This window comes from Heteronotia binoei, chromosome 19 (genome assembly GCF_032191835.1).
Source record: "Heteronotia binoei isolate CCM8104 ecotype False Entrance Well chromosome 19, APGP_CSIRO_Hbin_v1, whole genome shotgun sequence".
Taxonomy (NCBI): Eukaryota; Metazoa; Chordata; class Lepidosauria; order Squamata; family Gekkonidae; genus Heteronotia; species Heteronotia binoei.
Window position 1 is genome coordinate 25,311,699 of NC_083241.1, and position 70,757 is coordinate 25,382,455.

General features: G+C 45.4%; 2 protein-coding genes across 2 annotated transcripts; one reads left to right on the top strand and one right to left on the bottom strand.

Moving 5' to 3' along the window:
- Positions 1 to 586: 586 nt before the first annotated feature.
- MYEF2 (myelin expression factor 2) lies at positions 587 to 26,370 on the top strand. The gene is made up of 18 exons (XM_060259800.1): positions 587 to 869; positions 7,320 to 7,549; positions 8,764 to 8,816; positions 10,077 to 10,084; positions 11,223 to 11,316; positions 12,223 to 12,414; positions 13,942 to 14,095; positions 16,838 to 16,887; positions 17,073 to 17,136; positions 17,304 to 17,405; positions 18,582 to 18,632; positions 18,713 to 18,784; positions 18,876 to 18,971; positions 20,650 to 20,748; positions 21,329 to 21,400; positions 23,526 to 23,740; positions 23,832 to 23,883; positions 25,823 to 26,370. Exons 1-18 carry the CDS (start codon positions 664 to 666, stop codon positions 25,984 to 25,986), a joined length of 1,974 nt encoding a protein of 657 aa, XP_060115783.1. The 5' UTR covers positions 587 to 663; the 3' UTR covers positions 25,987 to 26,370.
- A 332-nt stretch (positions 26,371 to 26,702) lies between these two features.
- SLC24A5 (solute carrier family 24 member 5) lies at positions 26,703 to 41,043 on the bottom strand. Its single transcript, XM_060259799.1, has 8 exons — positions 40,867 to 41,043; positions 38,766 to 38,849; positions 38,572 to 38,675; positions 37,519 to 37,619; positions 33,757 to 34,034; positions 30,595 to 30,801; positions 27,998 to 28,099; positions 26,703 to 27,031 (listed from the first exon to the last, which is right to left on the bottom strand). The coding sequence occupies exons 1-8, from the start codon at positions 40,931 to 40,933 to the stop codon at positions 26,709 to 26,711; spliced, it is 1,266 nt and encodes a 421-aa protein (XP_060115782.1). The 5' UTR covers positions 40,934 to 41,043; the 3' UTR covers positions 26,703 to 26,708.
- Between the last annotated feature and the right edge of the window lie 29,714 nt (positions 41,044 to 70,757).

Consider the following 70,757-nt stretch of genomic DNA (forward strand, 5'->3'; position numbering starts at 1 on the left):
GCTATATGTAGCTCTGCTCACCGTCACTGTATCTGCTTACTCATCTGAAGAAGTGTGCATGCACACACAAAAGCTTACATTCTGAATAAAACTTTGTTGGCATGAAAGTTGTGAGCTGCTGCATATATTAGCTTGTTGTGGGGCCATTTTTCCTGAGTTAAGACAAAAACGTGTGGGGCTGGAGGCTAAAAAACCTGTGAGCTAGCTCACACTAACTCAGCTTAAAAGGGAACACTGGTCACTGCCAATGTTCCCTCTAAACTGCAGAGTCTTGAGAGCAAAAATTCTACTTTGTGAGCTACTGGCATTAAAGCTGTGAGGTACTACATAAATTATTGTGCTCTGGGGTCGTCCTTCCTGAGCTAAAACAAAAATGGAGGTTAAAAATCTGTGAGCTACCTCACACTAACAGCTTAGAGGGAACACTGGTCGCTTCCCTCCTCCGTCTCCCAGAGATGGGCCAAGCAACTAACCGGCCAGCCCAGGCCTCGAGACAACTCGTCGCTATGGAAACGGGAGCCGTTTCCTGAACGGCGGTGGGGAGAAAAAAACAAAAAGCGTTCCCCGTCGCCACTTCTCGCGAGAGCCTGACGGGAGCCCGGCGCGGAGCACAGAGGCCGAGGCGCTCGCAGAGGGCCCTTTTCAAAACCCGGCGAGAGGAAAATGGCGGAGAACGACAAGTTCGAGGCCGCGGTGGCGCCGCCGCCGTTGGGGGAAGGCGAGGAGGCGGCGATGGCGGCGACCGCTACCACCACCGACAACAACCACGAGCGAGAGCAGCAGCTGGAGGAGGAGGCGGGCGGCGGCGGAGGAGGAGCGGCGGCCGCCATGCCCGAGAGCGGCAACGGCAGCGCCAATGGCGTCAAAATGTGTGTGTGCGCGAAGGGGGCGTGGGTGGGCAGGCAGGGCCCGGTAGCCGAGCGCCGGGATGCGGGGGGCCTCGCAGGCCGCGGGCTGGGCGGAGAAGAGAAGGAGCCTTCCTGAGCTGGGCCCGGCCGGGAATGCCTTTGGTCGCCCCCGCCCCTTGCCCAGCGCTGGTTCGCTGAGGGCCCAAAGACACAATGACCAATTTCGCACTAAACCTTTACTCCTGGTTTAGCCCCAAGCTGACATTCTACCACACTAAAATCGTGGAGTCACAGAGTTGGTTTCTATGATTCTGGTGTAGAATGTCAATTTGGAGACAGAGCTAAACCAGGATTAAACGTCCAGCGCGAAAATGGTCAAGAAATGTCTTTCTTCGAAAGGTTGGTGGCTGCCAAAAAAAATATGGGGAGGGAGGCTGAGGCAGGGGCTCTTGGGGCCTGCTTGCTTTCTTAGGAAGGGGGTGTGTTGTGGTAGTTGTGGGGAACTAGGGTATTTTGGGGGGGGGGGGGTTCCTCTCCCTGTCAAGCTTAAAAAAGGTGGACGGTGAAGATCTTTTGAAGATCAGCTGAATTGCCGGTGGCCGTCATGGTGGAAAAGATTAACAATGGTAATGATTATCAGAGACAATAAAGAGTGGCACTTCTGAAATCAGCTTATTATCTGTTACTGTCACTGATAAGGATGCTGATGGCATTGATACTGTTGATGGCCAGTGCTTACCATCACGAGCTGTCAATGTTAGTTCTAGGGTAATCTTGGATGGGCTTCGAGCCCCACTTTGTTGCTAGCCTGGAGCTAGAATAAAAACGTGTTAGTCCTACAGGTGCTGCAAGACTTTCGAGGAAGGATTAGAGATCTGACAACCACAAAGATGCTGTATTGGCTCCTAAACGCGAAGAATTACATGAGAGGCAGCATTTTGGGAGTGGTTAGAGTGTCAGACTGGGGTCTAGATGGAGATGGGTAGCTGTGCTAGTCTGTCTGTATCAGCAGAAAAGAGCAAAAGTCCAATAGCAACCTGGAAGAGTAACAAAAGTTGTGACAGGGGATGAATTTTTGTGAGTCACTGCTCATCTCTTCAGGTATTCGGGTCTGGGAGACACATGTTTGAAATCCCCCTGCTACGGAAACTGGCTTGAGTGACCTTGGGCCAGTCATCCACAATTGGCCTAATCTACCTGACAGGGTTGTTGCTGTGGAACTAAAATGGAGGAGGGAAGAACAATGATATAAATCTGTGTATGTTTATACTGAGGAGAAAACCAGGGAACAGATATTTTTAGAACAAATGTTAGGGGATTTGCTACCACAGGATATTGTGAAGGCCCCTAGATTTATATAGTAGTCCAGTGGGATTGCTGTAGTAGTCTGTTAACAGCAGATGCTCCAGTCCAAATACCCTATTTGTTTATCATTATTGTAATTTCTGCTATTATTAATATATTTCTAGTGTAAGTTTTTGTGGACTAGAGCCCACCTAATTCCTAGTCTGTGAAAGGTATTCCAAAATAAAAAATGTGTTGGTCTTTCAGGTGCTGTGGGTAATAAAGTCATGTACCATGTGCAGCAGTGCTTTTGTATGTGGATATGGTTCCTGTGGCTCCAAGCCATTATTATGCCTGTTAATTCCTCTCTTTCTGGAGTGGAACAGGTTTGTTTTACTGTAAACTGCAACCACCTGTAGGTGTGCTTCGGTCTTATTTTGGTGCCTTCCAATGATAAACAGAACCAGCGTGGTATGTTGGTTACAGTGTTGGACTAGGATCCGGGAGAAGCAGCTTCAAATCCCCATGCTGCCATGAAGGCTTGCAGGGTGAGCTTGGGTCAGTCACATATTTAGCCTAACCTGCATCGCAGGGTTGTTCTGAGGTTCAAACTGAGAAGGGGTAAATTTTGTAAGCTGCTTTGGGCTTCCAATGGAGAGAAGACTGGGGTATAAGTGAAGTAGATACAATAAAGTACGTTGCATGTTCCTGTAGAAAGGCCCTAATATTCTTAGGGGTATTTTTGGCATTTATTTCTTTACATTTTCATCCTGCTGTTCCTCCAGTGAGTTCAGGGTGATGCATGTGGTTCTCCCAGTTTCATCCTGTTAACATTCCTGTGGATTTTGCTAAGCTGAGAGACAGTGTGAGTCTCCCTCAGTTCTTGTTGGCTTTGATAGTAGGTGGAATTTGAACCTTTAAGCAGTCTACTACCGTGGCTCTCCAGCCTTTATTGCTGGATTGTTAAAACTAAATAAAATGGTGATGGTTTGTGTAGCGCCAATAATGTTTTGATGATTATGAATGGAGTGAGGGATGGGTGGGTGAGGAATTTTTGCTTTCTCCTCTTCGTAGCACATAAATCATCCAAGGAATATAGCTCAGATAGAAATCCCATTTCATAGAGTATATAATACTGGAAGCTGCAGGGATGGTGACTGACTTGCAAGAAATATGTCAGCCTTGAGAGTGCATTGGAACCTCATGTACAGAGAGGATATGTGCTGACGAATACTAGAGAGTGGGCACAAATAGCAGGGCTAGATTGCTCCCTTCATTCCCTGCTTGTAAGCTTCCTAAAAATATCTGACTGGCCACTAGTGGAGATAGATTGTTGGGCCAGATGGACTTCTAGTCTGTATATTTATGAGCTTTTAACAGTTTGGGTATAATTAATCTCTCATTGATTCTGAGTCTGTACTCTTACTTCAGTAAATACATTATAGCAGGAGTACCCAGCCTTTTTGAACCTGCAGCCACCTTTACAGTTCTAACACTGGATGGTGGGCACAACTATAAAATGGTTGCCAAAAGAGGCTGAACCAACCGCAGAATCTCAGAGAGTGAGGTCATGCATAATTCTAATAGCTCTTGAGCATTTCAAAAGCTCTGTTTAACAGAATGCCTTTAAAATGGGAGAGGGGCAACAGTGGCTTGTAGTGTCCTGGCCCCACTGATGGACCTTCTGATGGCAACCTAGTTTTTTGGCCACTGTGTGACACAGAGTGTTAGACTGGATGAGCCGTTGGCCTGATCCAACATGGCTTCTCTTATGTTCTTATAATACAATAAATTATTAAAAATAATTTTAATAATTATAGGAGAGAGAGATGCAAGAAAGCACCTTTAAAACCAATGAGTTTTAAGTATGTTTTAAGTTTTTGTGAAAAAATCTTTAATTGTATTTGTCTGTGTCTTTTATAAAGTTTGTATCTCTGCTATCTTAAATAGGTACACACATGGCCCAGCCTGACAAGGTCTCATTTATGTCAGATTCAGCCCTTTTAGCAAATGAGTTCAGCACCCTTGCAGTAGGTGGTCTTGCAGTGGACTTTCTGCTGTACAGAATTCTAGAAGCACTCTGGTGGTTCATGTAAGGTTATTAGGCTTTTTCTCTTCATTTTTATGCTGCTCATTATTTGGATGTTAAAAAACAGCCACAAGCATTGTTCACTGTAACCCCCCCTCCCCTTTATGTAATAATTTCCTAAATTAGTTTACCTTTTCAGGCTTCTAAGTAGCTGTTTACCTGATTGCCTCTGCCAAGCAACAAGACTTGGAAACTTCAGGCAGCCAGCAAATGTATTTGTGTGTGTCATTGTGTAAAAGGTGGTGGTGGTGGGGACACACAGGAAGACACACGGTATTTCCCTAAAAGAAAAAAGGATTTCTTTACTCCAAAGTAGCCTACTAAATGCTTTGGTACCTTAGCAACGTTGTTACCTTGTTTGGAGTGCATTCCTGTAATAGCTAAGGACTGTTCTCCCAGGTCTAAATGTCATCCTTGTGTGTCTTTGGGAGTAAGATTTTCCTTACTAGACTACAGTCCTATGAACACTTGAAGCCCTAAGGAATAAAGAGGCTTACTTTGAGTAAAGGTATAAGATTGGGCTGCAAGATTTAGGTAGATTTGCAGTGCTGTATTACCTTAAATCATCTCAAAATTGATTTAGGTTTTTATAGAGGTAATTTAGAATATTGGAACCCAGTGGGGAATTTTTTTTTCTCTTCTGATTATTCTCTGGTTCACATTTTATTTATTGAGATCTGTCAATCATTTTTTAACTTGTAAAAGTTTATATTCATTGTTGGATCCTATGTGGATATCTGACTTGTGAAAGTTTTACTTTGTTAAGCAATGCCACAGTTTCATTTAAGTATTAGATATTATGATGAACACTTTTGTGTTCAGTGAATACCATAGCCACGGTCTGCTTTCTTGTATATGACCCCAGCTATGTAGACAACAACATCTGTTGCCTAGTCTGAAATACTTGCTAAGGAGATGAGCTTCTGCAGAAATCTCTGTACACTATAAGACTCCTGTGCTTTTGTTCAGTCACTCCAATAACTGATCAACAGGAATGTAAAGATAATGGATTTCATGTAATCTGTTAATCCATTTTATCCCCAGATATATAGTCCTTTTTTACTGTAGACAAGTCTGAGATTTAGGCCATAACATTTTGCCTAAGTCTTAGTAAGAAACGTGTTGCTATGCTGCACTTAAACATTATTGCTACAGTGCTTTCTTCCTGCTCACATTTGTCTAGTGTTTCACACTAGTTACACTATAGTACAACTCACCTTTGTAGGGTCAGGGTCACTTAAAACATTCAAACTTGGTTCTGATCTCTTAAATTCTAACCTGGATTAGCATCTACGCAATCTTTTAAAATTCCTTTATTTAAAGGATGCTTCTTTTTCTCCTTTATGTGGGGGCCCAAAGTACGTTACAACAGCAACCCTGTGAGGTAGGTTAGGCTGAGAGAGATTTGGCCCAAGGTCACCCAGTATGCTTTCATGGCAGAGCTGAAATTCCAATCTGGGTCTCTGAGACCCTTGTCTTGCATTTGATCCATGACACCACACTTACCTGTCAGAGTGGGGTTGCATACTACAATGATTTCTTTCAGATTGGGGCAGGAACAATGGTTAGCATGTTGCTGTTCTGCTGAATATTCCCATTATGTTGACTGACTGGTGTATATAGTAACTAATTTTACACTTTTTAAGATTTAAAATGTTCATATCCTGCCTTATTTCTTTGGACTCAAGGTGGCAAACAGGACATGTCAGTTTGTGCGCATTCTCCATGTCTTTTGGGGAATATGCAGAGCTTGGGGAGTGGTGTTTTATTAACCTTGATGTTGTATTATATATTACAATTTTTGAGTGTTGTCTATTCTGTTGAGCATTCTAATCCCCTAAAGTGCAGTAAATCTCAAGTTGTTCACTGATGAAATCTCCAACTGTTACTCCAACTTTGGTAGTGTCAGAACATGTTGCCCATATATTGGCATGCTTTTTTGGGTGGGTAGCATAGTTGGACACTCTGCAGAGTCTCTGGTTTGCACATGAAACTAGCATCCACAAGTTGCTGTTACTGTAGGGCTCAGGCTGATTGGCATTCAGTAATTTATAACAAGTTTCTCTTGAGAGAATAAAAGTGAACAGTGGTAGCTGTCAGAATACTCATAACGTGTTTTAAAAACTGGAGTTCCATTTACTCGGTCAAGATACTTATATTAAGAGGCAGAAAAAGGCAAAAAACCAAAGTGCTGATAAAACAGCATAATTGAAAACAGGTAAAATGTTACTAAAATCTTGCACAGCTACAGTCCTTTATAAACAGTGAGCAGAGTGAGCCTACTTTTGCTTTCTAAACTGCCAGACACCTGTACGTACAGATGGGTGTTAACATACCTTTTCGTCTAATAGCCTTTGGGGGGTGGGGACACAACTTTGAAAGGCCCTGCTCCTTGTAGCAGGGTTTTTTTGTCTCTGTGGGAGTGATGGGGGAGATCCCTCCTTAACTATTTTAACAGGTGGAAAGAGCTGGGGGACCGTCAGTGCCGAATTCAGAGCAGGCACGGGGATCCTTTTCAGGCTCCTCTTCAGCCCACCTCTGTTTTTGCTGACAGCGCCCTCCCCTCTGTGTGATAACAAGGTTGTGTGACCTACTGCATCACTGCAGCCTTCTGAGAAGCAGAACATGCTGAAAGCAGTTGCGCTGCACAGCAAGGAGCATAGTTGGTGTGGAAAGTAGTTGTGTTTATCACAGCAAAGGTCTTAACATGTCAAGCATAAAGCTCTTCATCAGGGAAAACAATATTTTTTATTTGCTCACTAGTAGCGCCATTCTGACTTCAGTGGGCTCAGAAAGATGGCTCTGGAGGAGGGTGATAACTTGCTGGCTCTTTCAACAGCTATACTCTGTATAGATTTAATGCTCAAAATACATTGGGACACGTGCTGCTCTAAATGTGGCATCTTACTGCATCCACAGTCTGTGCACTTGGGAAACAGGCAGAGCTGCTAGCCGGAACTGGCCTGAAGCTCCAGGAGAAGAGGGTGAATTGTGGCTGGTGTTAATCTGGCAATTAAATACTCCTAACACTGAACTGTATCATTGAAAGCACCAACAATGACTCCCCCCCCGCCCTATTCTTTTCTTCCAAAACGCAGGGAGAACGATGAAACCATAAAAGATGAGAGGCCAGCTGGGAAGGAAAAGTATATGTCAAAGCCCAAGGCAATCCCATCTCTCGGACACAGGAATAGATTCCACCCCTATGCGAAGGAGAAGAGTGCAGGCACCGGAGAGAAGAAGCCGATTAACCGTAACCGTGTGTTCATTAGCAACATCCCCTATGACATGAAATGGCAGTCTATTAAAGATCTTATGAGAGAGAAAGGTAACTCGCTCCTCATAGCCTGCTTCACACAAGAATGGGGCAAGCCAAAACGATGCCCAAGAGCTGGTTTGTTTGTCCTCAACTTCTGCTTGACATATCTTTCCCCTCTTCCCCCACCCCGCCTCTCTTTCATTGGAGACATTTGCATTGTAGGGTAAATGAATCAAGTATCCACAGCCTCCTTCCATTCTAGTGGGAGAGTAGACAGCCTAGAGCACATGCCTGAACTTTATAAAAGGACCGTGTTATGCCTCGCTGTTAGTTCTGCTTATAAGCAATACTTAGTGTGTTTAAAAGCATGAATGACCAAGGATGTCTTCCCAAAGATGTTTCTGTATTTTTCTTGGTAGAATCTGGCTGTGGAATTTACATCTCTGTTTGCATTGTCACTTCTGCCACGATTGGTCTGTCTGGAGTTCTGTATCAAGTGTGTTACTACTGTTGTAGTTTTGACAGAACTATTTGAATGCCCCAAACTCTTCTCTCTCTTTTTTGCCATGGGCAGTGCTGGGGCTGGAGAAATCCCAATTCATGAAATGTCAAAAGTTAGTTTTTGTATTTAGTTTGGGAATAATGTTTTTTAAAAAAATAGATTGCTTTTAACAATCATTCAACACTTATTTGGTGACCAGGCTTTTTAATCCAAGCAAATCTGTAACTGTGCTGGGTGTATCTGTTGTAAGGTGACGTGACTATTTGATTGGGTTTATGTAATGAAACTTTAGAAAGCGTGTGGCTTGCTGTGAAATTTTTTTTGACTTTTGTAAATTGGTTATTCTATTTGAAGTCAACCTCTTTACTATTTTGAAGATATTCAGGTAGAAAGTCACCTTAAAACAGCTGTTGTGAGCAGGATGACAAATATCTCTGAAAAGTGTTATTGTTGATGACCTAATTTGTTAGGTGAAGGGACCTATTTGTATAGCTGAACTTGTTCACCAACTATATCATACTGGCCAAAAATATGATTTGTAGTATGAATTAGGTTAACTATGGTTGTTTTTCCTTTAGCTTTTTGAGAATGTGGCTGTTGCATAATCCTGAAAATTAGCTAAATTCTATAGCCCTTGACAGGAGGTATGTTGGTCTGGTTTTGATTGTTGGTGAATAATAGGTGCTTCTTCGTAGAGTTGTGCACAGGGACACAGCAAAGCAAGACACTGGTGTTTAAATGCATTGTCTCTTGGTATTTTCCCTTTGTATGTCTTATGTAGTTGGTGAGGTTACATACGTGGAGCTGTTTAAGGATGCAGAAGGAAAATCAAGGGTAAGTGCCGTGGGCAACAATCTGCAGAGGTTTAAAGTCCCTCAGCAGTTTTATTTTTGTATAATTCTTGTACCAGTAATTTGGAAAGTAAGTTTCATTTTTTTTTACATTGATGTTCTTACAGACTTGAGGTTTCTGTATCAGATACAGTTTGTTCATTTTTTTTACTATGTATATAAATCAGTCTAGCTGGATGACAGGGGAAAGCTTTCTAAATTAGTGTTTTAAATAAATGGCATTTACCTAATTAATTTTAAACTAGCAGTCATTTTAAGGATTTCTGTTGTGTTCAGATGTGTCTTAAGGATTTGGAGAAAAAAACAACCCAATTACTGAACTGATAAATTGAGTGTAGCATTTTAATTGAAGGCTGAGTTATCCAAACACGTTGATGAGCCTGAAGATGGCAGGGACTGCTTCTGGATTATGGAACTTGTCTAGGTAAAAAAAACCCAAAACTGAGTGGAAGGTGTTGGTGGTTAGGCAAGTGGATGCCGGCAATGAGGGAGTCGCTTGAGTGCAAAGAATGTTAAAGCTGCTTTGTGTCTTTCTTCTTAAAAAGGTCAGACGTTCAAACTATAGTAAAGTCTGAGCCTGCTGTGTGAACATGAGAAATGCAGGTTTGATTCGAACGTAAGCAGTAAAACCTGTTGGGTGTTGGTTCCTCTTTCTCCCTTTTAAATATTTTTTTGTTTAAATGCAATTTTTTGTTTGGCCTATGGGGATGTCTTTTTATATATATATATATAAAATACCATCAGATCAAAACTGGTTGCTCTGTGTTTTTTAAAATTATCAAAGAGTAATGCATTGATTAAATCAAACAAAAACCATTTGTTCTTAAACTTGTTAATATGGAGAGGGTGCCAATGAAGCAATCATATTTATGGAAAACCTGAGTGACACACCTCCACGTCATTGGCCAGTGGTGCTCTTTGACAACTCACTCAGTTTTTCCGCCTTTAGTCAATGGTGGGGATCTGTGTAAACTTTCTATTTCTGATTTGGTTCAAGAGTCAATAATATTGAATAGCAACCTTCTGTCTTTAAAGCTAACAGTGCTTTGTATTGTGTGTAAAAAGTGGTAAGAGAAACTACATTTTGACTACTAAGTCAAAGACTGCTGCTCTTTCCACTCCAAAACTTCTAATCTTTGTTCATGTGGTCTGAAATCTTCAAAATATTTTACTATAATTGCATTTACTGACTTGATTTTTTTTCCTTTTTTTCCTATGTTGTTCAATCTTCATGTGGATGTAGGGCTGTGGGTAAGTCTCTTATATTCTGGTTGTGTTATAAAAGCTCTTTAAATAAATTAAACTTAAATTGTATTTATTTAAAACATTTCTACCCTACCTTTCCTTGTGGTTTAAGGCAGTTTACAATTTATAGCTTTAAAATAGCTTAATGGCATCTGGTTGTTTTTAATGTTGTAAGCCGCCCTGAGCCCACTTGCGGGATAGGGTGGGGTATAAATTGAAAAATTAAATTGTTGGGGTTTTTTGACCACTCTGTGAAACAGACTGTTGGACTGGATGGGCCATTGGCCTGTTCCAACATGGCTTCTCTTATGTTCTTATGTTCTCTTAAATAGTTTCAGTTAAAAATAGAGATGTAAAATTTCTGGAAATTTTGAAGCTTGGAAAAAAAACCCAGTTTTTTTCTGTCCCCCCCCCCCAAAAAAGAAAAAAAATGGAAATTTTCAGAAAAATTGGAAAAAAATGCTACATTATCTTACTTTAGGAACATAAAATATGACTAGGGACAATTTTACTTGGCATGAAATTATCACAACTAGCATATTAAAAATATAGTGTATCCAAGTAATTATTACAAACAGAATTTACTTTTAAAATATTTATTTGTAATTGTAACAAATGGAGCAACAATCTCCCGAACTGTTTACTAGTTTATGTGGAACAGACAAAAAAACCTCCACAAAACAATTTTTAAAAATCCAGAAGTAACAATTATTCATATTTCCTCTCCACAGTATTAAATGAAAATAAAAAACTCATTCTCATAAAAAGAATTGAAGAGGGGGGCAGTGTATAGGAAAGGAGTGTAGGACTAAGTTTCAATGAATGTGCATGACCTCAGTGCACAGAAATCAGAATAATCTGATACCACGCAGATTTTCTAGAAATGATTTGGAAAACATTTGAACACCTTATCTTAAAATATTTGATTCTTTCTTTCAATTTTTTCAATTTTTTGGAAAAAAACAAAAAAGGCTTCAGGAAAAAAACAAAAAAAACTTGTCCCCCCCCCCCCCCCACATTTTTTCGGGTTTTTTTCCGGGCCTTCACATCTCTAGTTAAAAAACAAAATAAAATAACAACCCCCTGATCTCTTGCTCCCTCCCTTGAAAGATGGCTATAAAAAAGCAATTTCTCTTTCTTCCAGAGTGGTTGAATTCAAAGATGAAGAATTTGTAAAGAAGGCACTGGAAACTATGAATAAATATGACCTTAATGGACGACCATTGAACATAAAAGAGGTATGCATGTCATTTTACAGCTGTGTAATTCTAGGATATTAAACTTTTCTTAAAATAGGAAAACCTTCATAGAGTTCTGAGATGCCTTCAAAGAAGCTTCAATGCAGCGAGTGACAAAAAGCCTGCTACAGCCCAAAACAAGTAATAATATCAAAAGAACTGACTCTCACTGGAAATCACAGCTATATCCAACCCTTCTTGCCCTTTTCACTAATCATGGCCTCTCTAGGGTGGATTTGCCTAGAAAACATGCAAGATGTTTTCAGTATCAACACTTCCTACAATCCCAGAGTGCTGTATCGTTACATACTTGATCAGCCTGTATGTGCGTGCATGCATATGCTTGTGTGTTCATTGATTTTCTGCAGGACTTAAAATATAACTGCACAATTGGATCTATTGCTTGTGTGAACAGTACATTCTTGATGTGTGTACATATTTGATGTATGATTTGAATTGTGTTCTGATGATGGGTGGGTGTCTGTTCTCCCTGTGTACATATACTCCTCTCTGAACCCTTCTGTCCCGTAGGGTTGTGTCTTCTACTTATATTAACAGATAACACCCAAGATCACTGAATTAAATTTTTGTTTTGGAAGAACGTGTTAGGCTGACAGATTTCTACTTGTCCATAGGCTAGGTAACAGCATAAGAAGTAGCAGTGCACACTGTCTCAACCCTCATCTGAAAGGACCACCTCTAGAGGTGAGGGAGCTAGGTCTCCATGCACAAAATGAAGTACTTATTCCTTCTGCTCCACTGATAAGGATGCTAACTGCTAATTTCGGGGTCTTGTGGATCTTTAAAAAACAACAACAGTGCTGTTCCTCTCTTTTCCCTCTGCCTTTGTGTTTCTGCAAGCTGATCCGTGGGGTCTGATTTTGGGTCTCATCCAATGTGTTTTAGGATCCGGATGGTGAGCATGCCCGTAGGGCGCTACAGCGGGGAAGCGGACCGTTCTCAGGAGGACACGGCCCTGATATAACACCTGGCTTGATGAATCTGCCACCTTCTATTCTGAACAATCCAAACATTCCTCCTGAGATCATCAGTAACCTGCAAGCTGGGCGGCTTGGGTCCACCATTTTTGTAGCCAATGTAAGTATAAAGATGAACTAGATGAGCCTATCAGTGGAACTACATTTTCTATCAGTGAAACATAATTTTCCCGCCTCTCCCTCCTCTGCTGCACACTGATCTCCACAAAATGTTTTTCCTGGGGAATAGGGGACCCTGAAGAACAACATGGGTTGAAGCTGGAAGGAGGAACCAGTGGGAACCACCAACTCAGTTTGGAGCTGAACCCCACTTGGGGTTTGAGGAGTCTAACTGAGGATGTTTGTACAAAAAAAAAATCATTTCAGAGGGCAGCCATGTTGGTCTGTAGTAGAATAGCTAGATTTGAGTCCAGTGGCATCTCAGAAACCAGCAAGGTTTGGGGGGATATAAGCCTTTGAGAGACAATGCTCCCTTTGTTAGGCTCTTGAAAGCTTATGCCTCCCAAATCTTAGTCTCAAAGATGCTACTGGTCTCAAATCTTGCTGTTCTACTGCAGACTAGCACAGCTCTTTTCTGAAGCTATCTTCATGTAAGTACCACATCCAGCTGCATAGGGTGGAAATCTGTCAGCCTCATGAAAAAAACTGGCACAGGTACAAAAAAAATCAGTTAACATGCCTTTTTATCTAGAATACCTTTTTATCAAAAAGTTTTTCCTCAGACCTTCTTGCGCAGATGAATGGTCTCAGTAAATATTTTACCATGTATACTCCACAAATTTGTATTTTTTCATGTGTAGACAGTGTTGAAATTTGTGCATTTAATCTGCCTGCTTTTTTCTGGTAATACCATTTTCAGTAAGGAATTTGTCAGCTAAGTGGTGCCTTTTCTTCAGAAATCGTTATCTCTCAGTCTTCTTACTTAGTACATTGGAAAGAAGAAAATGGACATGATTTAGTGTCGGGGTCCCTAGTGTGGGGGCTCTGGGTGCCACGGTGCCTGCCAACACCCATCCTTTTTAGAAGTGCACGATGGCCAGGTTGGACTTTTGTCCAGCAGGGATTCTCATTTACCACTAGAGAACTGATTTTTTAAAAGTCCCTTCTGCACAGCTGCCACTGCAGCACGAGGATCTTCACTACATGACTGAAGGGTAAGCTGTGCATAATATTTTAAAACAAAGTGCATTTAAAAAGGCATCCTGTTAAGTGGAAAATGTTGCAGAGATACTATTAGAGTTGTGCATACCTTCCCTCTTTGACATTTTGTGGTTGGCTCCATCTCTTGAGGCAGCCATTTTGTAGTTACAACCGCCTCCCTGTATCAGGATGCCAAAGCTATCTCCAGTCTCAAAGAGGGTGGGGGCCTCTGGCTTACTGAAGTCTTATTTAGCTAATCCAATCTAAGCCTGTTGATTTTGATGGCCTTAGAGTGGAATAACAATAGCATTGCAGGTTGTATCTCCAGAAGGAGCAATGTTTCAGAACTATTCATCTGTAAGTATATATTTAAAACATTTGTTGTTGTTTCCCTATTTTTAAAGGCTATGCCCTAGCGATGCACAACAGTGATATAAAAATGTGTTGGATTGACACATGGAAGTATTTTCCCCCCCTTTTTTTAAAGCTTGATTTTAAAGTTGGCTGGAAGAAACTCAAGGAGGTGTTCAGTATTGCTGGAACTGTAAAGCGCGCAGACATTAAAGAAGACAAAGATGGCAAGAGCCGAGGAATGGGAACGGTGACTTTTGAGCAGCCGATCGAAGCTGTTCAGGCAATATGTATCCTGACCGGTGTTTTGAGAGGGCCTTGCGAAAGGAGTGGCTTATAACATGTGGAATCTGGTGAAAACTGAACGTGAGGAATGAGACACACATTCCTGTCTTCAAGATATTTGAATTCTGGGGTTTTGCTTGGTGACAAAGCCACTCATGCAAAATATTGGGCCAGGTGCCATCTTTGTTGACACAGTTTCAGTCGTTTTAGCTTTAGAGTTGAAACTGCATTGTAGAGGGTACTGCAGACAGAGCAGAGGCATTGTTTGGCAGTAGCGTATGTGTGTGTATGTTAGGAGTGTTGAATGGAGAGAGGGTTTGAAGCGTGAAGCCTTCCTGCAGATTGGTACCAAGAGCAGTGGTTCACAGTATTTCATAAAGGGGTGGGGCAATGTGGTGTTCTGGGACTTTATATTTGCCAGAAACCCGCAATTTGCTCACCTCTGGTCATTATGTGGGTGAACACTGGGGTGGGGTGTTTGTTTGACACACCACTTTTAACCAAGAGGGAGGGGAGGGGAAGTTGACAGATGCTGCCCCCTCCTGAAAACAGGCCTGTGCATGGCTTGAAGTTGGCACTGGCCCAGGTCATCTTTTTGCAATCCCATCCTTTCTAGAGGTACATGTAGCCTCTGTAAGAGCTGCAGCATTCTTTGTAGCTGTCCTCACCTTGTGAAGTGGTCTGCCTGAGGGGTGTGTGCAGAGCAAGATTTTGGAATATGTATACATGATTTTATTCCCGAGTGTCTTTGGAAATTGAGATGGGTGTGCTGTTGGACTCAACTGAATCAGAGGTTTGGGAATAGTTTCCAGACCTTGAGGCCGAAGACCTTGTATTTTTTGATTATGAGAATACAAGGTTAGTCTGTTTCATTTTCGGGTTAAGGATGTAGATTTTCAGCCATCAGATATGAGGCTTTTATTCTGCCAATATTTTTGAAATGTATTAACTATTGTGTGTTTTGGGTCATATTTTTTATGATATTGATTTTAACATTATTCATTTTGCATTCTTTCGTTAGCTGTTTTGTGATTAGAAGAAATGAGCAGTAAATATTTTAATAAGGGCAGCGAAGGATTTAGCTTGGGGAAGCTCGGCCTTGTGGAGGAAAAGAAAGTAAATACTTAACACAAACGGTTAACTCATTTAAGCTCTGCTCGCAGCACCGCCTCTTATATAGCTTCCTAGGCAAGCTTGAAGGGCACCTGCCTGCTGAGGTCAGGTGCAGAAATCTGGAGCTTCATGCTCACCTGGGAGGATATTTTGTTGAAATATATATATATATATATATATATATTGCCCTTGTGTTTTGGACTGTCCCTTTGAAGAGTAATGGAAGCATTTGGCAAATGCAGCTTAAATTACGTGGAAAATTGAAGTGATTAGTTCACAGATGTAGCTGTTCAATAATTTCACACTTGTTCTGTTGGAAAAAGCCTTACAAAGCATGTCTTCTTAAACCACAGTAGTAAAGAGAAATCTGTGGTAAGCTTGTTACTAAATAACATACTTGAAACAGGATTCATTTTCTGTTTTGGGTAACTAATTGTTTCTTTGGAAGGAAAAAAAGGTTTATAGTCAATATAGGTTCTCTTACGGTTTTTTTAGCTTGAAAATGGGGCAGTTATTAAGGAAAACATTTAAATAATCTGTCGTACAGATGAAGCTGCCTTATACTGAATAAGACTGTTGGTCCAATAAGACTGTTGACTGCTCAAGTTGCTAGAGGCTGCCCAGTGTCTTGGGGAGAGGCCTTTTGCATCACCTGCCACCTGATCCTTTTAGCTGGAGATGCTGGGGATTGAACCTGGGGCCTTCTGCATGCCAAGTGGATGCCATTCTACTGAGTCATGACCCCTTCCCCTGCAGCGATTGGCTCATTGGTTGAATTGCTGATTTTGTCAATTCTTGTATTTAAGTGAACCACCAGCACCAGTTTCCACCTCAGGAGGCATTCCCTCTTCTCTCACACAGAAGGGAATGCTTTCTTCTAAGGTATCAACTACTCTGATGTGATCAGCTACTCGGTGTTCCTTCTAAGCTGAGTTGGCGTGAGCTAGCTCACAGATTTTTAGCCTGTGGCTCACACATTTTTGTCTTCGCTCAGGAAAAATGGCCCCAGAGCAAACTAATTTATGCAGTAGCTCACAACTTAAGAACATAAGAGAATCCATGTTGGATCAGGCCAGTGGCCCATCCAGTCCAACACTCTGTGTCACACAGTGGCCACAAAAAAAAGCAAAACCCAAGTGCCATCAGGAGGTCCACAAGTGAGGCTAGAAGCCCTCCCACTGTGCCCCCCCAAGCATGAAGAATACAGAGCATCACTTGCCCCAGACAGAGAGTTCCAACAATACGCTGTGGCTAATAGCCACTGATGGACCTCTGCTCTAGATGTTTATCCAATCCCCTCTTGAAGCTGGCTATGATTGTTTGTAGCTGCCACCACCTCCTGTGGCAGTGAATTCCATGTGTTAATCACCCTTTGGGTGAAGAAGTACTTCCTTTTATCTGTTCCAACTCGACTGCTCAGCAGTTTCATTGAATGTCCACTTTAATGCCAGTAGCTCATAAACTAGAATTTTTGCTCACAAGACTCCACAGCTTAGAGGGAATATTGATGCCAGTCAGGTTTTAGTTGGGTGGCAGACAGCTCTAGCATAATGTTCTGTTCTGGTTTTTTTTTTCCAGTCTAGTTTTTGTTTCCCATTCTTAGCAGAAACAGTGCTCCTTAACTCTGTGCTCAGCTATGTTCAATGGGCAATTTCTTTTTGATAGACCAATGCATGTTAAAATGGTGAGTTCATTTAATTATTTGGAATGTCTCTATGCCACCTCTTCCAGAGGCTTAGAAATTAAAACACCAAAACCCAGAGCATAAAAACAGTGTAAAACATTTGGCGGCTTAAAACTTCACCAGTTTTTGTGTTTTGGCAAGAACGAGCTATGACATCCTTCTAAAGGCCTCTGTTTTCTTGTCAGGATGATAAATCAATCCCTCATGATGATTTCCGTGCAACAGACTCCAAAACGCCACAGCTGCCCCGTGAGTATGGATTTTGTTTGTTTGGCTTTGACTTCATATAGATCTTGACACCCTGTTATCCGTGGTGTCTTTTCTTCTCGCTTGCCTTTGGCCGTATGCTTCCACAGAGCTGCTCTGAAACCCACAGAAGCTCCGACATCTTAGGAGGATCTTTGGCTTTTTTCCAGGTGGCCTTGGAGGCATCGGGATGGGTCTTGGACCTGGAGGGCAGCCCATCAGCGCAACCCAGCTGAGCATGGGTGGCGGAATGGGAAGCGTGGCTCCAGGAGGTCAGTGTCCTTTCTCCACCCAAACCTGTTCAAACAAAAGCTTTTCCCCCCACCATTGGGACTAGGCTCCTGTGGATATAGGTGCAAGCTGGAGGCCTTATGGGAGGGGAAAGCAAATAAAAAATACCACCCCAATCCCTAAATCTCCCCCTCTCCCCCTTTTCATCTAAACATTCTATGGTCTTGGAACATATTCAGACTTCCATCAGAACGGGGGTTTTTTGTTTGTTTTGCTTTTTTTTTTATATATTGGCAAAGTCACACTTTTCATCGTACATGGGGAATTCCTGCAGCCCATCGTAGGAGATCTTGTCTCCTTTGTGAGTGGTTCCATTGAATTATTTTTAAATGACTGGCTCTTGATCATCATGTTTGCTATTGGATTTGGGTCCGTGAAGAATCACTGAGGGAGAATTTGAAAATCCTCCCTGCCATCTTCCTCTCCTGAGATTTGCAAGACCTTTGTGGGATGGCCCAGACTATTCTTACTCCCATTCCCCCGCCTCCCCCCCCCGCCCGTTAACTGGAATTCAGTCACTCAACATTCTGTCCTTTCTAGAGGGCATTTTAAGGTTCATTGGATTTATATCCCGCCCTCCCCGCCAAAGCAGGCTCAGGGTGGCTCACAACCAGCAAAATAAGAACAGTTTAACAATTAAACAAGTTAAACAATTAAAATGGTTAAGAACAATTAAAACAGTCTGGTGCTAATTGTATCTGATGTTTTCTCGCTTCAGATGGCATTCAGTCTATATTCGATGTATCATCAGGCTACTGTTTATCCTTTTGCTTAATTTTATAAAGACTCGCTTGGGTGGTCCCCTGAGAAATGCAGAGAGACCTGCCCTGCATAGTTTCCATCATCCACACAGGCCCAACCTCTTGACTGCTGGGTCTAGTCATTGAACTGGGAGCATTGTCTGGAATTTAGCATTTCCATAAAGTATTAAGGGATGAAGTGCAGACCACAAATAATCAGGGCTGTTTTTGAGCAGGAACGCACTGGCTTGGTACCAGTGGGTGTGGCCTAATATACAAATTAGGTGAGCTCCTGCTGGGCTTTTTCTACAAAGAAGACCTGCAAAGAACAAAATAATAAAGCAGTAGGATGTGTTTCCATGTGTAGAAATTCTTTAAAACTGTAATCTCTGTATCTGTACTTATTTTTTGTTTAAGGAATGGGAGTGGATGGTCCAGCCTTTGGGGGAATGAACAGAATGGGTGGAGGTAAGTCTGTCTCTCCAGTTCCTTTCTTCCCCCCTGCCAAATGTATGAAGTCAGTGAAAAGCCTTTTGCTTACGCTTCAGGTGTCGGTGGATTTGGTGGCATGAAAGCAATGGCAAACGTGGGAGGCTTTGCTGGAGTCAACCGGATGGGAGGTAGGTGGTGATTGCTCATTCTTCTAAACTTAACAAATTTTAACAACAGCAAAGCAGACCTAGTTTTACTATTACGATCTGTTATTTCTAGGCATGGGCAGTGTGGATGATTTCAGAGGAAACCTTGGCAGCGGAATGAGTGGCGGCCTAGGAACAGGCATGGGGGGCATGGCGGCCGGCATGGGAGGTAAGCCACTGGAAGTCCCCTTTTCTGGATATTGCTTCACTGCAGACCAGCTGCTAACACTGGATTCCAGACTGGGCGGGGGGAGGGGGAGAAAACGACTTTATCTAAAGAAGCAATATGCCACAGATGTCTTTGGAGGGGCAACATGGGAAATTTTCAGAAAGCTCGCTTCTAATCATAGTCTAAACCAGGGGTGTCAAGTATGGCTCTTGTCTGCTTCCTTCTCCCTCTCTCTTGCTTCCTTTTACATCTCAACTTGCTTTGCAAGGCTTGCTCAATCGCGCAGAAGCTACAGAGCAAAATCTCGATTTTCTCCATTGATTGAGGCTCCTCCCCCTCCTGGCCCCTGGGGAGGGAGGGAAAGAGCCAGAGCTCCCTTTGCCCAGTTCCCTGGATCCTTTGGGAGAAATACAAAGAAAGCACCTTTCAGACCAACAAGTGCTAATGTTTTAAGCATATTTTAAGTTTTTTAAAAAGATCTTTAGTTGTGTTTGCCTGTGTCCTTTTAAAAGTTTATATCTCTGCTTACCTACACATGGCCCAGCCCAGCCCGACAAGGTCTCATTTATGTCAGATCCAGCCCTCATAAGAAATGAGTTTGACATCCCTGGTCTAAACTGTTTTAAGCCAATAGCTTTCGCTCTAGTGTTCAACAAAGCTTGCTTTGCATACGCTGAGAAGGACACTCATCTAACCGTATTTTCCAAGACAACATCAGCAGCTCCTGTAGGTGGGAGATGTGCAAGAACATCCTATTGTAGTCAATACGAAGCAGAAGAAATAGCTTCCTGTGCTTTGCAGTGGCTATTTTAGGAGATTCATGGGGGGAGGAAGGTTCCTTAAAAATTTGCTTAGTAGCAGGTGGTGGCTGTCTGACTCTTGACGAGAAACACCCCCCCCCCATTTTTTTTTTTTTTTGCTAGATGAGTCTGATGAATATGTGGCTTACATGATTATGAAGTTTGTTGTAGCTTCTGAGGAGATTTGTGAGTTAGATAGTGTCTGGGGCTGAAGCATGTTGGGGTGATCACTGTGTGTGTGTGGCACATTTGCTTCTCAACCTGACCATCCAATGCAGAGAGGAAACAGCTTCCATGTTCTAACTTCAGTCAATTACCATTTATTTACACTTGACTGGAGGATGGAATCACCTGTCTTCCCCCACCCCGAGATGAGTGTGTGCATGCCCAGGGCATAAGTTTTCACAGGTGCACTTGACATGGGTGCAATGTGGAATTTTGCTCCTGGGTTCAGTAACCTCCACCGTTGTTAACTGTTGGCATCCTAGAGAGGGTGCATTTGAAAACCTGCACTGTGTGTGTGCCACTGGGAACATTCACTGCCCTTTCAAGGTCAACAGCTAGGACCATTTTAGAACTTTGCCTTCTTGAAGGATTAAATCCCACAGTTATTGCCATGGGAAGGGTGCCAAGTAATGTCCTGGCACTAATGAAACTTTATTTAGGTGGTTTACTGAACAATGTATAATAAATAATACACCCAACAGCACTACATCTTTGAAACTGTACCTGAAATCAGTGAATTTGGAGTGGGAGTTTTCTACTGAGTGATGCACTGTACCCATTCCAGGCTGACCCTTTTGACTAAAATGTCGGTTTTGTAAATGCAAACATGTAACGTGAGCTATAATAGAAAGCCTACCTGTGTTAACCTGCAGAAATGTTCCGCGGCGGAATGGGAGGAAGTATTGATCGAGACTTTGGCCGAACTGATATGGCAATGAACCGTGGCTTTGGAGACTCCTTCGGAAGGATGGGTATGGCCCTTGGCGACTTCATTTCTGAACGTCAAGCATGTCCCCGTGCATACCATTTTCACCAGCGCACATGACATCACTTCACACTTGTCACCTCCCTTTTTCTATCTCTACCCAAGATAGTTGTCTGGGCCCAAGTACTCTGTCCGGAGTCTGAGAAGCGCAGGGGAGTGTGTGTGGCTCCCCCCACCTTCCACCTTTTGAAGTCTTGATAGAAGTAGAGAAGAATCAGACAAGTAACAGTCCCCAGTACCCCTCAAATGCCTTTTTGTTTTGAGAGTGTGCTTGTGGGGAAAAAGCGTGCTGGCTTGTTACTCCGTTGCCCGTCAACTTCATTACTACTTTGAAATAATTTTTTTTTTAGTGAGAACACTGCTGTGAATATATCCTTTGTTCCCTTTCCCATGCCAGTGGCTGTCCTAGTTCAGCTGTTTTATTTTAAGATGACCACGTCTATCGAGTAGTGCTCAGAGAGAGGAAGAGCAAATATTTTGCGATAAGAAAGCAGTTTGGTACAATTCCTTAGCTTTAAGTTTAAAAGTTATATAACGTGACTTTTTTTTTTTCTGTCCTTGTTTAGGTGGTGCAATGGTTGGTGGTTTTGCAGGAGGAATGGGAGCTTCTAATATGGGCCCAGTAGGATCTGGAATGAGTAGGTTAATCGGTTTCAACTGGATATAAATTATAGCTATTAGAAAGACTGTTTTGGCTGTCTTAGTGGACCCAGAGAAACTTGTGGTTCAGTGGCAAGAAGCTAGTGATTCACTGTTCCCCAGATCTTGCAGTTCTAGTGGAAGTCTGCTAAGGAGTGACATTATTGAAATGAGGCAACATTAACTGCATCCCATCACATGTTCTGTGCTCAGAGTGATAGACTTCTAGGAATTGAGTGTTCTCTGTGGAATAAGCATTATTTGTACCAGAGTAAGGAATTTCTGTAAACATCAGCGCAAATATTGCAAGATGACTCTGAGTAAAAACTGGATCACACTAACTTATGTGACTGACATTCTAGCCTGTGTGTGTAAGAGAGATATTCACATAGTCAGCATGCGTGGCTACAAAAATGACTGGAAGACGCACAGACTGTACCTTTTTAAGAGTACTAACTCTTTTTCACCCATAAGTACCAACGTATTTCCAGAATGAATGGAAGAATACGATTCTGTCATTCATTCCTTGATATCTTTGAATACGGGGTATAGATCATAACCATTTCATATGCCTGGGATTCATTATGTCTGTTGTGGGAAAATGTAGGCTTTGGGTGAACCAGTATCTCCAAAACCTGCTTTCTTCTATTACTAAGCCAAAATGGTAATTTTTTTGTGGGGGGGGGGGAGGGAGATTTCTCTTTGCCCTTTACCTAACCCGGTTGATGCATGCTCATATCAAAAATGTGTATAGTGCAGGGGTGGCCAGCGGTAGCTCTCCAGATGTTTTTTGCCTACAACTCCCATCAGCCCCAGCCAGCATGGCCAATGGCTGGGGCTGATGGGAGTTGTAGGCAAAAAACATCTGGAGAGCTACCGTTGGCCACCCCTGGTGTAGTGCTTGGTATTAACAGAACTGGTAAGAATGGGGGCCTCTTTGCACAAGCAGATTGCCTTAGGGTTGTCTTGGGCAGTCCATTTGCACAAGCTACAGCATACTGAACTTTGGGTATACCATGCTAAACTACCCTAATTTTAGGTAAGCCACGGCACCCAAAAGCTGATCCATACAGAGTTCTACATTGTAACAGTGGCATCCATGCCACCAGAGCACTTACGGACTGCTGGGCCTGGAGACCAGTGTGCGTTGACTGAAACGGTAGCTGCCCCCAGCTGAATGAGTTGTGTGAACAGGCGTGCTTTCTATTGCCCTGCTGTCTTTCATTGTTTTCTGAGGGGATTGCATAACTCATGCACTGTTTTAAAATAGCTCCACAACTTACCGGATACACCTTTTAAAGACATGCAAGCAGCTGAGTGGTTTAAGATGCCAAGTGGCTGTGAAACCTTTTTGCCCTTCATAATAATAATAATAATAATAATAATAATAACTTTTATTTCTATCCCGCCCTCCCCGCCCAGGCGGCTCAGGGCGGCTAACAACAATTTATACGTTAACATAAATAAAACTTTAAATTTAACAGTTAAAATTAAACATATAAAAAACCAGTCAGTTAAGTTAAAATACATAATTTACATTACACTATATATAAATATATCTGGCAGTAATAAACTATTATAGCGCTGGTTCTGCCAGTTTAGACAATCTTATATGAGTGTTCTTATATTTAATAGATGGCGGTTCTTTATATCATGCAACTCAGCAGTCAGTGTCACCATAGGCTTGTCTAAAAAGGGCGGTCTTGCAGGCCCTGCGGAATTGGTCAAGGTTCCGCAGGGCCCGCACTTCCTCCGGAAGCTGGTTCCACAGTGCAGGTGCCGCAACTGAAAAGGCCCGTACTCTAGTGTTTTGGAGTTTGACCTCTCTCGGCCTTCAGAGCTCCTTCCCAAAGGTAGATTGATGGCAGACGACCAGCATGAATTACAACCAGTTTCCCTGTCTGAATTATTGGGACTCCACTTTTCCTAAGGCTGCATAAGAAGCAATGCCGTCTCCCCTTCTTGGAGTGCAGGTGCATTTCCCCCCCCCCCCCCCCCCGCATATCATTTAGCTTAACTTCACAAAAGGCAGGTAATGTGAAGCTTGTGTTTGCTATTGCGATATCACACTTTGTTTCCTGAAAGTTTCTTTTGTTCTCTCTCTTTCCCTTTTGGTCTTTGCAGGTAGCGGCATAAGTGGTATGAACAGTATGACCGGAGGGATGGGAATGGGAATGGGAATGGATCGGATGAGCTCCACTTTTGACCGCATGGGGCCCACCATGGGAACCGGCCTAGACAGAAATATCGACATGGATCGAGGATTTGTGCCCGGCCCCATGGGAAGCGGCGCAAGGGAAAGAGTCGGCTCCAAAGGCAACCAGATATTTGTCAGAAATGTAAGCAACTTGTGAGCGAAACCGATCTCCAGCAGTGTCTGCGGCTTGGCTTTTCCTCCTTATGTTACTCTATGCTTGTCTTCATTTTCAGCTTCCTTTTGACTTGACCTGGCAGAAGCTTAAGGAAAAATTCAGCCAGTGTGGTAAGTATTGAGGCTACGAATGTTGCTGCCTCTCCCATTGAGGGAAGTATAGCCACTAGCACCAAGGTCTGGGTAGGATGTGTGGCTCGCAGGCAGTTGACTCTCCAGGGTCTCTTTCCATATCAGCTCCTGCACTTTTGCAGTGGAGCCTGGTTACTTAGCAGGAGGACTTGGGGGCTTATTCTAGGCCGCCATCCTGTGCAGTTAACTCCATTCTAAGTCCATTGAAGTTAACAAGCTCAGAGTCTGCAAAAGGGAAGATCTTGGTCAGATTGTTGCTTTGCGGGAGCTGAAAAAGCACCCTGGGCCACGCAAGCCACACACTCTTCTGCAGCTGCATAGCACTAGGCAAGATCTGCAGTGTTGTGGTCTGTTTCAGGGGACCTTGTCCTCTGTTAGTGGGTCCTACCCCCCCCCCCCCCCATTAAGGAGCTTCTAGGGAGTTCCTGGAACTCCATTTGGAGAAAACTGGCAAGAAAAAACAAAGTTTCAGTGAGCAGCTTGATATATCTTCAGTAATTGCCAGAATCCTTCAGAAATGCTTGGCATTCCTGTAAGAGAGTACAGCACAGAGATTTTCTCACACTTGTGTGTGTGCACGCGCTCTGGGCAGCACAGAATGATTCTAAATAAGAAATGGCACATGTCCCAAATGTCTAGTTCTGCTTTTACTGCAATCTGAAAAAAGCGTAATCTTTTATCATCCTTTTTTGTGAAAGGTCGTCTTTATTTTGTCCATTTTGGTGAAATGTATACGAACAAGAAAGAGATCGTTGCTTCTAATGGAATACTTTAGCTAGAAAGAAAGATTTTGCATACCATACTGTTGCCTTTCAGATTCTTAAAACTTTCCTTGACCCTGCACATTTGACAACTTTTTTTTGTTTTTTGTTTATAAATCTTGCTTTGGAATTCATGGGATTGTGACTAAAACTTGTTTTCTGTAGCTTTTCCTGCTAGCTTAAATTGTTACCAACATATTTTCGTATGCTTTTGTTCTTTTAAAAAATTACTTTCCTTTTTTATTTGGTTGGCACGTGAAACATGATCTTTATGGTAACTTCCCTATAGCTCTCAAAGCTTGAGGTTTTTTTTTTTAAAAGCACAGTATAAACATGTCCTATTCCAGTATTAATCAAGTTCTTGTAGGATGACTGAAAGTGTGCCAGGAAGTCCCCTTCTATTGGATCCACTTAACATGGATTTTAAGCGCCTCACCCACGAACAAACATAGTTCGAATGTAGAGTTGCAAAGTGCAGGGCCATTTGTAGAGCTGTCCAAGAAATGCATGTGTCAGTTCTGCTACATGGGGCATCTAGGCGATTCACATATTGGAAGTTTAAACATAATTGCCTTGCTTTTACACCGAGCCTTCATTTTTTTTTTTGCTAGGTTTTCATAAGTATGCAGTCCTGTCCTGTCACTTAAGGCTTGTGGGGGGCTGAAGGAAACATCCGCTGTGGTTCAGAATTAGAAAGAAATTACTGCTTAGAGGTGGTGAAAGCAAGGTAGATAGTGTTTGGGGAGATAGCATGAAAAACAGACAAGGGAGGAAGTAAATAGAATCTGAGATGACACGTGAGGCAGGTTGGTGACTATGAAGGTTGTGGGCAGCTAAAGTGTAGAGAAAGAGAAGGTATGCAGCTGAAAGCTGGAGTAGAAAGGATTTTTGGGAGGGATGCACTGAAGTGGGCCTTGAGCTTAGCATGGTGAGAGCAACACTTATGGGAGCATCTCATGAGGAATTTTGGGCTACAAGATGGCTTTCATGGCAGCTATTAAAATAGAAATTGAAAATGAGTAGATTTGCCCTGAACTGTAGAACTGTGTGGATTCTCTAAAAACAATCTAAAGTGGTTTGTGGGGAGGGGACTCCCTCATCGTGTTTTAACGTTAAACTGACCTTTGCTCTTTTTTTTGTTGTTTAACTTTGCTCAGGTCATGTAATGTTTGCAGAAATAAAAATGGAGAACGGAAAATCAAAAGGCTGCGGAACGGTCAGATTTGACTCGCCCGAATCGGCAGAAAAGGCCTGTAGAATAATGAACGGCATAAAAATCAGTGGCAGAGAAATTGATGTACGTTTGGATCGCAATGCATAATTTATAACCACATGTTCAGGAACATTCCTTTGTCTGTTTAGCGCCTCTCTGTCCTCTCCCCTTAGTAAGTCATTTTTAGTATAATATTGTATTGCTTGACTTAAGTTGGAGAAACTGAACTTTTAAAACCCACCAGCCTTTAACAGTATAGTGTTTAATATACTGTGAACCTGTTTAACTGACTCTTAACAACACTTTGGTTTTTGAAGAGAACCTTTCCTGACTTTCAGCAGTATGAGCCTCCACACCTCCTTCCCTTCAAGTTTCAGGAGTTGTGGTGGACTCTACACCTCTCCAAAATCATGCTAAGTGTCTCTAGTCATTCAGTTTAAATGAATGGTTCTACTGTTTTTAATAAAACAAGCCATTTTTTTCTCTGTTAAAGAAGGCTGTATAGTGGGACTTGTTTGTGTCACAGAACCCCATACTGCGGTTGTCATGTAAAGAGTATGCGCACACCCCCTTCTCCACATCTGGTTTTATATGGTTAGAGTCATTGCTGCTCCTCACTCTGGAAGGACGTGTTCATGTTCTCACTTCATTCCTGATAGTTTTGAATCTTAACATAACTTTGTCACCGTGTAGAATTGCTTGTACATAAATTTGACGGCCAAGGGGAACTCTAGAATATTCCTGTTCGGCAAAATGAAGATGCGAATCCCTTTGGTTGCTTATGTTACTTTTTTTTTTTTTACTTCGACCTTATTAAAAACGAACCAACCTTAGTTACCGCAGACCGTGACAGGATTATTTCCTATAATTCCAAGTTCGTACAGGATTGATAACACCGCAAATCCTAAATACATTACTAGGCAGACCACCCCTAGTTTTCTGTTTAGTTTCCAGCCGTTCAAATGAACCGCCAGGAAAATAAAAGCGATGGAGCAGACAAGTGAAACGGCAGTGTAAGTCAGCCCGCTGCTGTTCACCTCCACGGGCCCTGATGTGTCCACGAAGGCCGTCTTGATAAACCAAGGTAATCCTAGGCACAACAGATCAAACACATTGGATCCAACGATGTTGGACATGGCCATGTCTCCTTTTCCTGTAAGAGGGGGGAGGAAATGTTTTTAAGCATGCCAGGCTTAAGAGTAAACATCGGCTGTTCATTCCTCATTGGTTCACTGTCTCACTTAAAGCCGTATGGAGAAGTGCTTTACCTTGCCAGCCCCTTGTTTTAAACTAGACGGCTTTTTTGTAGCAGGAACTCCTTTGCACATTAGGCCACACAGCCCTGATGTAGCCAGTAGAAGAAGACTGCAGATTTATACCCCCCTCTCTCTGAATCAGAGACGCAGAGTGGCTTGCAATCTCCAATATCTTCTCCCCCCGCAACAGACACCTTGTGAGGTGGGTGGGGCTGAGAGGGCTCTCCCAGCAGCTGCCCTTTCAAGGACAACCTCTGCCAGAGCCATGGCTGACCCAAGGCCATTCCAGCAGCTGCAAGTGGAGGAGTGAGGAATCAAACCCGGTTCTCCCAGATAAGAGTCCGCACACTTAACCACGACACCAAACTGGCTCTCAATCCCCCAAGAGCTTACAGCAGGCCCTGTAAGCTCTTGGAGGATTTGCTACATCAGGGCTGTGTGGCCTAACATGCAAAGGAGCTCCTGCTACAAGAAAAGCCCTGCCAATCACGATAAGGCAAAACAACCAAGCCTAATATGTCTACAGTTCTGTGAGATGGGCCATTAAAAACCGCCTTGCTGGCTGTTGCTGAGGTCCATACAGTCACTACTCTTGTTTTCCAACAGCGACGAAACAGATTCTTCCGGAAGTTAACGGACAGAGCAGCAGCACCTCATTGTTTGGTAGCATTTATCATTACTCCTTGACTTGTTCCCTATGCCTTAATGGTTCAGAATCAGAAGGAAGGCATTACATATCCAAGCATATCATGTTAACTTCACGCTGGGTCTTGCTGCATAGTGCTCAAGCATGAACATGGAGGAATTTCTCCCCCTACGGCTGTACTTCAACTGTGGGGGGAAATGACAAAAAAAAAGCTTACCTTTCCTGGCCACCAGCACACTCGCCACTGTGTCTGGGATGCTCGTTCCCGCTGCTAGTAACGTCAGACCCATTACGGTGTCTGGTATTTTCAGAGTTTCCCCTGTAGTGGCAGGCGGGATGGGGGCAGGAGGGGGGGGATCATTAGTAGCAAAACACTTCCATTTTCTTCAAAGGACAGAGCAAATTAGATCTCACGTACATCCCCCCAAAGTCCTGAAAGGTGAGGTGTAAAACAAGAAGCAGATAAACAGCTTGCAGCTCTGTGGTGATTCAGTATGAGCCTCAGCTGCCCTGCCGCATCTGCTCAACAACAATGTGAAATCCTTCCAGCTCTTTGAAAATTCTTTTGTCAGCCAGCAGCCAGAAAGCCCTGCCGTGAGTCTCCCTTCCGATATACTCGGAAGCCTGCTCTCCTTGACAACGGCAGTCTCCGCTGGAGCAGCAGCTATGACGAGTATAATCCCTTCTTTTCTCTTTTTTACTTTTTTGGCATCTTCATCACATGGACTCTGAAAAAGTCACATGAACCACTGACCCCTTTTTTTAATCATGTACTCTTGAAAAGAGCGACACGCAGAATTCCCTCGGGAGCCCAGGAGCTGTGAAGCCGGCTGATAATCCTTTGCTGCAGAACTCGCCAGCTGGATTGCCGTTAAAAGCTCAGATGGTCGAAAGGCGGCTTGAACCTCCAGAAATGAACAAAAAGGGTCTAGTGATGGTTTGGGGTCCCCATTTCTATACTGTTGGTGTCAGCACTGCCCTCTCCCCTCATCCATGTTTCTAGTGCCAGAAAACAATGTTCATCTTACCAATGGTACTTTACTGAACAGTCACAGTGTAATTGAATCCAACAGAGAGATTCAATATGATTTCAATTGTTACTGCTGTGATGGAAATCACAGGCCTTTTTTGTTGTTTGCTGTCGCGTTTCAGGAATCACTTTGCCAACAGCAAGGTTTGTGGTCAAAACACTGAGGGCAGCCGAAGCTCTTGAATGGCTTACGGTGCAATATAAGTAGTTTAAGGCAGGGGTGTCCCCAACCCTCGGGCTGTGGACCACTACCGTTCCGTGGCCTGTTAGCAACCGGGCCGTGAGTTGTATCTTATTTCATTACGTATTACAGGAGTGGCCAACGGTAGCTCTCCAGATGTTTTTGGCCTACAACTCCCATCAGCCCCAGCCACCAATGGAGTTGTAGGCAAAAAACATCTGGAGAGCTACCGTTGGCCACCCCTTATATATTACAATGTTGTAATAATAATAATAAGACATTGGATTTATATCCTTCCCTCCACTCTGAATCTCAGAGCAGCTCACAATCTCTTATCTTCTCCCTCCACCTCCCTGTGAGGTGGGTGGGTCTGAGAGAGCTCTTCCCAGAAGCTGCCCTTTCAAGGACAGCTCTGTGAGATCTATGGCTGACCCAAGGCCATTCCAGCAGCTGCAAGTGGAAGCGCGGGGAATCAAACCCAGTTCTCCCAGATAAGAGTCTGCGCACTTAACCACCACACCAAAATAAAGTGCACAACTGTATCATCCCAAAACTATCACCCCCGCCCCTTCCCGGTCCATGGAAAAATTGCCTTCCACAAAAGCAGTCTCTGGTGCCAAAAAGCTTGGGGACCACTGGTTTAAGGGGAAGAGTGTGGCTGCTGTTACTCCATCTTGCACTGTGGCGTCTGTCCAAGCAGGCTGCAGGGTGTGTGGACAAGCCAACTGGAGGATTAGCACAAGAGCCCCGTGGCGCAGAGTGGTAAAGCTGCAGTACTGCAGTCGGAGCCCTCTGCTCACGACCTGAGTTCGATTCCAGCGGAAGCTGGTTCAGGTAGCCCGCTCGAAGTTGACTCAGCTTTCCATCCTTCCGAGGTCGGTAAAATTAGTCCCCAGCTTGCTGGGGGGAAAGTGTAATGACCGGGGAAGGCAATGGCAAACCACCCCGTAAAAAGGTCTGCCGTGAAAACGTTGTGAAAGCAGCATCACCCCATATTCGGAAACGACTGGTGCTTGCACAGGGGACCTTTCCTTTCCTTTTTCCATTTGGAAACTACCGTATTAAGGCGAAGAGAAGGGCTGCTTTCTGGACTGTCCTGGATAAACATAAACCACAGCATCTGCCAAGGAACCCAGGTGGGTATCCCTCTTGCTGCTTTGCAGCCAGTGAGCCAAGTGCATGTGCATTTGGGGAAGCAGGACTGTACACAGGGCTTTTTTTTGGTAGCAGGAACTCTTTTGCATATTAGGCCACACCCCTGATGTAGCCAATCCCCCTGAAGTTTACAGTAGGCCCTGTATTAACAGCCCTGTAAGCTCCTGAAGGTTTGGCTCCATCAAGGGGGTGCAGCCTAATATGCAAAGGAGTTCCTGCTACAAAAAAAGCCCTGACTGCACCGCATATCTCACTTGTGTAATAACCACTCCTGCTATTTTAAAAACCTCACAAAATAATCCAGGCTTGGATTGAGAGCAAGAGGCTATGATCTTTACACAAGGTTATCAAGGAATAACCAGTAAAGCTGTTCTTCAAGTGCCATTGCTAAATTTCATTATTCTGAAAGCGAGAATCGCTCTGAGAGGCGATTGTGCTGAATACATACCCACTATTGTTACCATCCACACGAGAATATACGTGAATGCACCAATCCACAGGGCTGCCATGAGGAACGTGAGCATGAACCAGTTCTTCCAAAATGGCCTTCTGCAGTCCGGTGTTGTGGAATAGAGAAGAAGAAGAATAGGGAAAGAGAGCACCCATATGATCCTTTTCAGGTCGGCTTCAGGCACAGTGAAGATGCTTGGAGGGTCTGTCAAAAGAGTGAACCAGTTAAGCTATGAGACTAAAAAAAAACTTTAGGAAGTTCCTAGCTCTTCCAAGAAGACGACTGCAGATTTATACCCCGCCCTTTTTTGAATCAGAGTCTCAGAGAGGCTCATAATCGCCTACTCGCCTCACAACAGACACCATGTGAGGTGAATGGGGCCGAGAGGGCTCTCACAGCAGCTGCCCTTTCAAGGACAACCTCTGCCAGAGCTCTGGCTGACCTAAGGCCATGCTAGCAGGTGCAAGTGGAGGAGTGGGGAATCAAACCCAGTTCTCCCAGATAAGAGTCTGCACACTTCACCACGACACCAAACTGACTCTCCACAACATTTAATTTTTTAAAAATCCAGTTACTTCCATCTGCCTGAATTACAAAGAATTACCCTCTCAAGATAGCACAAAAACCATATATCATGTAATTGTGCAAGATAATGGGCAGGCTTTATACTGTAAAGTACTGTGGTATAGTTCTGATGGGAATTGAATCTTAAGTAGGCCTGCCTTCTGGAAACGTGGAATTGGTAATTGGGCCCTCAGGTTAATCTGGGTGAAAGCCCATTGGCCTTGGAACTTCCAAAGAAGCTTCCGTAGAGTCAGCTGTGTGTGTCCCGCCTGAGTACAGAAAACAGTGCATCAGATTATTTAGTGGTCTGCAAATGCTGGTTTAGCAGAGTGGAAGAGCCAAACTAGAAGCTGTCGTAATGGTCTGTAAAATGAACATGTGGGTGTGGGGAGGTGCACTTTCCTCCATCACTTGCTCTCAGTTTACTCTCCTGAAGCACTGTTCTCTTAGCTAGTACAGGAGTCCTTCCTAGGATCAAAGATAAGAACATAAGAGAAGCCATGTTGGATCAGGCCAGTGGCCCATCCAGTCCAACACTCTTGTGTCACACAGTGGCCAAAAAACCAGGTGCCATCAGGAGGTCCACCAGTGGAGCCAGGACACTAGAAGCCCTCCCATGGTTGCCCCCTCCCTAGCACCAAGAATACAAAGCATCACTGCTTCAGACAATACGCTGTAGCTAATAGCCACTGATGGACCTCTGCTCCATATGTTTATCCTGTCCCCTCTTGAAGTTGTCTATGCTGGCAGCCATCACCACCTTGGGGAGTGGGGTGGGGGAGAAGCTGCAGAGAGTAATTGGGGCCCAGTTGTCATCTCCTTGTCCATGTGCACCTTGAGGTCAGGTTCGACGCTTTCCTACAAACACAGTCCTGCTGCAGTTAGGTCCAAGTTTGGCCACCCCCCCGAGCCGGTGGCTGGGACTTTGCAGATCTGGCTTTTACAAGCTCAGCTGTGAGTTTGTGGGGTGCCCTGGCAAGCAGGGGCCTCCCGTCTCATTAAACCTGGGGACTGGCCTATATCTAGCGCTCCAGAACCGCCTGTCATAGTTACTGAACTTGCACGCTGCTTTTCAAATGCAGATTTTCCCGAGCATTATAACGACAGGAGACGGAAAACAAATTCAGCCTAAAAAGCAAGAACCAAAACTTACGACATCTGTTTGTGGGTCAGTTCCATTAGGTAACGCTACCTTCGGCCAATTCATTTTTTTAAGCTGCTTTGAGTCTTGCTTTGCAGGAGAAATGTGAGATAAAAAAGTAATAATAAAGAGTGCCAAACACTCTGCCTCTAGGAGAGCAGGCGCAGCATGGAGGCTTGGAAGGCCTAAGCTGCAAATCAGAAAGTTCCCATTTTGAGTCTTGCCTTAGTTGTGAGCTCATTCGGTAGCCTCAGGTCAGCCACGCCCCACCCCACCCTCGGACCCTCTGCCTGCAGTGTATGTACCGTTACAGTCTATTGTAAGGCTCACAAGACGAGTAAGTGTAGGTGAAAGCACTCTGCACACCTGAAATACTATTCAAATACTATGGTGATTTTTACAACCCATGCTGTTCTCCTTCAGATTTAAACCTCACAAAAGGGCACTGCAAAACTTAGAATCCTAGAATCACAGAGTTGTAAGGGTCCATGTAGTCTGACCTTCTGCTCAATGCAGGATCTGCCTAGAGCATACCTGGCCAGTGTTTGTCCAGCGGCTGCTTAGACTGTCAGTGAGGGGAGCTCGCCACCACCCAAGGTAGGAACAACTCTTATGGTAAAAAGGTTTTTCCTAATATCCAACCGGTACCTTCTCACCCTTCATTTCAAACCCATTATTGCGAGTCCTCTCCTCTGCTGCCAATAGGAACAGCTCCCTGCCTTCCTCTAAGTAAGGGGTGCTCAACCCCCGGTCCATGGACCAGTACCGGTCCGTGGCCTGTTAGCAACCGCACTGTGAGGCATATAATTATTTCATTATATATTTCAATGTAGTAGCAGTAGTAATAACAATAATACATTGGATTTATATCCTGTCCTCCACTCCGAATTTCAGAGTCTCAGAGCGGCTCACAATCTCTTTTACCTTCTCCCCCTACAACAGACACCCTGTGAGGTGGGTGAGGCTGAGAGGACACTCGCAGCAGCTGCCTTTTCAAGGACAACCTCTGCCAGAGCTATGGCTGACCCAAGGCCATTCCAGCAGGTGCAAGTGGAGGAGTGGGGAATCAAACCCGGTTCTCCCAGACCAGAGTCCGCCCACTTAACCACCACACCAAACATTTTAGAAATAATGTGCACAATTGTATCATCCCAAAACCATTGCCGCCCCCCTTCTGTGGAGAAATTCTCTTTCACAAAACCGGTCCCTGGTACCAAAAAAGGTTGGGGACCGCTGCTCTAAGTTACAGCCCCTCAAATACTTCCAAGAGAGTAATCATGTTTCAAATGCCAAACTTCAGGTTATCTCTGCAATTAAGAAGGTATTCATTCAGAAATGGCTAATTCTAAAAAGAGGCAGGGCTGCCATTAAAATTAAAATTTTCTAAAGTGGGCCAGGCTTGTGAATCAAGATCCCTTTTCTGAAAGAACCACCACTCAGGGTCTCAATATTACCTTCAGAAATGGTGTCTAGTCCATGCAGGCTCATTGAAAGTTGAGAGTAATCGGAATCATCCTGGAAAATCCCACTGTCTGCTCTTGACCTTCGACGAATAAGGGGCCCGGTCTCCTTCCACCCAATTAACAGCTGCTGTTCAGCCTCGTCCTCGTTTACTTCAAAGCAGTTACAGCAGGGGCTAAACTTCTTCATGACGTACTGGCTGATTTTAATGTCAAAGCAGAGCACCAAAATGTACGCTCCGTATATTAGCAGGAGTGAAGCACATTCATACCTAGAACAAAGGAAGCGTTCGTGTCAAGTCTCCCTCTCTTGTTTTGCGGTGTGTCTATCCTTTGTGCATTTCATGGCTGCTCAATCTGACTCTTAAAAAACCATCCTTTTCTGAAAGGATGCTAAATTAAGCGTTGTCTTTGGAGACTGAAGGTACAAACCAAGACCTCAGATCCATCTTCTAGAATTCTCAGCATTTTGTGCCTAAAGGGTCACAAGCATGGCTGATGCGACTGGCTAGAAAGAATCCTGGCTTCAAAGCACTGCTTTTTCATTATGGCTTTCTGGGTGGTGACTAAAGCCAGGCAAATTTCTTCATGTCTCCAGCAGGGTCCCAACTGTTCACCTATCAACTTTTAAGTGCAAAGAACTGGTGGGTGTAATCTGGCACTAGTCATTTTTTTAAATAAAAAAACCATTTTAAATTTAACTTTTGGATTTATATCCCACCCTATCCCACAAGCGGGCTCAAGCAGGCTTACAACAGCAAATTTCAAAACATCAAGTTTAAAATTAACATAATAAAACATAATATAAAATCAAAGGCAACACATCATAAATTAACAAAAAATTGAAGGCAATATTGCCTAGATCAGGGGTGGCCAAACTTGCTTAACACAAGAATCATAGAGTTGGAAGGGACCGCTAGGGTCATCTAGTCCAATCCCCTGCACAATGCAGGAAACTCACAAATACCTCCCCCTAAATTCACAGGATCTTCACTGCTATCAGATGGCCATCTAGCCTCTGTTTAAAAACCTCCAAGGAAGGAGAGCCCACCACCTCCCCAGGAAGCCTGTTCCACTGAGGAATCGCTCTGTCAGGAAGTTCTTCCTAATGTTGAGCCGGAAACTCTTGATTTAATTTCAACCCATTGGTTCTAGTCCTACCTTCCGGGGCCACAGAAAACAATTCCACACCATCCTCTATATGACAGCCCTTCAAGTACTTGAAGGCACATAAGAGCACTTAGAAAAAACATCATAAGCAGGGCTTTTATTATAGCAGGAACTTCTTTGCATTTTAGGCCACACACCCCTGATGTAGCCAATCATCCGAGAGCTTACAGTACTCTCTGTAATAAGAGCCCTGAAAGCTCTTGGAGGATTGGCTACATAATGGGGGTGTGGCCTAATATGCAAAGGAGTTCCTGCTACAAAAAGCATAAGTTTGAGAGCCACAAGACATGAACATCAGATGTTTGAGAGCCGCAAGGCGGGGGGGGGGGCAAATAGATGGTAGGAGAGAGGGAGAGGTGGAAAGAAAGCAACCCTAGATGCATTCTCCAAGCCACCAGCTATCTTGGCTTGGAGAAGAGATGTAAAGAGACAAATGCCTTCTCCAAGCCAGCCAGTGAGGTGGTGAAAAGAGCCACATGTGGCTCCTGAGCTGAAGTTTGGCCAACCCTGGCCTAGATTAAGTTGAATTTAGGGTAAGGAGGATTGTTTGGACTAGTCTCACTTGTGTAAATATGTCCAACTGATGGGTCATTAGTTCAGATTTTCCCTTCTCAGGTACAGACATAACATGAAACATGCTTTGTTTTAGCTGCGATTAAATTGTGAAACCCGGATTCAGGCAATCAAGGTTAGCAGGCAGGGTATAAAATACATCACCAGGCAAGAAGAAGAAGACAGTGGATTTATATTCTGCCCTCCACCCTGAATCTCAGAGTCTCAGAGCAGCTCACAATCTCCTTTATCTTCCTCCCCCACAACAGAGGTGGGTGGGGCTGAGAGGGCTCTCACAGAACCTGCCCTTTCAAGGACAACCCCTGCCAGAGCTATGGCTGACCCAAGGCCATTCCAGCAGCTGCAAGTGGAGGAGTGGGAAATCAAACCTGGTTCTTCCAGATAAGAGTCCGCACACTTAACTGCTACACCAAACTGGCTCTCAACATGGTAACAAGCCATGTTCTCCTGTGTCCGCTCACCTTCATAACCTTGGTTGATGAACTGTGGTTAATAAACCACTTTCACACCTTGACTTCTGATCCTGATTTAACAGAACCTAAGTCATTATATTTTAACAGAGCGACCTGCCTTCAGGCAGCTGCGCTAACCAAAATTTAAATTCAGCTTTTGTTTTGGATCTGAATTTTTGTTATATCTGAATGCTCCTCTCCTGTTTTCCATTATTGGATTGGGTGCAGTGCCAGATTAAACTCTGTGGAGGCCCCTAGGCAGTCAAAATCTTGGGAGCCTCCTTGTAAATTATCTCAGAGTCTCAGCACCCGCCCTGCCACTCCTCCCCCCCCCTTGCAGGCTCCTTCTTAAAAGCCCCTTTGACTAAGCTGCAGGGGAGAGGGAGAGAGAGGCAAACTTGGCAACAATGTCAACGACAGCTGCACCAGGCAAGTCGGGCAAAGAGCAGCTGAGCTGCTGGCTGTGCATGCAGGCTGGGAGGGCTGCAAACGGGGGGAAACCGGGGTGGGGGGGAGTCAGCCCGGGGCCCCTAAAAGTGTGTGGGCCCGTAGGCCAGTGCCTATTTGGCCTAATTGTTAATCCAGCTCTGACTGGGTGCCTAAAGAGTACTGGGACACAGGGGCAGGAATGTGGCCATTTATAACGCTGCCCCTTTGGAGAGGTGGTGATTATAATTGAAAGCGCTCTTAGCTTCATAGCTGAGCTGCACGTGATCATTATCACATCAGTGAGTCCGGCATCATGTGAATACAGACATCTGTTTCTACAAATGTATGTGCTAAAATAGGTTCTTTTTTCCTGCCTCAAGGGAAGCAATTTACTACTGCCTGTTACAATTAAACCTCTTGTGTTTTTTAAGCACGGTCCTATTTCAGAGGGCTATTCATACATGTGCTACTTCTAGGTAAAGCCAAGAGGGGAACTGCTGCCTTTTGGGGATCCTGATTAAATCTCCCTTCTGTGGTGAAACAAAATTGGGAAGTCTTTTCTTTGAAAACCAGACCAACCATTTATTTGATTATTCACTAGATAATTAAAAATTACCATCCCCAAAATATAATAATCCATTTGCAATACTGAAGGGGAAAAAAATAAGACCTTCCTGTTTAAGGAAATACCAATATTTAGATAATCTTTGATAATAAGAAAGTCTTACTGATTCTTTGCCCTTCTACCAAATGGGTCCCTGAGGCAGTTTACAACAATGAAAGCTGAAGGCAAAAGGATATCTTTTAATATATTTTCATTATCAGTTGTAGTAACTTGCTTGAGTCCAATAGACTTTAAAAAAATGAACCAGTGACTGTTAATTCTGAGTCTTGCCAAATAAGCATTAGATAAGATCAAATGACATTCCTAGTAATAATGCTTTCCGATACGGAAAGGCTTGCAAGATGTTGGGCAAATGGCTTGTACAATACATTCGTTGGCCAGCGGTTGGGTAATAATCATACTGCTGTACCATTGTTCACCTTTAGGGTGATAACAGAATAAAAGAACTGAAGACGTCAGTGTATTGGGCAGTCTCTCAACTGGGAACAAAACTGCCCAGGCTCTTACCAGTAAACTTTGTTGTCAATTATCATGCCAAGAACTGCCGCCGCGCTGATTGTGTATGCCAAACAATCTCGAAATAATGGCCAGCAAGAAATTCTTGAAACCTGCAGGAATACAGTTTAAGAGGCGATTTTTACGATCTGCTGTCATTCTCCCTGAGAGTTGTATAGTGAGGAATTGTTCTTTATGACAGGTAATAGTAATAGTGGGGAAGACAAGTGTGTGTGTGTCATATTAACATGTATTGTGCCTGCTTGTGAGGGTCACAACTGGGGTGGGACCTGGGCCAGTGGCACTGACTATTGACACTAACAATTCCCGTGGGTAGGCATGCTAATTTGTTTTATCAAAGCAAAACTGAATCCCAGTGGTACCTAAAGACTTAATAGTATTCATTCCTGTACGAGCTTTCACTTTTTAAGATGTGTGAGCAGAGAATTAAGCCTGATTTATTATACTAGGTCTCTCTTTACTCAACTCCTCCCTGATGTAAAGGACTTTCTTTCTCCTGTTGCATCTGAAGAAGTGAGCTCTGCCTCATGAAAGCTCATACTAGAATCAGTGTTGTTAGTCTTTAATAAGGTAGCGCCAGACTTTTGTTTTGAAGAAGTGATTGGCTTTATACCCCACTCTTCCCTCAGAGCTGCTTAACAGTCTCCTTCCTTTCCACTCCCCACAACAGACACCCTGTGAGGTAGGTGGGGCTGAGAGAGATCTGAGAGAACTGCTCTCAGAACTGTGACTGTCCCAAGATCGTCTAGCAGTTGCATGTGGAGACGCGGGGAATCAAACCCGGTTTTCCAGATTAGAGTCCACACACTAAACAACTACAGCAAACTGACTCTCTATGCTAATAATGAATCATTCATTTGTGTGCTACATAGATTCGGCTTTATATGTATTTCAACTTCCGTGTTCCTGACAGTTATAAAAACAGTAGGTCACTGTTTTCAAACGGTTCACATGCTGCTTGGTTAGTACGGCTATATTGAACCGGCCCGGCACTGAGTTGGCTTTGCCACCAGCCTAGGAGAGTCACAGGAGCTGGGTACGTACCACGCTCGACAGGAGCCCACAAGCGGCACAGATCATAAGAAGGTTGTAGATTGCAGAACCGAGAATAGTGCTGACCCCAATGTCTCCTTTGGTGACGAAAACCCCTGTGAGCAGAGCATCGTTTTGCAGGGTTATAAACTTTGCTTTTTTGTAGAGGGGGAAGGACTTTTGTTTATAGGTCTGCTTAACTTTACCTAGAAAAGCTGTGACTAGTTCGGGCGCGGAGCTGCCGGCTGCCATGAAAGTGGCTCCCGCGACATCCTGAGAGAGGCCGAGAGCTGCAATGATGAACGGAGGTTAGGAGCAAGACAGACACAAACCAGTGCATGAATCTGGGTCTCATCAATTCTGAGAGCTTGGCTGAAGTGCTGAGGGAATGTGCTGTGGACTTGGAGGTCCCTCTTGTACAAACTTCACAGCTGGCCTAAGGTGAGCTACACTGCTATCCTGTAACTGTGCTTCCACACTTCTTAGTCCATTAAAGTCTGTGGGATTAGAAAGGTATAACTCTGTTTAGGATTGTACTCTTAGTCTATCGGTTTCAGCTCCCACATTTGCAATGTGAAGGAAAAAATACCGGCCTACCTTACAGGGCTGTTTTAAGGACTGCAGCAGCAGAAAGTACATGAACACTGAAAAGGCTGCATAGCTTTGACCTGGTCCAGGCAAGCCCCATCTCACAATATCTCAGCGGCTGAGCAGGGTTGGCTGGCCAGTACTTGAATGGGAGACCTCCTTGGAATACCAGCAGTTGGGAGGCAGGGGCAGGCTTTATTTAACCACCTCTCTGAATATCCTCCAGGCCCCCATTAAGGGGCAGTCCCCAGAAGTCACCATGACTTCCAGGTGCACCACACACACACACACACACAGAGAGCAAACATGCTACATAAATGCTAAAGTGGAGGAAGGCTCCTTGGAAGATTGTTGAATCCACCCCATGATTTTGATATGTGCATATAAGGAATTACGGTGGGAAGTACCGGTAAATCCTTGAGTCCATTGCCAGGATTATCTAAGCCAGGGGTGTCAAACATGTGGCCCAGGGGCTGAATCAGGCCCCTGAGCAACTGACTGTCATCTGCTTTCTTCTCCCTCTCTCTTGCTTGCTTCTGCATCACAGCTTGCTTTGTCAGGCTTGCTCAATCTAAGCCAGGCTTGCAGACTTACTAAGCCAAGCCTCTCTTTCTTCTACTGGCTGAGGCTCCTCCCCCTCCTGGTCTCTCGGGGAAGGAAGGAGTGCTTCCTTTGCCCAGTTCCCTGGATCCCATGGGAGAAATACAAAGAAAGCACCTTTAAGATCAACGAGTGCTAATGTTTTAAGCATGTTTTAAGGTTGTTTTTTTTTTAAATCTTTAATTGTGTCTGTCTGTGTCCTTTATAAAGTTTATATCTCAGCTACCTAATTTTAAATAGGTACACATATGGCCCAGCCTGACATTGCTCAGCCCAACAAGTCTCATTTATGTCTGATCTGGCCCTCAAAACAGATGAGTTTGACACCCCTGCTCTAAGCTCTCAAGAGCTTGAGAAGGCTGGTTTCCCCTCTTTCCTCCTTTCTGCTCTCTTTTCAGCTGCTCTCAACATTCCATCCCCTCTGGGGCATATTTAGTCCTCATCAGACTGGTTTCCCCCCAGCAGTAGTGGTGGTGAAATTACAGAGTCATATTTATTTCTGCTTAAGTGGGAGCCTTCCAGGTAGATAGACTCTGACCTTGTCTGCAGGTGGCCCATTGTGCTGCTTTCATTATCTCCAGTTTACTATTTACATATCTATATGGTGGTGCTAACTATATAACAGCAGACCCAGGTCTTAGCATAGATTACAGTGAAACACAGAAACTGTGGGGAGCAGGGAGGCTGATTTCAAGTGGGGAAATGGGTGGCAGGCTAAGTTCAGCTGAAAGAAAACTTCAGAGGGTTGGGGAAAGCAGCTTTCCTAAGTAATTTCCCCGAAGCACTTATCTTCAGAAAAGAGGAGCATCTTCAATAACTTGGACTTTGTGATGAGTGCAATTTGTTTGGTTCTTTGCAATTGCCACGTTAAAACACTGACAGACAATGAAATAATTTGCTGATGTTCTTTGCCAGCCTTAACCCTTCTTGCTTTTGATCGGCCTGTAAAAAACGTTACCAAATTATGTGTAACTTTTTTTTGTTGAAGACTTTTTTTTATAGTTGCATTGTGCACAGAATAAATGATCTCAGGAATGGCTGTTTGGTTTTGCAGAATAGATTACTGGGCCTCCTTTTTTAAAAAACACAAAACCGAGGGGGGAATAAAGAGAAACTTACAATCGCTGATAATCTCCAGGGAAGGTAGGAAGTAATCATCGCACACAATGGACACAGCCAGAAACATATAAAGAATGATTATGAAATAGATAATGATGCCTCCGTCTTCTCGCTCCTGTTGTGTAAAAAATCCTTCTGGGAATTCCGATGAGGGAGAGAGAACACACTGGGTTTTATTTTCTGAAAAGCAAAGGTTAGAGGTTTTATATGAAACAGCATTTTTTGTTGTTGTTTTATGCTGGCTGAATGTCAAGTATAAAAAGTTTTCAGGCAAACGCTGGCTTTGGAAGAAAAGCGGGGACTGTCGATTCTTCTGTGTCGGTTTTGGATATCTAAACGAGATAACCCTGTGGGCGGTTTCTGAATCGGATTCTTTATCGGGGAGAAGATTTTAAATTTCACTTCACCTTGAGTCCATCTGCCTCTTTAAACAAACACCAAACTTTGTATGAGTTTAGAGAGGCTGCAGTCAGCAGCGGACTGGTCTAAATGGCCTAAAACGTTCCTTCTGGCACTAGGATTCCCTGTGGTCTGTTAACTAATGCTATGACCAGGATGGCCCAGGTTAGATTGATCTCATCAGATCTCGGAAGCTAAGCAGGGGTTGGCCCTGGTTAGTACTTGCCTGGAAGACCACCAAGGAAGCCCAGGGTTGCCAAGCAATGGCAAACCATTTCTCTGGCCTTAAAAATACTATGGAGTCGCCATGAATTTGGCTGCATGATGGCACTGCTACTGTCACACTGTAGGAGAGAGATGGTGAGTGGGAGTGATTAAGATGGACAGGGAAGGCAAGAGGAAACATAGCTATGGAAGGGACAAAACTCTGTCCATGAATTAAAAGATATGTTTAAACTGTCTAAACCAGGGGTGGCTAAACTGTGGCTCTTTCACACATGTGTGGCTGTCTAAGCCCTCATTTCCCCCATTAGCTGGCTTGGCGTCCATCTCTTTAAATCACTTCTTCAAGCCAAGCCAGCCAGAGACTTGGAGAATGCATTTAAAGTTGTTTTCTTTCCACCTCTCCCCATCTACCTCCCTTCTTTCTCTCAATCATCTGATATTTATTCTATGTGGCTTCTATGTTAAGCAAGTCTGGCCACCCCTGGTCTAAACCGTTTCACACATTCAGATCAAGCACTGAGATTTCTATTTCTATACTTAATTCTGCATATGCAGCCTAATCCAATGCACATTTCCTTAGGAGTGTTGATGAATAAATATGCATAAGGTTTAGGTGGGCAGCCATGGAGATGTGAAGGGAGGTTGATGGATTTCCATTCCATGAAGCTTAATATGGTGCCTTCCATGACGATAGATTCAGGTGGGTGGCCATGTTGGTCTTCAGTGCAGTTTGTGGACTTAATGTGTGTCATGTAGGGAAGAGGAAACAGGTTACATTTAGCCTCTTCCTACTTCAGTGGGAATCGAAACACTTCACTTTTTAGCATATCCCTGTTTCAATACAAAGGGGGGGACTGTGTTGGTCTGTTGCATCACAAGCACCAGTTCAGTGCCATCTCAAAGTCTAACATATTAATCTAACAGAGCAATCCTAAAAAACAGTTTCCTGGAAGCAAACCTTATTGTATAGAACTGAATATGACTGTTCTCTAAGGAATGGCATAATTTCAGCCCTTGTCTATTTATTAGACCACTGAAGAGTGTAAAATTTACAAAGCAAAGGATGCACATTTCAGCTCTTTTAGCGGCTAAGGCATGTGGTCAATAATCTTTAAAATAGGCTCCCATTTAAGAATGTGCCTTTCGGGAGAAGAGCAAGATCCACCAACCATTTTTGCAGGATTTGCAGCGGCCACCAGATACTACAAGTATTGTCTCCCAGAAGTTAGCCAGCTGGCCTGTCATCTACCCATCACTATACAAATGCAATACAGGGCTGCTTGGAACAAGGTCCCCTCTAACCTTACATGCTGCTTCCAACAAAATCCCTCCAGGAAACTGCAAAGGTAACAGCTGGATTCACACATGCACATGCCGCACTGTTGACTGCAAAGTCAAGAGATGACTTGTATGCATGCATGCATGTGTCCATTTTGCAGATGTGACAACACAAATTTAATCCTGGTACTGCCTGTGGCAAACTTTTGAATTGTGACCGGTACCTCTCCATGCAATCATGAAGCAGACATTCGCCTCATGTAGCATCTATGGGTCATCCCGCAGAGAGCTCTCCTGCCTGCCAGCCTTATGCGGCTTCCTTCCTAACAAGCACGTCTAAGATGGCAGCCAGATGTCTGGAAAAGGGGCTCTCATACTTTGCATCTACAGCAGTGTACAAAGGTCAGATTAGCGCTAACCACACCACCTGGCAGTGCTTTGGTTAGGGGGTTGAGCCAGGCCTCCATCTGAAGTTCACAACTTCTTTAAGAGAGCCAGGGGTCGTTTTGTAGGAAAAAAGGTGGCAGGAGCTCTGTAGCATATCTCATTTGCATATGCCCGGGAATCTGTGTGCAGCGGGAGAGAATTCCCCACTGCATGTAGCCCCGGTGTTCCCTTCTAAGCTAAAAAGTAAATTAGGTAGACAAGAACATCACTATCCAATGTATTTCTCTTTTAGCTGTATTGACATACTCAAACAGGGATACTGGCTGTTTATCCCATCACATATACTGAACCCATCTTCCACTAATTCGAATGTATTTTTCTCCTAATAGCAAACTTTATGTATGTTAAAAGGTAAATTAGTTGGATGGGAAATCTTCTGAGATATAAATACCTTGCTTTTGACCCAGGCTTAATACAATACAGTCATTAACAGAGATTCTCATATTTTGACATATTACTGTTTTATTGCTTTTGCATACTCATGCTATGCAAATCAAAGGTTGCTCAATTTGTTAATTTTACTATTCTGTCACTGAATCTTACATTTGTACCATTTTGCATTCTAAACCACTCCCTACCAGATCATTTTACTATACTGTCATTGGATCTTAAATCTGTACCAGTTTGCATACTGAGCCACTGACTTCCAGCTATGTGTGGCTTTGCTCACTGAACCGGATTCCTCATCTGATGAAGTGTGCTTAGAGAGCACACGAAAGTTTATGTTCTGAATAAAACTAAGTTGGTCTTAAAGGTGCAACTTGACTCCTATTTTGTTTTACTACTTCAGACCAACACGGCTGACTACGTGGATCTACCCTCTAAGCTGAGTTAGTGTGAGCTAGCTCACAGATTTTTAGCCTCCAACTCACACATTTTCAGGCCTGTAGCCACAGGGGGGCCTGTGGGGGCACTGCCCCCTGACATCCAGACAGGGCCCCCCGACTTCCAGGGGACCTCCAGCATGCAGTCTGCTTTTTTCAGTTTCTTTTTGCCACGGCTGAACCGATGAAGCGTCGTCAGTGGCAGCCAGAGCCAGGAGAGCTGAGCAGGGCACAGTTCCCTGTGGCGGCAAAAGCAACAGGTAGAAAGGAGGGAGGCGGAGGAAGCCATGTGGAATGGGCTGGGGAGGGGGGGATGGATAGAGCTGCTGGCTGCCAAGTGCCAGGGTGGGAGAGAGGGAGTGGAAGGGACCCCGCCAGTCCCCTCTTCATTCCAAAGATTTAGAGCTGGCTGTCTCAATTTGGTCACATTCAGAGCCTCCAGCTTTTGCCCCTGTCCTACAAAGCTTCTGAGAAGTGGCAAGTCCTGCAGTGGATGGGAAAGGAAAGGGGGCCCCCTGACTTTTTAAAAAGCCCCCCCCCCGCGACTTTAAAAATCCTGGCAAGGGCCCTGCACATTTTTATATTCGCTCAGGAAGGATGGCCCCAGAGCACACTAATTTATGTAGGAGCTCACCACTTTCATGCCAGTGGCTCACGAAGCAGAATTTCTGCTCACAAGATCCTGCGGCTTAGAGAACATTGATGCAGACCCTGGCTGGAAGATCAGCAGCTGTGAACTCCTGCTGGAGTCAAGCCCTGAAGAGAGGGTCAGCAACAGATGGTTCCGAATAGCCTGTACATCCGGACCAAGGGCAGCAAGGCTCACCTGCCTTCTTGCAACCGGCATTTCCAACCGCCGAGTCTGCGGCGCGCCTCCTTTTTTGCGCCCGCCAAGAACGGGTTTTGCGCCTTCGAAACAGCGCCCCGCCGCATCCTGAACCATCTCTGGATGGGAAGAGGAATGTTTCCCCGTTCAACCCCCTACTTTGGAACTTGGCTTGCTTTTTTGCGCGAGGAACTTGGCTTGCTTTTTTGCGCGATCTGGAGAGGATCACAGCCTTAGGCGCCTTCCCTAGGAAGGGCCCCGCAATTGTGCATGGGAGGCAGGGGGGAGGAGGGAGGGAGAAGGCCGAAAGGAGCGCGCCTACCTGGATCCTCTTCGGGCAGCGTCTGGCCAGAGGCCCCCGGAGGGCCGAGCGCGCCCAGGAGCAGCAGCAGCAGCAGCCAGAGCGCCAAGCCGGCCCGGCTCCCCCTCCGCTGGCTGCAGCAGCCTTTGTGCATCGTGCCCCAGCGCTGCTCTGGGCGCCCGGGCGGAGGCAGACGGGATTAGGCGCCTCGCCGAGGTCATGTGAGCCGCTGGCCAGCCAGGCAGGCCGGCCTCTTTCGGCCCAGGGCTGAGGAGCGGAGAGAGGAGGAGGAGGAGGAGGAGGAGTTGCCCGGCGTCGAGAGTTGGTGCAAAGTTGGCAGAGGCCTGTGGGATGCGTCTCTTCTGGGAGTGGTGATTTGTAACTGCTCTCCCCACCGCCAAATCCTGCTTCCCCCGTTTTCATCAGTGGGCCAAGTTAGAGATTGAGTCAGTTCCAGAGTTAGAGAGCGAGGGATTAAAATGTGGCATTCGCTGCCAGAGGATGGAGTGATGGCCGCAAGAATAAACAGCTTGAAAAGGGGACGAGATAGATTCTTGGAGGAGAAGTCTTATCAGTGGCCGCTAGCCGTGGTGGCTGATGGGAACATCCACATTCAAAGACACTAATTCTCTGAATCCCAGAGCCGGGAGGCAACATCAGAAGGCCTCCGAGCCCTTATGCCCTATTGTTGGCCCTCCAGAGGAACTGGTTGGCCACTGTGTGAGGCAGGAGGCTGGACTAGATGGACCACTGGTGTGATCCAGCAGGGCTCTTGTGTTCTAATGAAGGCCTCGGCCTCTTTGCCCTGTTGTTGGCCCTGCAGAGGAACTAGTTGGCCACGGTATGAGGTAGGATGCTGGACTAGATGGACCCTTACTGGTCTGATACTTTTCTCCCCAGCAGGGACCCAAAGGGACTTAACAACATCCTCCCCTCCTTCATTTTATTGTCGCAATCACCCTGTTGGTTTTCCTGAGCGTCTCTGACTCAAAGCTGCCCAGCAAACCTCCACAGCAGAGTCGAGACCCAAACCTGAGTCTCCCAAATTCTAGCCCAGTGGTCCCCAACCCTTTTGGCACCAGGGACTGCTTTTGTGGAAGACAATTTTTCAGATTTTTTTGGGGGGGCATGGTTTTGGAATGATACAATTGTGCACTTTATTTCTATTAGTTTTGTGTAGTGGTTAAGTGTGTGGACTCTCTTCTGGGAGAACCAGGTTTGATTCCCTTCTCCTCCACTTGTAGCTGCTGGAATGGCTTTGGGTTAGCCATAGCTCTTGCAGAACAGTCCTTGAAAGGGCAGCTTGTGGGAGAGCTCTCTCAGACCCCACCTACCTCACAGGGTAACTGTTGTGGCAGAGGAAGATAAAGGAGATTGTGACCGCTCTGAAACTCTTGAGATTTGGAATGGAGGGCGGGATATAAATCCAATGTCTTTTTCTTCTTACATTGTAATATATAAAGTCTTACTGATTCTTTGCCCTTCTACCAAATGGGTCCCTGAGGCAGTTTACAACAATGAAAGTTGAAGGCAAAAAGATATCTTTTAATATATTTTCATTATCAGTTGTAGTAACTTGCTTGAGCCCAATAGCCTTTAAAAAAATGAACCAGTGACTCTTAATTCTGAGTCTTGCCAAATAAGCGTTAGATAAGATCAAATGACATTCCTAGTAATAATGTTTTCCAATACGGAAAGGCTTGCAAGATGTTGGGCAAATGGCTTGTACAATACATTCGTTGGCCAGTGGTTGGGTAATAATCATGCTGCTGTACCATTGTCTACCTTTAGTGTGATAACAGAGAATAAAAGAACTGAAGACGTCAGTGTATTGGGCAGTCTCTCAACTGGGAACAAAACTCTGCCCAGGCTCTTACCAGTAAACTTTGTTGTCAATTATCATGCCAAGAACTGCCGCTGCGCTGATTGTGTACGCCAAACAATCTCGAAATAATGGCCAGCAAGAAATTCTTGAAACCTGCAGGAATACAGTTTAAGAGGCGATTTTTACGATCTGCTGTCATGCTCCCTGAGAGTTGTATAGTGAGGAATTGTTCTTTATGACAGGTAATAGTAATAGTGGGGAAGACAAGTGTGTGTGTCATATTAACATGTATTGTGCCTGCTTGTGAGGGTCACAACTGGGGTGGGACCTGGGCCAGTGGCACTGACTACTGACACTAACAATTCCCGTGGGTAGGCATGCTAGTTTGTTTTATCAAAGCAAAACTGAATCCCAGTGGTACCTAAAGTCTTAATAGTATTCATTCCTGTACGAGCTTTCACTTTTTAAGATGTGTGAACAGAGGGGGGAAGGACTTTTGTTTATAGAACTGCTTAACTTTACCTAGAAAAGCTGTGACTAGTTTGGGTGTGGAGCTGCCGGCTGCCATTAAAGTCTCTGAAACTCTGAGATTTGGAGTGGAGGGCGGGATATAAATCCAATGTTGTCTTTTTCTTACATTGTAATATATAATGAAATAATTATGCAACTCACGGCCCGCTCTAGCCGATTCCACCCCCAGGGCCGGCTCTGCCACTAGGCAAAGTAGGTGATTGCCTAGGGTGCTGGCCTTCTGGGGGTGCTAAATTGGGCACCCCCCATGTGACTCAGCGATGTTATCAGTGCAGGGAGCCCCCACCACACTGGTTCTCAGTAAACAATAGAGCAAAAATTAAGTGCTGTCTTTCAGATTAAATGTTTATTCCAGCTTTTTCGAGTCAGAGCTCAGACTTTGTCAAGGGTGTGTATTCTCCTCAATGAAAAAATATCTGCTCCGTTCCCACATTTCTACAAGGGGCATACCTCTTGGGCAGGTGATGGGCACATCTTGTCAGATCTGGTTCTAGGCTGCCTGTAACTCCTCGTTGGGGGGGGGCAAGGTCTGCTTTGCTTGTGGCAACAAAATTGATTCTCTTTTTTATTTGTGATTCATAAAATGGTAATTATGGAGTGTGTTGGTGGATGTTATTGTGTTACAAGTTTGAACCCAGGCAATGATGCTTAGCCCTTTACAAAGAAGTTGCACTCGGGTGTTGCTGCAGTGACAAGAGATATTAGCAGGGGTTGGGGGTTTTTTTAGAAAAATAGGTGGTGGAGCTCATTAGCATAATCATTAGCATATGCCGCCCCCCCCACCAATTAGCAGCAACCCAACACAAGAAAGGAGAGCCTTGGGCAAGCGAGGCCCGCTTGGGCTCCTTCCCCCCACAGTCAAAAGGCCAGCAAGCCACCTGCCACCCAAAATCACATAAGAAGTGCAGAAAGGGTGCTGCAGGCTTCTCCTGGGGTTAATGAGTGCTGCTGGGGGTGTGGCAAAACTGCTGGCTGGCTGACTGCTTTCCTAATCCAGGGATTGTTATGCAGCTGCACCTACTATTCAATGGACAAGGTAGGTAGGTGGGGAGGAGGAGGGGGCTGTCAGAAAGGTTCAAGAACTGTGCTCCTGCGAGCTCCTGCTGAATTCAAGGCCTGGATATTAGATTTGGAGCAAGCTTCAAATCTTTATTAAGAAGTCCAGAGGCACCTTAAAGACTGACAAATTGTATTTCCACATAAACTGTTATGCAAGAGGTTATACAGAGTATAAAGAAGAAGACAAATTCCCAAGGAGTTTATAATCAAAATCTTGACAGTGGGGGAAGACTGAAGGAACAGGAAAATGGGATTGAACTGCAGAGAGGTTAGCCCATTTGCTGGAGGACTGTTTAATCTGGACCGTGAAGCAGTCTTCTCTTCTGCTGAGCTTGGCATTGTGAAGAGAGGGGCTTTCATGCAATTCAGGATGAGCATTTGGCTGGAGCGGGTTGTTAAACCAGACAATACGAGCCCCCGGGCTGCCTTCCACTCGGGTTGCTCAGATCCCTCTTAAACACTGAAGTATGCCGGTAACTGAAGATTAAATGCTAACATACTTGACTGTTTCAGGCCCCAAGCTTTGTAAGTCTATGCAGTCATTATTGGCTATCTAAAAAGGATGGGGAAATGTAAACCTGACCTGGAAAGCCCAGACAAACCTGATCTCGTAAGATCTCAGAAGCTAAGCAGCGCTGACCCTTGCAAATACTTGAATGGAAATACCAGGGCCGGGATGCAGAGGTGGGCAATAGCAAGTCACCTCTCTGAATGTCCAAGCCCCACTAAGGGTCGGCAGAAGTCAGCCACGACTTCCATGAATGCTTGCGTACACACACACGTGTGCACACAAAATACCATAAAAAGGACTGGGGAAATTGAAAGTTATGGTTCCATGGAATCAGTTATAATGTAATTTTTGAGAAATATTTGCAGCTCAGTTATAAGTGGGCATCAGGCTTTTTTTGTAGCAGGACTCCTTTGCATATTAGGCCACACCCCCCTGATGTAGCCAATCCTCCTGGGGCTTACATTAGGCCCTGTAAGCTCTTGGAGGATTGGCTACATCAGAGGTGTGTGGCATAATATGCAAATGAGTTCCTGCTACAAGAAAAAAGCCCTGGGAGGGTGTTGTATCTAATTTTCTTTAAACTTCCTTCATTTATACCCCACCCTTCTCCCCTAATATGCAAAGGAGCAGAGCTTTTTTTGTAGCAGGAACTCCTTTGCATATTAGGCCACACACTCCTGATGTAGCCAATCCTCCTGGAGTTTACAGTAGGCCCTGTACTAAGAGCCCTGTAAGCTCTTGGAGGATTGGCTACATCAGAGGTGTGTGGCCTAATATGCAAATGAGTTCCTGCTATGAGAAAAAAGCCCTGGGTGGGTGTTGTATCTAATTTTCTTTAAACTTCCTTCATTTATACCCCACCCTTCTCCCCAGGGAGAACTCAGCTCACTTTGTTTTACCCTTCTCTTTTTTATTCTCACAACAACCTTGTGCGGTAGGTTAGGTTGAGGGTTTGTGAATGACGCAGAGCCACTCAGCAAAGCATCCATGGCGGAGCAGGAATTTGACCTTGGCTTTCCCAGGCCCTAGCCTGACCGAACTGCTACACCATGTATCTTGCCAACAAGTCCTTTCATTTTATCAGCCCCAACTCTCCAGGCCACCAACTTCCCTGGGTGCTGATTGGCTGTGACTTTATGGGAGTACAGAAAAGAGATCTCTGTCAGCTCCCAGTGACTGCCTGCTTCCACCACCTGCCCTGACTCAGCCTTCCATCCTTCCAAGGTTGGTAAAATGAGTACCCAGCTTGCTGGAGGTAAAGTTGTTAGCCGCCTTGAGTCTTCGTAGAATGGGCAGGATATAAATGGAACATAATAAATAAATAAATAAGTGTAAATGACTGGGGAAGGCAATGGGAAACCTCCCAGTAAAAAGTCTGCCATGAAAATGTTGTGAAACCAACATCCCCCCCAGATTCGGAAATGACTGGTGCTTGCACAGGGGATTGCTTTTTTTTCCTGACTCCTCCTCCCCTGCTGCTTCTTGAGATGAGTGTCTGCCATTGGAGAAACATTGACTGAGGGGTGACATGATCGAGGTTTACAAGATTATGCATGGGATAGAGAAGGTAGAGAAAGAAGTCCTTTTCTCCCTTTCTCACAATATGAGAACTCGTGGACACTCAATGAAATTGCTGAGCAGTCGAGTTAGAACGGATAAAAGGAAGTACTTCTTCACCCAAAGGGGGATTAACACATGGAATTCACTGCCACAGGAGGTGGCGGCGGCTACAAGCATAGGCAGCTTCAAGAGGACTGGATAAACTATATAGAACAGAGGTCCATCAGTGGCTATTAGCCACAGCTTACTGTTGAACCTCTCTGTCTGGGGCAGTGCTATATTCTTGGTGCTTGAGGGGGGCACAGTGGGAGGGCTTCTAGCCCCACTGATGAACCTCCTGATGGTCTGGGGTTTTTTGGCCCCTGTGTGACACAGAGTGTTGGACTGGATGGGGCATTGGCCTGATCCAACATGGCTTCCCTTATGTTCTTATGTCACTAACAGTGCCCTCTTAAACAAAGTTGGACCCTTCTAAGCCCATTGAAGTCAAGGAGCTTAGAAGGGTTGTAGTGGTTATGCTCAGGATAGTGGTTGCTCAGCATATCACATGATGTGTCTTTTGTGTTTGGGCAGAGAGGAAAGTCGTTCCTCCTGCCATCATGCTAGATTGCTGTGTTGGTCTCCAGCAGAATGAACAGGAGTCCTTCAAGACTAACAGAATTTATCCCAACCTAAGTTTCTGTTTGGCAGAGCTCAGTGGTGGCAGATGCATGAGGTGTACATCAATCTGAAATTAAATCCAGTTAAGATGAGAGGTTCTGTGGCTGGGGGGGTGCGGCTTGAGTACCCTCTCTTTACAGGGCACCATTAACACTGGTGCAATCTGTCAAGAGTTTCAGTGCGATCTTGGATGCCTTGAGTACAGAGGCCTAAGTCACTCATATTGCCAAACTGGCATTTTTCATCTGAACCAGACACTGCAATTGGCCCCTTTCCTGTTGTGCTGCAACCTAGCCACAATAATTCATATAGCGGTTACCTTCAGATTAGACTACTGTAATTTGCTCTACACTGGGCTGCCCTTGAGACTGACCTGGAAATGCTAACCGATCCAGAATGTGGTGGCAAAAGCCCTGATGGGAACGTGATGTCACAGGTGGCACATATATGACATGTGGAGTACCGAGTCAAGTTTAAGGTTTTGTTATTGACCTATAAGGTGTGGGAGGTCAGGGACCAATGTATCTATGGGACCATGTCCTCCAGTATGTCCCCAGGAGGGCACTGTGCTCTCAGGATAGCAGCCTGTTAGCAGTCCCCGACTCTAAAGATGTTTGGCTGTCTTCAACCAGGACCTTCTTGGTCCTGGCCCCAACCTCGTGGAACTCTCTGCCAAATTCCATCAGTGACCCACAGGACCTTATGCAATTCTGCACAAGACAGTGATGTTCAGCCAAACCTTAGATTGAGGACAGCAACGATTTCATCCTAAACTGGTACCCTGTCTGTTGCTTCAAGCTCGCTACCCTCTCCACGGCTGCCTGCAAATGGTCGACAGCCTGCAATTTGGATAAAATTACCACCTGCCATCTGTTCTTAAATGCCTACAGGTTTTGAAATGTTCTTTAACTATATTTTATTGTAATGTTTTAATAATATTGTAAATCGCCCCTGCAGTAGCAGGGATTGGGCGATCCATACATTTAATAACAAGAAGGATGATGTGGTTAAATGCTTGAATACGTATTTGAGCCCCATAGCGCAGAGTGCTAAAGCAGCCTGATACTGCAGCCTGAACTCTCTGCTCATGACCTGAGTTCGATCCTGGCGGAAGGTGGGTCAGGTAGCCGGCTCCAGGTTGACGCAGCCTTCCATCCTTCCAAGGTGGGTAAAATGAGTGCCCAGCTTGCTGGGGGGAAAGTGTAGATGTCTGGGGAAGGCAATGGCAAACCACCCCATAAAAGGTCTGCGAGAGATGCATCGTAGCCATGCTCAATTGCTGAGGCTGGGTGTATGGGGGAGTGCTGAAAAACCATCTTATTTATTCACAACAAAGATTTTATATATGTCTGTGTGTGTTATATACCAAAAGTACGTAATTTGTATGGAAATGTAAGATCTTCCCCCCTTTTATGGTATCCCTTGTAAAAAATCTCGTCCTGCATTTGATTTAATACATTTATTGGTGCTTTTGAGGGTCTCCCAGTAAATCAATTGCTTTCACTGCTAGGAATCCATTGCTTTTGTTTGTATTTTGACTCAAAATAATATCATTAATTAGGCTGGCCTCTGTATCATAGAATCATAAGGTTGGAAGGGACCTCCAGGATCATCCAGTCCAACCCCCTGCAAAATGCATGAAAATCAAAAATACCTCCCCCTACACCTGCTCAGTGCTCAGAAGACTGCTCCCCCTGCCCCCCAATCCCTGGCAAAACTGGCCTGGAGAAAAATTATTGCCTGACCCCAAAGTCAGAGAGAGAGAGAAACAGAGAGGCAGTTTCTGAAACCTTTATAAAGTTTGTATCTCCAGTGCCTGGCATCATATTTTATGGCACGCATGGTTTGGCCTGACAAAGTGACATTTATGTTTGCTCTGGCCCGCATAACAAATGATGTTGACATCTCTTCTCTATGGTGTCTGTGGTGCAGCAAGCATGGAATATGTGGCAGTTGTTGCCTCTGCCCCCTGCAGGCCCTCAGCAGTAGTGCCAAGTGCTGTCCAGAGAACAATTGTGTTATGCAGCCTAACCTCCTAAGCAGATGGGTATGCATTTGCAGGTGTGACTGTCATACCCTTGCAGAGGTGTGTGTGTGTTCGTTTTTGGCATGCGCCTCTTCTCTGTAGTCTATATAACTTGTTTTATATATGTCGTAACTGGGAAAATTTGACACCAGCAATGAAAATGATCCATGGAAGAATTTCACCTGGCAGAAAGCATGAGAAAGAAGGGGATTTTTTTTTTAAAAAGAGAGCAATGAGAAGTAAGAAAGGATCTGAGGCAATTTCATGGAAAGAAAATGAATGATGTGGTTCCCCCCCACCCCCGAACTCTAGAGTGCAGCATTAAAGACCCAATTTGTACTACGATATATTGAATTCTGGTTTCAGCTGAGGCTGTGGCTTCATAGTGAGTCTTCCATATTAATTAGGGTTGCTAGGTTTGTGTTGGAAAATACCTGGAGACTTTGGGGGTGGATCCAGGAGAGGGCAGGATTTTGGGAGGGGAGGGGCCTCAGCATGGTACAATGCCATAGAGCAGGGTTTCCCAAACTTTTCTTTCCCATGGCCCGGTTATTTTTACACTTCTCCTTCATGACCCACTTTTGGGGGTGGAGCCAGGAGACAGGAAATATGTCATTTCCTGTGGTGTCAAGGGCCAAGTGATGTCACTTCTGGGGTACACTGAACCAAAACTCCACCATTTCCTGTGATGTCACTTCCAGAATGTCCACCAGTGGGGCCAGGGCACTAGAAGCCCTCCCACTGTTGCTTCCCCCTCTCCCAGCACCAAGAATACAGACAGGGGAAAGAAAGAAAGAAAGAAAGAAAGAAAGAAAGAAAGAAAGAAAGAAAGAAAGAAAGAAAGAAAGAAAGAAAGAAGGGGGGGCAAAGAAAAAAAAGCCTTCCTCACCATCAGATGACCTCAGCCAGCAACAATTCTGCCCAGGGGTCATTTGGTAAAAATGGGGGGAAGAAGGAGGGAGAGGCAGCCCAGCTCCTTTCTGCACAACACAGAGATGGGGGAAGGAAGGAAGCCAAACAGAGCTCAGACTTTGCAGCCTGTGTCAGTCTTCAAGGCTAGCTTTTCTCTGCACAACAGAGAGATGGGGGAAGGAAGCCAAACGGGGTGCAGACTTTGCAGCCTGTGTTAGTCTTCAAGGCTAGCTTTTTTCTGCACAACAGAGATGGAGGAAGAAAGGAAGCAGAGCAAAGGTCATGCTTTGCTGGGGGCGGGGATAGCTTTGCTGGGGGTGGGGCTAGCTTTGGATTTTCTTGTGACTCGGTAGTGAGGCTTCCGTGGCCCGGTACTGGGTCACGACCCTGCAAATGGGAAACACTTCCATAGAGTCCACCCTTCAAAGCAGCCATTTTCTCCAGGGGAGCTGATCTCTGCCAGCTGGAGATCAATTGTAAAAGCGGGTGGTCTCCAGGCCCCTCCTGGAGGCTGGCAACCCTGTCAAAATCTGGAGGCTGGACCTGCAGGGGCCTTTCTCCAAGGAAGGGAGCTTTGGCCGCCTCTCATTTGTGAAGGGAGAAATCGATTGGGATGGGAAATGGCCTTAGTAGTGGTATTTATTTTAAAGCATGCCCAAATGCCCCAGCCAATGCAAATATTACTATAGAACTTGTAAACTGGGAAGAAGGTAGACAGGAATGCAGGCTAGAATGGGCTGCAGAAGAGAGGCTAGATTTAATGATCTTTTGGGGTCTGCTTTTAGTGTAAAGCTGTAGCCTGGTGGGGTTTTTTTTGGGGGGGGGGCATGTGGAACTTCCTTGAGCCAGGGCCCCAGACTCTCTCTCCAAAGACTGACAGCACCATTTTTGTTGTTGCTTTCTTGATGTTTTTGGGCAGGTAGCTTAGTTTGTTTGTTTCTAATTCTCCATTGTTTTATTGTATACCTTTTGGAGGGCTCCTTTTATGGGCGAGAAGAAGGGGGAAAGCATATTCTAAATAATTCTAAAATGACAATTGCTTAATTTGCATGAATACTTATGAATTAATGAGAGCTGGAAGGGGGAAAGAGCCCCAGGATAAGAACATAAGAGAAGCCATGTTGGATCAGGCCAATAGCCCATCCAGTCTAGCACTCTGTGTCACACAGTGGCCAAAAAAATTATATATATACACACACACACATATATATACACACTGTGGCTAATAGCAACTGATGGACCTCTGCTCCGTATTTTTATCTAACCCCCTCTTGAAGCTGGCTATGCTTGTAGCCACCACCACCTCCTGCGGCAGTGAATTCCACATGTTAATCACCCTTTGGGTTAAGTACTTCCTTTTATCCGTTTTAACCCGACTGCTCAGCAATTTCATTGCATGCCCACGAGTTCTTGTATTGTTAGAAAGGGAGAAAAGTACTTCTTTCTCTACTTTCTCCATCCCATGCATTATCTTGTAAACCTCTATCATGTCACCCCGCAGTCGACGTTTCTCCAAGCTAAAGAGCCCCAAGCGTTTTATCCTTTCTTCATAGGGAAAGTGTTCCAACCTTTTAATCATTCTAGTTGCCCTTTTCTGGACTTTTCCCAATGCTATAATATCCTTTTTGAGGTGCGGTGACCAGAATTTCACACAGTATTCCAAATGAGACCACACCATCGATTTATACAGGGGCATTATACAGGGGCATTATTTATACAGGGGGCATTATAAATTAGGGAATGTTTCTAGTGTTCTCCTGCCTCTCTTTTCTGCTGCCTTTCTTTTATCCTGGAAGAAGTTTTCGAAGGTAGCTATGTTGATCTGCAGTAGAATAGCTAGATTCAAGTTCAGTAACACCTTAAAGGCCAACGAGATTTTTGGGGTCAGAAAACTAGCACCTGTGGAATGTGGATTGTACCTCTGCATCCTGAGTTCCTTCTCTGCAGTGCCCCTCCCATTTTGTGACTGGGATAAAAGGGCCCAGGGATCTCCACTCCTGCTTGTATCTGACAAAGGGGTAGAGTTGCCAGGTCCCACTCAGAAAATACCTGGGGACTTTGGGGATGGAGCCTGGAGACTTTCCCATTCCCTAAAATAAATAAATAAAGCTACAGCAGTGCAGTTCTCCTGAATAGTCTTCATTTCCTCTTTCCCAGCAGCTGCAATTCCAGTAAATGAAAGTGAACACACATTCACAAAGAAGCCAAAATAAACAGAGTTCGCAAGCACATACTTTTGTGATCTCACTGGGGTTTTATTCACAGGAGCTGCTGTATTTCCACCAACTTCTTCAGACTAACACATGCAAATGAAAGAGAGAGAGGTGGAGTTTTCCTCCATCCCATAAACAGGTCCCTATACAAAAACGTCTGGCACAGACTGTGTTCTCTCTCTCTCTCTGTGTCTCTCACTGCCTCTCGTTCCGTATAATATAGTGGATTCTACGCATGGAGGAGTCGCCAGTATAGTGATAACAAGCTCTTTAATAGGCATGGCATAGTATAAGGCTACATCACAAGACTGGGGATGGGGGCCTTTCGGCCCAACTTATATACATCTCTGGGCTCCTGCACAAGCACATCATTGGGTCATTCAAACCAGTGGGGGCTTGTGATTGGTCTAGGGCTGCAGAGATTTGGATCCTGCAGCCCTTTGTTCCCAAGTCCCCAAGCTCAGTCCGTATGGCTCCAATGAGCCCGGCAGGCACACCCAAAGTCTTCACTTGAGTCCACATACATAACATCCCTATAAAATGACATCCGAAACAAAATCAAAACAAGACTGCACTATCACTATCATTCACTCACACACAGCTCTGCTGCGAGCAACTCCCAATGCAGTTTTCACTTCCTGCTCAAATTTAAAGGCACACACACTATGTCTTGTAAGCCGCCCTGAACCTGCTTTGACGGGGAGGGCAGGGTATAAATTAAAAATTTATTATTATTGTTATTAAAACCATAAGGAGTTTGCTAACCTGCCTGGCTGTTGGGGCAGGGCTTCCACCTACCGGCCAGCTGGCTGGGGATGGGGTAGAGCCTGCAAAACTGGGGGATCCCCCGCTGGGACCTGGGGATTGGCCAGCCTACAAGGCTTTGACTCTCCAAAGCCTATTCCTTGGAAATCTTGTTGGTCTCCTAAGATGCTACTTGTCTCAAATCTAGCCATCCTGGACTGGACTTGATCTAGCTATCCTGGAATGAGTTACCATCATCCTCCGATTGACACAAAGGGGAGGAAGGTGGAAGAAAGCTTGCTTGGGGAAGGCAGGTTTTTTGCTGCAGGCGCTCAAATCCTTTGGTGTGATGTTGGTCGGTGGAGAGGCTTGTGTGCGGGCAAACCAAAGGTGCTGGAAAATGAAGGTTGTACTTGGCCAGACACGTTGTCTGGGAGCATCCTCCTGAATCCCAACTGGATTGCCAGTGCCTTGAGGACTTTTCTCCATCCCTTGGAGAGAGAACAGCCTTTGCATGCCACGGGTTACCTATTTATGAGCTAGAACAGGAGTGTCAAACATGCAGGCAAGGTGTCGAATCAGGCACTCAGAGGGCTCTTATCAGCCCCCCCCCCCGAACAACTGGCTGTCAACTGTTTCCTTCTCCCTTCTTCTCTCTTGCTTCCTTCTGCATAACAGCTTGCTTTGCAAGGTCTGCTCAGTCGCACAGGCGCTACAGGGCAAAGCCTCTATTTTCTCCATCGGCTAAAGCTCCTCCCTTGGTGGGGGTGGGAAAGGCAGAGCTTGCTTTGCCAGGCTTTCTCAATCGCACAGCAGAACTACTGAGCTAAGCTTCTTTTCCTTCTATTGGCTGAGGTTCCTCCCTCTCCTGGCCCCCAAGGGAAGCAAGGAAAGAGCCAGAGCTTCCTTTGCCCAGTTCCCTGGATCCCATGGGAGAAATGCAAAGAAAGCACCTTTAAGACCGAGTGCTTATATTTTAAGCAAGTTTTATTTTAAGTTTTTTTAAAAAAATCTTTAATTGTGTTTGTCTTTGTCCTTTATAAAGTGTATAGCTCTGCTACCTAATCTTAAATGGGTCCACACATGGCCCAGCCCAACAAGGTCTCATTTATGTCAGATTCGGCCCTCATAAGAAATGAATTTGACACTTCTGGGCTAGAGTGTCCCATGGATGGGTTTGAATCCCTGCTCACTTATCAACCATTCACTGAGTCGTTGTGTTCTCTCTCAGCCTGACTTACTGCATAGGAGTTGTCATGAGGGTGGGAAGAACCTTGTATGCTGCTGCCTTGGGCTCCTTTGCTGGGAAAGGTAAGGCCAAAATGCACAAGATACATAATGTTTACTACTTCCCGGGGAGGAATTCTAGCAGGAGCTCCTTTGCATATTAGGCCACACACTCCTGATGTAGCCAATCCTAAAGAGCTTAAAAAGGTAAAGGCAGTCCCCTGTGCAAGCACCAGTCATATCTGACTCTGTGCAAGCACCAGTCGTATCTTTCACAACGTTTTCATGGCAGACTTTTTACGGGTTGGTTTGCCATTGCCTTCCTCAGTCATCTACATTTCCCCCCCAGCAAGCTGGGTCCTCATTTGACTGACCTCGGAAGGATGGAAGGCTGAGTCAACCTGGAGCCGGCTACCTGAACCAACTTCCGCTGGGATTGAACTCAGGTCGTGAGCTGAGGGCTCCGACTGCAGTACTGCAGCTTTAACACTCTGCACCATGGGGCTCTTACAAGGCTCTTTTTTGTAAACTCTTGGAGGATTGGCTACATCAGGGATGTGTGGCTTAATATGCAAAGGAGCTCCTGCTGGAATTCCACCCCAGCTACTTCCTTTCCTCATTCTTTCCTCCCTTTGATCATGATGACAACCCGGCGAGGTAGCTTAGACTGACAGCATGTGACTGCTCTAGTCTGTGGCACCAAAATCAAGGTCACTTGAAGAGCTTTCACAGCAGAGCAGGGATTTGCAGCGGAGTCTCCAAGATTGTAGGTGGATGGCCCAGGCTAGCCAGATCTCAGAAGCTAAGCAGAGTCGGCCCTGGTTAGTACTTGGCTGGGAGCCCACCAAGGAACTCCGGGGGTGGCTACCCAGAGGAAGGCAATGGCAAAACACTTCTGTTCCGCTCTTGCCTTGATAACCCCATGAGGGGTCGCCATAAGTCAGATGTGACTTGACAGCATTTTCCACCACCAAATTATAGTCCAGAGGTGGCCAAACTCGGGAGTCCCATGCGGCTATTTCACCCCATCAGCTAGCTGGGAGAAGGCAGTCATCTCTTTAAATCACTTCTCCAAGCCAAGTCAACCAGTGGCTTGGCAAATGCATTTAAAGTTGCTTTCTTTCCATCTTTCTCTCCCCATCTGTTTTCCTTCCTTCCTTCCTCCCTCCCTCCTCTCAAACATTTGGCGTTCATGTCTTGTGGCTCTCAAACCCCTGATGCGGCTCTTTTGTTAAGCAAGTTTGGCCACCCCTGTTGTAGTCCATCGTGCTAACTTCACAACCACTTTGGTTCCAGAAATGAAGACCCAAGGCGTCGGATACAAATCATGGATCCAATACAATGGATGCAAATAATCCCCTACAGCTGTTCTATTGGTGGATGTCATCCAATGAGGTTTGGCACATCTTGGAGGGCTTGGCCCACAGCCTCCTCGATTTCGTCCCAACGGTTATGGAAACCGCTAGGTGGATCAGACCCCGTCTGCAGGTCTTCAGTATATTGTGATGTGATGCGCCGCAGAAGGCAAGCAGAGGCTCCTCAGCCCTGATCTTGCCTGTCCGTTTTACGTTCATTTTACCGGCATGCCGGGTAACCCCCACCGAGGGTCACGCATGGAACGAAATAAGGCTGATTGGTTTCACAAACAGGGTTTGGGAGATGTAAAGAGGTGGTGAACAGCTGTCTCTGGCAGGTGCCTCAAGACCACGGAGAAGCTTTTATCCCTTCTCTGCTGGCAGGGGGGGGGGAGAAAAGGGGGGGGAGCTCTGTTTTCTGCAGGAATCTGTTCTGCAAAATTATTGTCGTCTTGCCGGAGTCATGAGCCCATTTCTATGCAAATGAGATCGTTGCTATCAGTTGGTGCCAGCTCCTTATCAATTCACAAAGGACTTTTTTTTAAAAAAAGAAGGGGGAAGGAAAAAAAGCTGAATTACCATTTTCATCCAAGCCGCTCCAAACTCTATTAAGAGCCAGTCAGGGAGTTAAACACTCTGGTGGTGTTCTTGGACAGGTGCAAAGCCGTCCGCTGGGAAAATAAGATGATGGCATCAACGAACCAAGCAGAACAGACGTGTTCTCCTCACCCTCTTTATTGCTGTTGCTGCATGGCCAGACAGGGGAAAGCCCGTTTTCTTATGACACCAGCAAAGACTCTGTAGGGCAGGGGTGTCAAACATGTTGCTATCAGGCCCCCGAGCAACTGGCTGTCGTCTGCTTCCTTCTCCCTCTCTCTTGCTTCCTTCTGCATCACAGCTTGCTTTGCCAGGCTTGCTCAATCGCACAGGAGCTACAGAGCAGAACCTCTATTTTCTCCATTGGCTGAGGTTCCTCCCTTGGGGAGGAAGGGGTGGGGGAGGCAGAGCTTGCTTTGCCAGGCTCTCTCAGTCACACAGCTACTGAGCCAAGCCTCTCTTTCTTCTGTTGGTTGAGGTTCCTTCCCCTCTTGGTCCCCTGGGGAAGGAAGGAAAGAGCCAGAGCTTCCTTTGCCCAGTTCCCTGGATCCCATGGGAGAAATACAAAGAAAGCACTTTTAAGACCAATGAGTGCTAATGTTTTAAGCATGTTTTATTTTAATTTTTTAAACAAATCTTTAATTGTGTTTGTGTCCTTTATAAAGTTTATATCTCTGCTCCCTAATCTTAAATAGGTCCACACATGGCCTGGCCCATCATGGCCCAGCCCGACAAGGTCTCATTTATGTCAGATCCGGCCCTCATAACAAATGAGTTCGACACCCCTGCATGTAGGGCTTGTTCTTGGAATTCGTTCTAAGCAGCTGGACTCAGCATTAAAACAGAAGACTAGGGTTTCTGAGTATGTGCGGAGTGCACCTTTTCCATATTAGTAAATAATTATAGGCATAGCAGCATGGGGCAGTGGTAAGAGCACTGGGCTAGGACCATCTGGGAGACCCAGGTTCGAATCCCTTCTCTGCCATGAAATCTCGCTGGGTGGTTCTAGCAGATGGCAGTTTTGCAGAACAGAATCTTGCAGAAAATGGAGACCCCTTTCTTCTGCCCCAGCAGGGAAAGAATAAAAGTTCAGGCATGCTTCTAAGATAATTTTCAGAGAGGGCTCCATACGCAAGCACAGTTTTTACATGCCCAGAACCTGTTTCTGAAACCCTTAGGGGGGGGGGCTACTTAGTAAAACGACTGTTTCAGATTATCTTTTTTCATCAAAATTATAGAGGCGGCAAAAACTAGCTAATGTCCATTTGCAACACTTTATAAAACAAGGACAGGGTAGAATCAGTACTCCAAGAAAGCCACTGTTCACACACTGTGCGGAGCAGCCCAGAAATCCAGAGGGTACATAAGACATATTCTCAGTTCTTGTGTCCTGGACTCTTCCATTAAAGGAAACTCCATTAGGTTCCTTACCCAGTTCTGGAGAAAGCATCACATGGCTCTAGTCTAGCCAAAGATGTCACAAGAGATGGGTGGGGTAAACTCCTGAATGGTTACTGGGTGCCTCCCCAGGTACTACTTCGGAGTCTGTTTTATTTTACAGATTACCAGAGGAGTCAGAAGGGGCCATACAGGCCATCTAGTCCAACCCCCTACTCAATGGGGGTTGGAATAGATGGCCTTTATGGCCCCTTCCAACTCTATGGCTCTAGGAGGTGCTCTGATACTCCATGCTATCCAACCTGTGGATTGATGTTGCAACCAACCAGTTGCCCTGAAGGACCCACAAACAGGACAGAGGGGCTGAGGCCTTCCTCTGTTGTTGCCTCCTGGCACTGGGATTCAGAGGATATCTGCCTCTGGGTGTGGAGGTTTTCACTCTAGACAGCACGGCTGGCAGCCATTAGTGGGTCTATTAATCTGGCCTAATCTCTTTTCATAGAGCCCCGTGGCGCAGAGAGGTAAAGCTGCAGTACTGCAGTCGGAGCCCTCTGCTCACGGCCTGAATTCGATCCCGGCGGAAGCTGGGTTCAGGTAGCCGGTTCGAGGTTGATTCAGCCTTCCACCCTTCTGAGGTGGGGGGAAAGTGTAGATAACTGGGGAAGGCAATGGCAAACCACCCGGGAAAAAGTCTACCGTGAAAACATCGTGATGTGATGTCACCCCATGGGTTGGTAGGGACTCCGTACTCGAACCTTTACCTTTAATCCCTTTTTGAAGCCATCCATGCTAGGGGGTAGGGGCCATTGTTTGCCCCCATCATTTGATTTCTCTGTACCTCATTTCAGCAGCAATCCTACTTAGCCCTGGTCTGAGCCTTTATTTTGCTTGCTTATAAACCTGGTATGTGTGTGTGTGTGTGGGTTAAACTGAGAGATGCTTTTAAGAAACAAAAGTCTTTTGCACGTGGCTACAGTTACCGGAACGTAAAAAAGTTATGCTCCCATGTCATTTGAGAATGCTGCATGCCTATTTAGGGCAGAGTGCTTTGGTAAAAAATGCAATGGCTCACCAGAGGCATTCACAGCTTAAGTAAAATGCAGTTGTTTTGCATTTGGCCATCTCTGATTCCTTGAGTTCCCAGGCAAAGCTGCCCCAAGATTAATTTTGTGAAATGTCAATCATAGACACAGACACTAGGGGGTGCTGAAGGGCAGAAGATTTCCTTGATCCTGTTTGTCCCTCTTCCGGGAAAGGTTGTAAAGAACAGGAAAAATAACAAAATAGAAAAAGGGGATTGGAGGTGGGGAAAGTGTGTTGTATTGCTAACATTGGCATGAGGGGATTTCAGGAGCTGCAATTTCTACCCCTCAATTGCTTCTGTGACTCTTGAATGCTGTCGGTGTCCTGTCCATCTTTGCATTCATAGAAGCGCTGTCTTCATGTGCATTTCATAGACATGTTTTCTGTCTTACTGTTTTATGGTCATTGTGTAAAGGCAAAAAGACTTCTCTGTCTCTCGAAGGGGGTGTTGTCTCCTTCAGCCACTTTATATGATGATCTCACAACACTGGAACAAAGGTCACTTCTGGAATTCTCTCCACCCAGATTTCTCTTGGGTTGTCGTAATTCCAGTTATCCCGTCTAATTTTTCAAAGGGGAACCGTTACGTTGGGAAACTTCCAATCTTTCTCTCCAAATTTAGTTCTTGGTGCCACGTGGGCCTGCATAATTTGCAGCAGTGCGACCAGGCACTTGGGTTGCCAGGTCTGGGTTGGAAAATACCTGGAGACTTTGGGGGTGGGTCCAGGAAAGGGTGGCGTTTGGGGAGGGGAGGAGCCTCATCATGGTACAATACCACAGAGCCCATCCTTCAAAACAGCCATTTTCTCCAGGGGAGCTGATCTCTGCCATCTGGAGATCAGTTGTAAAAGTGAGAGATCTTCAGACCCCACCTGGAGACTGGCAACCCTACCAAGAACTTCAGTTCCTTCTAGACTTTCCCCTTGTGAACAGGGCCAGCGGGTGGGGTTCTGCCACCCAAGGCAGAACCCCAACGCATGCCCAACCTCCCCCGGAAAAATTTTTCGCAGGCGTGCGGGGTATGATGACATCACACAGATGTGACATCATCACGTCAGTTGCGAAAGCACCGTTGTTTCTGGTCACTGAGGGGTCGGGGGAGTTTCTCCGACCCCTCAGCACCCAGAAACAGCGCGGCACTTTCAGTCCTCGGTGCTCTCCAAGTTCGGAGAGTGCCGAGGACTGAAAGCATCATTGTTTTGGGGCGCTGAGGGGCCAGGGAAGTTCCTCCGACTCCTCAGCGCCCAGAAACAATGCGCCCCCGCCCAAGGGACGGTGCCCCAGGCAATTGCCTAATGTTGCCTAATGGATGCGCCAGTTCTGCTTGTGCACTGAACAAAGAAAGCAGAAAAAGTAATCTCAATGATTAAAGCCACTCACCTCCCCCCCCAAAGTCCCATATAGACATTGGCCATCCTTGTTAACAGTGTGACATAGTGGGTGGGGTGTTCCACTGTGACCTTGAAGACCTGGGCTCAGAGGGCCACTGGATAATGTTAGGCTGGATGAAAAGAGCTGGCCCAATTTACCTTGCAGTGTTTGGGAGGACAAAATGGAAGAAGGAAACATGTACTACCCCCCTCCTCCAGCTTCTTGCAAAAAGAATAATAATTAGGTGCCATCAAGTTGCAACAAATTCCTGGTGACCACAGGGTTTTCAAAGCAAGAAATGTTCAAAGGTGGTTTCCTAGGGCCTCCTTCTGCAAAGTGACTCCTGCCTTCCTTGGTGGTGTCCCAGGGCTTTTTTTGAGCAGGAACACGGAGTTCCAGCTGGCTTGGCACCAGGGAGTGTGGCCTAATATGCAAAGGAGTTCCTGCTGGGCTTTTTCCTACAAAAAACCTTGTGTGAAACAATATGTGACATCAGAGGTGTGGCCTAATATGCAAATGACTTCCTGCTGGGCTTTTTCTATCCCCCCCCCCCAAAAGCCGTGCTCCCATCCAAGTACTAACCTTGGCCAACCCTACTTAAGTTCTGAGATCGGACAAGATCAGGCTAGACTGAGAGGCTACAGATAAAGTTCATGCACGGCTCCTTTTCGGGTAGCGGCATTCACATGATGGCAGCATGACAGATCTGATGTTCTGTTGGCCCTGCTTTCAGTTGCTTTCCCCCTCTCGTTAACCCTTTCACCTCCCTTTGCGGGCATCAGAGGCTTGAATGCATTTGTTTGGGTTGATGAGCTTGCAGTTGTGGGGCTGTGTGGTTTTTCTTCCCTCCTGGCAAGGTCTGGGGAGGTGGGGGTGGGGGTAAGACACTTGTGAGCTCAGAAGATCCTGACGCAGAAGTGACGGTGCAGGAAGCTGGAGCAGTGGCTAATTTTAGTGACAGATGGGAAGGCTCCGGTGGAACCTTTTTGTTCTTGTTGTTGGCAACGAGCCCCGGTTGCACCTTGGCCAACAGCATTTGCTGCTAATGTATCATGATTTTAAACAGTCAGAAGAGCAGCTGCACTTTGATTCGGTAGGTGCCAATGCTCCAGGTTTCCACAACAGCCTTTCAACAGCATTGCTGCCGAATGCAAAGCTGCCCCTTTGATGCCGTCCAAGCGGCCCAGAGCAGTAGATCATGAAGGCTTTGCCAGACGGATGAAGCGACTGTCCCCAAATGCTGCGGGGATTTGCAGTCAGGAAACAGCTGCAGGTCTCTTGTTTGGTGTAGTGGTTAAGCACGCGGAGCCAGTTTGGTGTAGTGGTTAAGTGTGCGGCTCTTACCTGGGAGAACCGGATTTGATTCCCCACTCCTCCACTTGCAGCTGCTGGAATGGGTCAGCCATAGTTCTTGCAGGAGTTGTCCTTGAAAGGGCAGCTGCTGCAAGAGCTCTCTTAGCCCCACCCACCTCACAGGGTGTCTGTTGTGGGGGAAGGAGATAAAGGAGATTGTGAGCCCCTCTGAGACTCTAGCCGATTTCGCACTAGGGCTTGTTCCGAGTGGAGAGCCCTTATGATCCCGGCGCTTCTCTCTGTTTTTGCGCAAGTTGCCCCGGCACTGCGAGTTGGCGCACTGTTCTCCCACGGCAAGCAGAAACCTTTGAAAGGGCAGCTGCTGTAAAAGCTCTCTTAGCCCCACCTACCTTCCAGGGTGTCTGTTGGAGGGGGTGGGGAGGTAGAGGAGATTGTGAGCTGCTCTGAGACTCTGAGAGACTGTGTTTAAACAGAGGCTAGATGGCCATCTGACAGCAATGAAGATCTTGTGAATTTAGGGGGAGGTATTTGTGAGTTCCTGCATTTGCAGGGGGTAGATGACCCTGGAGGTCCCTTTCAGCTCTATGATTCTATGAGATTCAGAGTATAGGGCAGGATATAAATCCAATATCATCTTCTTCTTCCTCTTCCTCCTCCTCCTCCTCTTCTTCTTCTGGCAGTCCGCTCCTGCAGAGCCACAAGGGCACAATTCAGAGCAAGACTGTAATGCAGTGGAGATGGTTACCAACCCTGGGTTGGGAAGTTCCTGGAGATTTGGGGTGGAGCTTGGGGAGGTTCTGCAGGACTATACCATAGAATCCACCCTCTGAAGCAGCCGTTTTCTCTAGGGCAGCTGATCTCTGTAATCTGGGAAGCAGTTATAATCCCAGGAGGTGGTTGGCAAACTAAATCGAGGAGGGGCTTCAGTACTCTTTTCTGTGCCATTTTCCTGACCTCAGTAACTGACCTGATGGGGCAAATAATGCCACCCTGGGCAGTTTTGGCTTGGAAGGCTGGAGTCCTTGCTCCCCAGTGCCACCCAGAAAGGGCCCTTGCAGTGCCTTAGAAGGGAGTTCCCACAGAGAATTTGTAGAAGTTATTTCATTGCAAGTCCCTGCAGCAACCTCAAGTTAAATGTAGTGTTTATTTTGGTCCAGAGTCATCAAGCTTAGAAAGGTGTAACTTTGCTTTGGACTGCTCTGTTGAAGATGGAATGTCAGAGATTCTGGCCTCCTGTGTCTGAGTTCCTACCTTACTGCCAGGTGGGATATACATTTTGATCTTGTTTGCTCGAATGAGCGGTGGGGGAAAATGGGCAGGGCATATTGTTGACAGGTCAACAACCACTTCTGGATAAGGCAAGCTCATTGCATGTCCGTCCTGTACTTTGAATGGGAAGTTTACATGTAAAAGGAAAGGTCCCCTGTGCAAGCAACAGTCGTTTCTGACTCTGGGGTGACGTTGCTTTCACAACGTTTTCATGGCAGACTTTTTACAGAGTGGTTTGCCATTGCCTTCCCCAGTCATCTACGCTTTCCCCCCAGCAAGCTGGGTACTCATTTACTGACCTCAGAAGGATTGACGGCTGAGTCAACCTCGAGCTGGCTGCCTGAACCCAGCTTCCACCGGGATCAAACTCAGGTCGTGTGAGCAGAGCGTAGGACTGCAGTACTGTAGCTTTAACACTGCGCCACGGGGCTCTTTTCTTACATGTAAAGGGGAACCCCATAAAACCATTTTGTCTAAGAGCCTAAAATTATTTCATTGCACCGCTGGATCTATGCCTCATCAGCCTTTTCTTCTGATGTGCTTCTCAAGCTGTGCTCTAAAGCTGCCCTTTTAAAGGATGCTTTATAACCATGATCAGACGCTGCAGGCTACTGCTTTGGTTTTACCATAGAGATCGGTGAAATCGTAGAACCGCAGCGATGTCACATCCAGATTTTAGCTGCAAGTGACACCAACATTGTCCTTTTCCCTGTGCTCCACCCTCAAAGTCTCCAGGGGGCTCCTTAGCTGCTGTAATGCCATTTTATTTGGTAGGGCTTTTAATGTGATCTAACCTATCCACATTGTTGTGGGGTTAATGAGGTATAAATTGACTAATATAATATGGCTTCAATTTGGAATTGTAAGCTGCTTTGAGCCCCATGGGAAAGGCAGGGTATAAATACTTTGATAAACAAAGGTGTGACAGTTATCTTTTGGCTTGTCAGTTTCAGTTTCTCCTTTCCCCTGTCCTGTCTGATTTCTTCTCTGTTATTTTTAGCTCCTCCTTCACAGACGACTCTTGGCATTCCTCCAGCATTCTGGGCCACTCTCTCCTTTTGCCCTTTTCTCCCACAGTGGTGTCAGAGGTGTAGACATTACACAGATAACAAGCCTACAGGTTTTCAAACTTCACTCGCTGATCCTCGCAATCTCTTTGTAGCAGCCAACTAAGTGCCAATACAGCTTTCTGAAAGTTTGATTTGTGAGGAGAATCAAGAGGAAGCTGAAGTGCCTATAAAATACAGGAATGAAAAATGTGACCGTGGAAATGGTGTCTGAGAAAGTGGATTAGAGGAGAGAACAAGAAGAGTTATCAGTAAACTGTTCTGAGGGCTACAAAGACTGCTGAGGTGGAGAAAAGCAGGCTTGGCATGATGAGGGAAATAGTCCAGCAGAGAAGCTCCTAAAAATTGCTCATTCTCATGAAGTTTTGAAAATGGTACAGAGCAGCAGTTCCCAACTTTTGTGACCCTGTGGGCACCTGTGGAATTCTGACACAATGTGGAGGGCACAGCCACAAGATGGCTGCCACAGGAGGTGGAGCCAGCTACAAAATGGCTGCCACAGCTTACCTTCGGTCCCGCAGTAAAGAACCTTTTGCTGAGGTGGCAGCTGCTGCCAAACCACCTTTAAAAAAAAAAATCTGCACTGCCAATCAAATCTCCTGTGGGCCCATCAAGAGCATTGCTAGGCAAAAGCCTCACCTGTTCCTTTCCACATTCTAAAAACACATGGTGGGCATCAAGAAAGGTGCTGGCAGGTGCCATGGCATAGAGGAACGTTGCTGAGGATTGACAAGTGAAAGTGTATGGACCAAATCTGGCTGCTTGAGGGATGCCAACTGTCCCTCCTCACCATCAGCACAAATTGTGAAGGAGACGGTATTAGTGGAATTTTCTGGCAGCGGGAAGCTGAGGCACTGACCCATTGCCCCTTACTCTCTTCTCAACGTTGCCCCCCCCAATGCCTGATCAGGGTTATAAAGCATCTTCTTTGCTTACCAGTTTTGCTTCATCCCTGATGGAGGTATCTGTGCAACTCCCCCTGCTGCTGTCCTAAGCTCTGCTCACGATCTGAGTTCGATCCCCGGTGGAAGTTGGGTTTTCAGGTAGCTGGCTTGAGGTTGACTCAGCCTTCCATCCTTTCGAGGTTGGTAAAATGAGTACCCAGCTTGCTGGGGGAGAAAGTGTAGATGACTGGGGAGGCAATGGCAAACCACCCCGTAAAAAGTCTGCAGTGAAAATGTTGTGAAAGCAATGTCACCCCAGAGTCAGAAACGACTGGTGCTTGCACAGGGGACCTTTCCTTTCCAAGGAGAATTACACCCTTACCAGTATATTCCTTCTTCTGGAGAACCATATGCAATCCAAATTTGGGAAAAATCTCCCCATAGTATGCATATCCTGTGGCAGCCCTTGTACTTACCGCTCTTTAGAAAAGCCCCCTTTAAGCTGCATATTGCTCAGGGCCAGGAAATTAGTCTGTCAAATTACTACTGGCCCCCATAATGGATGCTGCCAGTGTCTGAAATCTACTCAATAGCCACAACTTATTTTTAGTGGAGTGTGGGCTGTCTTGCAGTTCTGACAGCTGGCTGAGTGCTCTTGTAGCTTTTAGCCAAATTAGTGAAAGGTTTCAGTTTCCACCTTAAACCCCAGCAGATAGATTTATAATGATATTATTTTAATAAACAGCCTGTGGCTTCCTGAGGTCAATGGAATGAAGAAAGTGATTCAAGAAACACAACACTGTGCAGATACACACAATGTAAGTGGCATGATAAATCGAACATTATGTTCGTTCGATTGTTGTAATGCAGAACCTGTACTCTGGACAAGAGGCTACTGTTAGGGTGGAATATGGTGAAACAGAGGGGTTTCCAGGTGGGTAGCTGTGCAGCTGCTTAGACCCAGAATCGAACTTGTTTGGTCTTGGAAGTGCCGCTGGACTCAAACTTTGTTCTCATATCGGTTTGTTAACTCTTGTATTTGTGTGCCATTCACAGGTAAAGGTAGTCCCCTGTGCAAACACCAGTTGTTTCTGACTCTGGGTTGACGTTGCTTTCATGATGTTTTCATGGCAGACTTTTTACAGGGTGGCTTGGCGTTGCCTTCCCCAGTCTTCTGCACTTTCCTCCCAGCAAGCTGGGTATTCATTTTACCAGCCTCAGAAGGATGGAAGGCTGAGTCAACCTTGAGCTAGCTACCTGAACCCAGCTTCCGCTGGGATCGAACTCAGGTCGTGAGCAGAACTTGGGCTGCAGTACTGCAGCTTACGACTCTGTGCCATGGGATCCTCTCACAGGTCTTACTAACTGCTTTAATCCAATCTCAGCTATGCCTATCACCCAGTTACTTATGCATAGGGCTTTCCTTTGCATATTAGGCTACACACCCAATGTAGCCAATCCTTCAAGACCTTACAGGGCTCTTAGTACAGGGCCTACTGTAAGCTCCAGGAGGATTGGCTACATCAGGGGTGTGTGGCCTAATATGCAAAGGAGTTCCTGCTGGGAAAAAAAGCCCTGCTTATGCATTTTGACTTTAACTTGCCCTTCCTTGTAGGTGGCAAAGTCTGTTTTAATGTATCTGATGAAGTGTGCATGCACACAAAACCTTATACCCAGATAGGGTTGCCAAGTCCAGTTCAAGAAATATCTGGGGACTTTGGGGGTGGAGCCAGGAGCAAGGTTGTGACAGGCATAATTGAACTCCAAAGGGAGTTCTGGCCATCACATTTAAAGGGACCGCACACCTTTTATATGCCTTCCCTCCCTTAGAAATAATGAAGGATAGGGGGTACCTTCTTTTGGGGCTCATAGAATTGGATCCCTCACTCCAACCTTTTTGAAATTTGGAGGATCCTTTGAAGAGAGGGGTTGGATGCTATGCTGCAAATTTGGCTCCTCTACCTCAAAAAACAGCCCCTCTTGAG

Coding starts and splice junctions, on each gene's coding strand:
- MYEF2 (XM_060259800.1), top strand. CDS start 664: ATGGCGGAGAACGACAAGTTCGAGGCCGCGGTGGCGCCGCCGCCGTTG. Junction 18,785..18,875: donor TGGAGTCAACCGGATGGGAG/GTAGGTGGTGAT, acceptor TGTTATTTCTAG/GCATGGGCAGTGTGGATGAT. Junction 21,401..23,525: donor CCCAGTAGGATCTGGAATGA/GTAGGTTAATCG, acceptor TGGTCTTTGCAG/GTAGCGGCATAAGTGGTATG.
- SLC24A5 (XM_060259799.1), bottom strand. CDS start 40,933: ATGTTTCTGGCTGTGTCCATTGTGTGCGATGATTACTTCCTACCTTCC. Junction 37,620..38,571: donor GTGGGCTCCTGTCGAGCGTG/GTACGTACCCAG, acceptor GTATTCCTGCAG/GTTTCAAGAATTTCTTGCTG. Junction 30,802..33,756: donor ACTAGACACCATTTCTGAAG/GTAATATTGAGA, acceptor CTCTTTTGACAG/ACCCTCCAAGCATCTTCACT.